General features: G+C 36.4%; 1 protein-coding gene across 1 annotated transcript; it reads left to right on the top strand.

Moving 5' to 3' along the window:
* The first annotated feature begins 36,514 nt into the window (after positions 1-36,514).
* Positions 36,515-49,058, top strand: LOC141724470 (putative methyltransferase PMT23). Its single transcript, XM_074526627.1, has 8 exons — positions 36,515-37,090; positions 37,699-37,848; positions 47,190-47,460; positions 47,541-47,651; positions 47,826-47,997; positions 48,079-48,333; positions 48,436-48,630; positions 48,800-49,058. The coding sequence occupies exons 1-8, from the start codon at positions 36,671-36,673 to the stop codon at positions 48,999-49,001; spliced, it is 1,776 nt and encodes a 591-aa protein (XP_074382728.1). The 5' UTR covers positions 36,515-36,670; the 3' UTR covers positions 49,002-49,058.
* Positions 49,059-72,089: the final 23,031 nt, after the last annotated feature.

Genomic DNA, 72,089 nt, shown 5'->3' with positions numbered 1-72,089 from the left:
GCTGGTACCCAAGCCAAAGAACAAGAGTTCTATTGACACAAAATGGGTATTCAGAAACAAGATGGATGAAAATGGCATTGTCATAAGGAATAAAGCCAGATTGGTTGCTAAAGGCTATTCTCAACAAGAAGGAATAGATTTTGATGAAACATTTGCTCCAGTTGCCAGACTTGAGGCCATCAGAATCTTTCTAGCCTATGCAGCCCATGCCAATTTCAAAGTCTATCAAATGGATGTCAAGAGTGCATTTCTAAATGGGGAATTGGAGGAAGAAGTTTATGTAAGCCAACCTCCAGGATTTGAAGATCCAAACTTTCCAGACTATGTGTATTATCTGTTGAAAGCACTCTATGGACTAAAGCAAGCACCTAGAGCCTGCTGAAGCTGAGTACATTGCTGCTGGTAGTTGCTGTGCACAGATACTATGGATGAGGAATCAACTATTTGACTATGGTTTGACTGTTGACAAAATTCCAATATTCTGTGACAACACAAGTGTCATTGCCATTACTGAAAATCCAGTGCAGCACTCAAGAACCAAGCACATTGACATCAAGTACCACTTCATTAGGGAACATGTGATGAAAGGTACAGTGGAACTTCATTTTGTTCCAAGTGAACAGCAGATTGCAGACATATTTACCAAGCCACTTGATGAATCAACATTCACAAGATTAGTAAGTGAGCTAGGTATGCTTAATTATTCATAAATTTATGTCCTCTATATAATCTGCTTTGAAGCCTGAAATGCATTTGCTGCAAGAACAAAGTTGGCTTTTAGTAAAACTTATTCTATCAATGGATATTCCCTATCCGTTGAAAGCCAAAATTATTCTATCAACGGATAATCATTATCCGTTGAAAGACAAATACATTTCTGGTAATTTTATCCCTCAACGGATATAATAGTGTTGGTCATCAACGGATAACTATTTACCTTATCCGTTGAAGTGTCACATCAGTTACTTTCAGTAAGTCACAGCCATTGATTTCTTTACTTAACCGTTGATACAGATATACACTGTTGTATGTATTTGTTTTAACTACAGTTTTATTTATTCTTGAACGGCTGTAATTTACTTAAAAGTATCATTTTATTTACGTTTTAATTCAAGAAAGTATAAAAGCCCATTGAACTCTTATTTTCACTTTACGCTTTCTTGCAATTTTCATGCTCCTTCTCTCCCAAAATTCTCAAGTTTTTCTCTGCAACCTCTACTCACAACAATGGCACCAGTAGTCAAAATTATGTCTCAAAAAGGATTTGTTTATGAAAATAATAATTTCGTAGCCTTGGTTGAAAAGAATGAAGCCCATTCTGATTATCACAAGATGATGGACTTCATCAAAAACTACAAACTGAGCTATGCAATGCTAGAAGCCCCAACCATCTACTGTGAGGTGATTGAGGAGATTTGGACAACTGCATAGTTCAACTCCACAGATATGACTATTTCCTTCTCTCTCAAAGGTAAGGATTATTACATTAACTGTGATGATATACAGTCTTGCTTTAAGTTGCCTGAGAATAATGCCATAACACCACACACTGATAAAGATGTATCTGCTATGTTAGATTCCATAGGCTATGCTTTTGATTCTGCTAGTTTAGGTAGCATTAGAAGGAAAGGCCTTAGGAAAGAATGGAGTTTTCTTGGAGATGCCTTTATTAAGGTTTTCTCTGGGAAGATTAGCAATTTTGATGCCATAACTTCATCTCTTGTTAATATGTTTTATATGCTAGTTTCTGATAGGTACTTTAATTTTAGCAACTGTGTCATGCTAGAATTAGGTTCCAGATTAGGTAACAAAGCTAATAGACCACATAACATCTACTATGCTAGATTTTTTATGTTATTGGCTAACCATGTTGCTGAAGGATTGGTTATATCAAATGAGAATAATAAACTCAAATGCTGGGCATAAGAGAAAAGGGTCCTTGCAGACCTTTTGAGAATGAACCTCAACAGCCAGGTGCCATTGGTATATTTGCCAATCATGAATGCACCACAGGTAAGTGAGGTAAACACTTCAATAACTCCTACTATTTCCAACCCCATTGTTTCTTTGCCTTCTAGTGTGGCCATGGAATCTGTGTCTTTGTCCAAACAGGTTCCTACCAAAGCCACCAAAACTAAAGTTTCAAAACTCAAGTCAAAGAAAACTACCTCTGTTGTTTCTCAAAAGACAACAGTTGTAACAACTACCATAAACCCTGAAGGGAGTGAACAGGGTGTGAGTGGTGAGGGGAGGGGTGAATATGTGTATTAGTTTGATGATAAGTTAAACAAAACACTTAAGTAGAAATCTAGTGTTTGTAGCCTCAACGGATAAGACCATCTTGGCTATCCGTTGAAGGAGTAGCTTTACTTAGCAATAAGTTTAGTATTGTAGCACATTTCATTCTCTGGATTCAAGTTGTAATTCTTAGATGTTGTAGGAAATTATCAGTCATGTTGACTACTAGTGGATATGCAAATAGGAGGGCTAATTGTAAATATTTCATGCCTTGTAATTTTGTATAAGTGAAGAAGTATCAACGGATATTGAAGACCTTCAACGGATAAGAAACAAAGCTTCAACGGATGTCTATAATGCTTCAATGGATAATATCCATCAACGGATAAGTGCTTCAACGGATAAAGACTTCAACTGATAATGCATCAACGGATAAAGCTTCAACGGATAAAGCCTCAACGGATAAGGCATCAACGGATGAAAGCTTCAACGGATGCTTAGTTCATTAGCATTTGATAGTGACAATTCACAAGCTGACAGAGGCACATGGGTTGACAGAGACAAACTGGAATGTGGAAGCCTCTAGGAGGAATCAAGAAAATGCAGCATTTCCATTCTGATGCAAACAAGGAAGTATTCAAAGATCTACAGCCAAGCCTAAATTGCATTTGATAGAGAAATGAAGAAGAAACATGTGAAGAATCTTTTTAATTGTATTTTACAGTTTTGTCTTCACTTGTAAACTTGGTGATATATAAACCAAGTAGCAGCTAGTAATTAGAAGAGAATTTTCCTGAGCTGTTTAGAAATATCCAGAGAGAAAATCATCTAGTTTGTACTAGGAAGCAGCTGTGATTTAATTCTTTGAATCACAGATTTTCTGAAATAACACATCTCTGGTGGAACAACAAATCCACCAGAAAAGTTTTTAAGTTCTTTGTGTTCTTTAAATTTGTGTTTGAATATATATCTGTCTGTATTAGCTTCAAGCAATTCACACACTTGTTCTCAAAAACACTTAGCCTTAGAAACTGCTCAAAACTTGAAAAGGTTTTGAGATTTACATTCAACCCCCCTTCTGTAAATCTCATTGTTAGTCCACTGGGAATAACAGATATCGATAAGTCAAAATTTACTAGAGAACTCATAGACATTGACAAGTTAAATTTTGACTAGAGAACTCTGAGATATGGACAAGCTAAATTTGACTAGAAAACTCTGAGATATCAACAAGTCAAGAAGCTTCTAGAGAACTAAGAGTTATTGATAAGTCAAAGTGAAGATGTGAAGACTGGAGATCTTGACAAGCCAAAATTCTCTTATAGAGAACTGAAGACCTCTACAAGCCAAACCAAATATAGGGTACTAGAGATCTCGATAAGCCAATATACTTATCGAGATGTCAAGTGTTCTATAGACCTAAACTGGAGATCTCGAGGTACAATCTCAAAGTACAAAGTTGCAGATTAGTTCAATATCCAAGATAAACAATCAACAAACAATCCAACAGCTGGATTGACAAGTCTACAAAAAGCAGCTTGAAGAATGTGCAAGATCAATGGTAAAGATTAACTGGCAAAGGAAGATTAATGTGAACACGGGATGCTAAAGATATGCTAAGCCAGAAATGGAAGATCTAATTTTCTATAAATAGAAATGACAAGTAATAGTTTAGAAAAGCTAATAGCATGTCTTATACACACTGTGTAAACCAGCAGTTAACTGAGTTATAAAGTAACACTGGTCCTTAGTCAGTTGTAACAATTTAGATAGAAATCTTGTAACACTCTCAAGGAGAAGCTAAACTCTTTAACATCAAAGAGCCTAGAAATTTTGTAGCAAAACATTCTTAATTTTAATACAAAATTAAGTGAGTTTTGAAAAGATCTGTGTTCTTTATTCTTGCATGTTTAAATTCCTGCAGTAACACATTTTTACAAGATTAAATTTACTTTGTTCAACCAAGCCAAAAACATTCAAGAAAAGCCTAAATATAGTAAAACACATTCACCCCCAGTATGTTATTCATTTCCTAACCGGATGGGCATAGATCCGTACTATATCCTGACTAATCAGCAAGTTATAGTACATATGTTGGTTCTTGTGTCCAGTCTAGTTTATTGTTGATCGCCGTCAACGGCATTTCTTATGTTTTGTACAAGACATGCATGTACTATAACAAGACTAAGTCAAATTAATAGCCCTAAGTAAGTTGTATGATAATCTAAGTTTGCACTTTGTATTGTATCACTTAAGTCTGTAAAAGTGTAAATAAGTTAGACTGGGGTATTTTTCTGTAAATAGTCTCAAGCCTGAGAATAAACTCTGGAAGAAGATCATGAAGATCATGCCTTGGAGATATTGTGAAGAAGCTTGGAGTTGAATAAATGTTTTAAGAAAAACATTCCAAGTCAAGAAATCTACAAGTCACAGATTAAGTCCTATAGAGAAGTCATTCGAGAACTCTAGAATGTCTTATCGACAAGTCAAAAATAGCTTATAGAGAAGTCTCAGAGATATCGACAAGTCAAATGAAGATATGAAGATTGGAGATATCGACAAGTCATTTCTGCAATAGAGAACTCAGAGATATCGACAAGTCAAATTGAAGATGTGAAGATTGGAGATATCGATAAGTCAAATTCTCATTAGAGATCTCAGAGATATCGATAAATCTTTTCTACATGTAGAAATTCAGAGTTCTCGACAAGCCAAATTCTTTTATACAGAACTCAGAGACTTCGATAAGTCAAAACAACTATAGTGTAACGCCCCCAAATCCGGGGTCAGGGGATTTGGTCGTTACTATGAAACCTCAATCCAAATCAACCTGATTAATCAATAAATAAATGCCAGCGGAAGATATTTAACATAAATGACCCCAAACTAATCCAAGATCTTTTAAGGTTACAGTTCTAGAAACAAGATATCCAAATTCCACAAATAATTTTTCTCTTTCTTTTACTTTTAAAACTCTTTTCAACAAATACAACCTCAAAACTAAACCCACTAGTATAACTTCGAAATGAAGTATACTAGGCCCAAATAAAATAACACAATATAATACAATATAATATAAACAACTTTACACAATAAAAGTTACACTAGCCCGCAACCCTGGATCAACCACCTTCCAAAAGCTTCTTCTTTGCTTCCTTGAATTATGCAGCTAAACAGCGTAAGCTAATCCTCACTGGAGGTTAAATTAAAAAACAGGCAAGTATGAGCGGAAGAAATGCTCAGCAAGATCATTGTAGCATATATAGGGTCATTTTGATATAAAACCGACATCTGCATTAGAGCAGAACATTTAAAATCATAATTGCTGAATCATAAAATTTTAGTTGAGGAATCCTATAATTGATTCCTTAATTGTATTCAAAACCATTTTGATATTTTTGAGCGAAATGCTTCAGCAATACTTTGAATCTTGACGAGAATCAAACTCGTAAAACAGTGTTTACGGAAATATCGTAAACAACAATAACATGAAACAATGATTATAGAGTGGATCATAAACTCATTCAAAACCGAACTCTTCAAATTAATACTTACTTTGGTGTCATATCAAATTAGATATCAATACGAACTTTGATGCTCACAACACCCATACTGAAGTCAACATCAATCATCTATACTAATACCACCTTTGATATTTAACAACAACGTAAGTATAAGCATAAATCAGAATCTGAATCAAAATTGCATTTCACCATTATTCCAAAATAGAAACAGTTGATAAATCATGTATGCTATGATTATCAAAACCATAAAGAATTTTAGATATCTATTTAGATTGGAACAAATTATGCACTATGATGTTCCTGATGATCAGTCACGAAACAACACTGGTATCCCGCAGCCATACCGTAAATATAGGTATTACCCGTATCCCGAAGACATACGGTACCTATAGGGCGCCAGAAAAGGCATAACAAGCCTTGTAAGATATTACACTTCCGTATAATAGCTCACGCTGGACCGGTGCCTCGGCCTCTTACGCAACCAGTAACCATCCAATCTTAAAACATTTTATTGAAAAAGGGGTCATAATATTCGACACCCGAAATAATTTTATTCCCTCATTCACTTGGGCAGGAATACTTGCAACAAAATCATTTTTCTCAAAACCCAAAACATTTGTAAATCTATTCTGAACATAGAATAGCAGAAGAGTGCTTGTATAAACAGAATTATTTAATTCAGCGATATGTAAAACATTTATCTATCTTGAACTGAATAGGGAAAGCAATACTTGCATGATAAGATTCAAAATAAATATCACTTGAACAATAAGTGATGATAGAAATACTTGCCTTTAAGATTTAGTAGTTAGTCACACTCGCAAAGATGCATCTATTCTGACATTCTGTCTCAAAACATCTCCGTCCTTCTTTTCAACACTTGACTGATATGCTGCTCCTGCGATTGCTAGAAGCCAGCTACCCAATACCATTCCATCTCACTCTTTATCCAACATCTTGTCTTGATCAACTCGAATGATCCGCATCAGGAAGAAACAAGGCTGAGATAATCATAACAAGAAAAAGGGAGAAACCCGATTATACAAAATCGAGAGAGAGCAGGTGCAAATCGCACCATCAGAGAGAAAAACAAAGATTGAAGCCCAAAAAGAAGAGATACAGGGTTGTGTTTCTATTTTATTTTTATTCTGGCAACGAATTAGCAACAGCCACGCATCAATTTAATTGCTAAAAACTCGATACGTGCATATAAACATAGACACATATTAATAAAATGCACTACAGCCCTCTTTCTGATTCGCTATTTCGCAATTTGTTGAGCTAAGCCGCACATAAAATAAATTCAGAAAATTATCCAAATAGTCTTAAAATTTTCTAAAAATCCCGAAGTTTATAAAAACATAAATTTCGAACTTTTAAAACAATTTCTGAAACACAATTTATACCCGCTTTTAACAATTAAACGATTTCAACGCGCGGTTGAAATTAATTCCAAAATTTCCAAAATACTTTTAAAATTCTCAGAATATTCCAAACTTGAATAAATACGAGTTTCATAATTTTTTTGAAGAATTTTGGAATTAAATACGGATTTTACTAATAAATGCGATCAGAAAATCATTTAAGGGTAAATAATCAATAAAATATTGATTTCTCAATTTTAAAAACTCCTAAAAATAATTAATAAAATTATGAAGCAATAAAAATGATTTTAGAGGTAATCCACATATTTATGAAATTAAATCTTGAATAGAATCACCTTTAAATACAAAAACAAAACAACACAGCTTCATAACTAATTACACAATTAATCTTCGAATACCAATTATCACATATGATTAGTAACAAAATAATACCCAGCTAACTGAACCCATACACATTTTATTTAATAATTCAGAATCACATTTACACATTGGATCCGAAAATAGATTACTTAGTCGCTAAGTAACTATAAAAACGATACAATTAAATACCAGAATTGGATAATCATCAAAACCGAGCTTTTTATAAAACACCATATATGAAAATAATATAAAAATATCCCGTCTCTCGAGAATACGGGTTTTTGTTGATTACCGAAATGATCGTATCGAAAATTTTGCGCCGGGACGCGCACAGGTCAAACTGTAATCCGGATCGAAAAAGTCAAAACACGGAAAATGTTCGAAATTACCAGATTAGGTTAGAAAGGAGTTTTCCGAAGATTTTCGGGTTGTAAAAACGCAAAAACAGTTGAGGTTGGACGATTCCCGGCTTTATACAATAGTTTTGTAATTATTCAGAAAATAATTAATAAATCCATAAATCATTATAAAATCATCTAACAGTCCAAAAATTACCAGAAAAATATCACAATTATCTATATTTTATTCTGAGCACATAAAAATGAAAATACTAAAATAATATCACATATAAACACCCAAACACCAATTCCAATATCAGATAATTCACCAAAATTCACATAAAAATCACATAAACAAATCCAAATAATTATAAAAATAATATCTGAAAATATGGGATATTACAATCTACCCTCCTTATAAGGATTCCGTCCTCGGAATCAGCAGAAGAAAGCACTAAGGGTTTTCTAACCAACTTTCCGTTTCCAAATAACCTCAATTTTTCATAATCTCAAATAAATCTTTTATTCCTGGTATAATAAAACTTTTACAGAAGCTTCGTCTTGCACCACTGTTCCATCCACATCCTTTGACCAATTCTTCAATATAATTACTTTTTATTGATCGCGAGAAAGAAGAATAGAGAAAAAGATAGAGAAAAGAAAAGAAAGAGAGATAAAGAGAGAAATAAAGAAACGGATTGACTTCGTTGTACGCCACTACTATAACCGCATCGCAGTCCACTGTTGCTCTTGGTAATCTCATCACATAACTCTGCTCTGATTTGACCAGGATAACTCAGCTTAACTTGATTGGCATACCTTCGAATATATAGAATGATAAAATCATGGAATTTCAAAGAGAAAAGAATTTGATACCATAACAGGACCAAAATCTGAATTTGAGAAAAATATTGTTGAAATAAAAGAATAACTGAGAGATCAATATGATCAAACGAACTTGGTATTGCGTGCCCAAATTAAGACACTACTAAAGGTTGTTAACCTTCATGTATTCACAACACACACAAGTGATGGCGTCTCATCCAACTCCTATCACACAGACAGGTATACCTTGTGTCCCCTATAGTTAGGGTTGTTCATCTCAGTCAGAATAAAAGAAAATCAAAAGAATCCAAAATCAAATGAATAAAACTGAAAAGATTTCAAAGCTGATATTTCTGAAGGAAATGAAGTCCAGAGAACAAAATTATGTCACCAAATGAGCAAATGGTGTCACATCATCAAGAAACTATCCACCAAATAAGAAAAGTGGAATTAATTATCATAACTTGACAAAGCTATCAAAACCTGAAAAATAGGCTTCATGACAGCCTCTGGCATATTTAAAACACAGTTATGATTGAAAATGAGTGTTAGGGAATATATCCTCTAACAATTACTTCTTTTGAGAGAGGCCAAAAGAAATTATAGAAAGAAAAGGTATTGCCAAAGTCTTAATATTTATCTCCAATTTGAACTCTCCAGTTGACTCGTCATCTGATTCTAGACGTTTCTTCATGTTCCAAGGATACCGATAATCTTCATCGTCGTCAAATCGTAGTAACCTCGGAAGATTCCACCATAGAAGTTTGCAGCTTCCCGGAGTTCCATACAGCTGAACACAACCATCTCGAACGAATGCGCCTACCTTAACTTACTCGTTGGCACTATATCCAATAGTCCAACAGGAACTCGATATGAGCTCAAACGTCCTCACATAGCTATACACACTCCTACACACTCTCGTTTCTAGTTTACTATAACCTCAGCTCTGATACCAAAACCTGTAACGCCCCCAAATCCGGGGTCAGGGGATTTGGTCGTTACTATGAAACCTCAATCCAAATCAACCTGTTTAATCAATAAATAAATGCCAGCGGAAGATATTTAACATAAATGACCCCAAACTAATCCAAGATCTTTTAAGGTTACAGTTCTAGAAACAAGATATCCAAATTCCACAAATAATTTTTCTCTTTCTTTTACTTTTAAAACTCTTTTCAACAAATACAACCTCAAAACTAAACCCACTAGTATAACTTCGAAATGAAGTATACTAGGCCCAAATAAAATAACACAATATAATACAATATAATATAAACAACTTTACACAATAAAACTTACACTAGCCCGCAACCCTGGATCAACCACCTTCCAAAAGCTTCTTCTTTGCTTCCTTGAATTACGCAGCTAAACAGCGTAAGCTAATCCTCACTGGAGGTTAAATTTAAAAACAGGCAAGTATGAGCGGAAGAAATGCTCAGCAAGATCATTATAGCATATATAGGGTCGTTTTGATATAAAACCGACATCTGCATTAGAGCAGAACATTTAAAATCATAATTGCTGAATCATAAAATTTTAGTTGAGGAATCCTAGAATTGATTCCTTAATTGTATTCAAAACCATTTTGATATTTTTGAGCGAAATGCTTCAGCAATACTTTGAATCTTGACGAGAATCAAACTCGTAAAACAGTGTTTACGGAAATATCGTAAACAACAATAACATGAAATAATGATTATAGAGTGGATCATAAACTCATTCAAAACCGAACTCTTCAAATTAATACTTACTTTGGTGTCATATCAAATTAGATATCAATACGAACTTTGATGCTCACAACACCCATACTGAAGTCAACATCAATCATCTATACTAATACCACCTTTGATATTTAACAACAACGTAAGTATAAGCATAAATCAGAATCTGAATCAAAACTGCATTTCACCATTATTCCAAAATAGAAACAGTTGATAAATCATTTATGCTATGATTATCAAAACCATAAAGAATTTTAGATATCTATTTAGATTGGAACCAATTATGCACTATGATGTTCCTGATGATCAGTCACGAAACAACACCGGTATCCCGCAGCCATACCGTAAATATAGGTACTACCCGTATCCCGAAGACATACGGTACCTATAGGGCGCCAGAAAAGGCATAACAAGCCTTGTAAGATATTACACTTCCGTATAATAGCTCACGCTGGACCGGTGCCTCGGCCTCTTACGCAACCAGTAACCATCCAATCTTAAAACATTTTATTGAAAAAGGGGTCATAATATTCGACACCCGAAATAATTTTATTCCCTCATTCACTTGGGCAGGAATACTTGCAACAAAATCATTTTTCTCAAAACCCAAAACATTTGTAAATCTATTCTGAACATAGAATAGCAGAAGAGTGCTTGTATAAACAGAATTATTTAATTCAGCGATATGTAAAACATTTATCTATCTTGAACTGAATAGGGAAAGCAATACTTGCATGATAAGATTCAAAATAAATATCACTTGAACAATAAGTGATGATAGAAATACTTGCCTTTAAGATTTAGTAGTTAGTCACACTCGCAAAGATGCATCTATTCTGACATTCTGTCTCAAAACATCTCCGTCCTTCTTTTCAACACTTGACTGATATGCTGCTCCTGCGATTGCTAGAAGCCAGCTACCCAATACCATTCCATCTCACTCTTTATCCAACATCTTGTCTTGATCAACTCGAATGATCCGCATCAGAAAGAAACAAGGCTGAGATAATCATAACAAGAAAAAGGGAGAAACCCGATTATACAAAATCGAGAGAGAGCAGGTGCAAATCGCACCATCAGAGAGAAAAACAAAGATTGAAGCCCAAAAAGAAGAGATACAGGGTTGTGTTTCTATTTTATTTTTATTCTGGCAACGAATTAGCAACAGCCACGCATCAATTTAATTGCTAAAAACTCGACACGTGCATATAAACATAGACACGTATTAATAAAATGCACTACAGCCCTCTTTCTGATTCGCTATTTCACAATTTGTCGAGCTAAGCCGCACATAAAATAAATTCAGAAAATTATCCAAATAGTCTTAAAATTTTCTAAAAATTCCGAAGTTTATAAAAACATAAATTTTGAACTTTTAAAACAATTTCTGAAATACAATGTATACCCGCTTTTAACAATTAAACGATTTCAACGCGCGGTTGAAATTAATTCCAAAATTTCCAAAATACTTTTAAAATTCTCAGAATATTCCAAACTTGAATAAATACGAGTTTCATAATTTTTTTGAAGAATTTTGGAATTAAATACGGATTTTACTAATAAATGCGATCAGAAAATCATTTAAGGGTAAATAATCAATAAAATATTGATTTCTCAATTTTAAAAACTCCTAAAAATAATTAATAAAATTATGAAGCAATAAAAATGATTTTAGAGGTAATCCACATATTTATGAAATTAAATCTTGAATAGAATCACCTTTAAATACAAAAACAAAACAACACAGCTTCATAACTAATTACACAATTAATCTTCGAATACCAATTATCACATATGATTAGTAACAAAATAATACCCAGCTAACTGAACCCATACACATTTTATTTAATAATTCAGAATCACATTTACACATTGGATCCGAAAATATATTACTTAGTCGCTAAGTAACTATAAAAATGATACAATTAAATACCAGAATTGGATAATCATCAAAACCGAGCTTTTTATAAAACACCATATATGAAAATAATATAAAAATATCCCGTCTCTCGAGAATACGGGTTTTTGTTGATTACCGAAATGATTAGCGTATCGAAAATTTTGCGCCGGGACGCGCACAGGTCAAACTGTAATCCGGATTGAAAAAGTCAAAACACGGAAAATGTCCGGAATTACCAGATTAGGTTAGGAAGGAGTTTTCCGAAGAGTTTTGGGTTGTAAAAACGCAAAAACAGTTGAGGTTGGACGATTCCCGGCTTTATACAATAGTTTTGTAATTATTCAGAAAATAATTAATAAATCCATAAATCATTATAAAATCATCTAACAGTCCAAAAATTACCAGAAAAATATCACAATTATCTATATTTTATTCTGAGCACATAAAAATTAAAATACTAAAATAATATCACATATAAACACCCAAACACCAATTCCAATATCAGATAATTCACCAAAATTCACATAAAAATCACATAAACAAATCCAAATAATTATAAAAATAATATCTGAAAATATGGGATATTACAATCTACCCTCCTTATAAGGATTCCGTCCTCGGAATCAGCAGAAGAAAGCACTAAGGGTTTTCTAACCAACTTTCCGTTTCCAAATAACCTCAATTTTTCATAATCTCAAATAAATCTTTTATTCCTGGTATAATAAAACTTTTACAGAAGCTTCGTCTTGCACCACTGTTCCATCCACATCCTTTGACCAATTCTTCAATATAATTACTTTTTATTGATCGCGAGAAAGAAGAATAGAGAAAAAGATAGAGAAGAGAAAAGAAAGAGAGATAAAGAGAGAAATAAAGAAACAGATTGACTTCGTTGTACGCCACTACTATAACTGCATCGCAGTCCACTGTTGCTCTTGGTAATCCTATCACGTAACTCTGCTCTGATTTGACCAGGATAACTCAGCTTAACTTGATTGGCATACCTTCGAATATATAGAATGATAAAATCATGGAATTTCAAAGAGAAAAGAATTTGATACCATAACAGGACCAAAATCTGAATTTGAGAAAAATATTATTGAAATAAAAGAATAACTGAGAGATCAATATGATCAAACGAACTTGGTATTGCGTGCCCAAATTAAGACACTACTAAAGGTTGTTAACCTTCATGTATTTACAATACACACAAGTGATGGCGTCTCATCCAACTCCTATCATACAGACAGGTATACCTTGTGTCCCCTATAGTTAGGGTTGTTCATCTCAGTCAGAATAAAAGAAAATCAAAAGAATCCAAAATCAAATGAATAAAACTGAAAAGATTTCAAAGCTGATATTTCTGAAGGAAATGAAGTCCAGAGAACAAAATTATGTCACCAAATGAGCAAATAGTGTCACATCATCAAGAAACTATCCACCAAATAAGAAAAGTGGAATTAATTATCATAACTTGACAAAGCTATCAAAACCTGAAAAATAGGCTTCATGACAGCCTCTGGCATATTTAAAACACAGTTATGATTGAAAATGAGTGTTAGGGAATATATCCTCTAACAATTACTTCTTTTGAGAGAGGCCAAAAGAAATTATAGAAAGAAAAGGTATTGCCAAAGTCTTAATATGTATCTCCAATTTGAACTCTCCGGTTGACTCGTCATCTGATTCTAGACGTTTCTTCATGTTCCAAGGATACCGATAATCTTCATCGTCGTCAAATCGTAGTAACCTCGGAAGATTCCACCATAGAAGTTTGCAGCTTCCCGAAGTTCCATCCAGCTGAACACAACCATCTCGAACGAATGCGCCTATCTCAACTTACTCGTTGGCACTATATCCAATAGTCCAACAGGAACTCGATATGAGCTCAAACGTCCTCACATAGCTATACACACTCCTACACACTCTCGTTTCTAGTTTACTATAACCTCAGCTCTGATACCAAAACCTGTTACGCCCCCAAATCCGGGGTCAGGGGATTTGGTCGTTACTATGAAACCTCAATCCAAATCAACCTGTTTAATCAATAAATAAATGCCAGCGGAAGATATTTAACATAAATGACCCCAAACTAATCCAAGATCTTTTAAGGTTACCGTTCTAGAAATAAGATATCCAAATTCCACAAATAATTTTTCTCTTTCTTTTACTTTTAAAACTCTTTTCAACAAATACAACCTCAAAACTAAACCCACTAGTATAACTTCGAAATGAAGTATACTAGGCCCAAATAAAATAACACAATATAATACAATATAATATAAACAACTTTACACAATAAAACTTACACTAGCCCGCAACCCTGGATCAACCACCTTCCAAAAGCTTCTTCTTTGCTTCCTTGAATTACGCAGCTAAACAGCGTAAGCTAATCCTCACTGGAGGTTAAATTTAAAAACAGGCAAGTATGAGCGGAAGAAATGCTCAGCAAGATCATTATAGCATATATAGGGTCGTTTTGATATAAAATCGACATCTGCATTAGAGCAGAACATTTAAAATCATAATTGCTGAATCATAAAATTTTAGTTGAGGAATCCTAGAATTGATTCCTTAATTGTATTCAAAACCATTTTGATATTTTTGAGCAAAATGCTTCAGCAATACTTTGAATCTTGACGAGAATCAAACTCGTAAAACAGTGTTTACGGAAATATCGTAAACAACAATAACATGAAACAATGATTATAGAGTGGATCATAAACTCATTCAAAACCGAACTCTTCAAATTAATACTTACTTTGGTGTCATATCAAATTAGATATCAATACGAACTTTGATGCTCACAACACCCATACTGAAGTCAACATCAATCATCTATACTAATACCACCTTTGATATTTAACAACAATGTAAGTATAAGCATAAGTCAGAATCTGAATCAAAAATGCATTTCACCATTATTCCAAAATAGAAACAGTTGATAAATCATTTATGTTATGATTATCAAAACCATAAAGAATTTTAGATATCTATTTAGATTGGAACCAATTATGCACTATGATGTTCCTGATGATCAGTCACGAAACAACACCGGTATCCCGTAGCCATAACGTAAATATAGGTACTACCCGTATCCCGAAGACATACGGTACCTATAGGGCGCCAGAAAAGGCATAACAAGCCTTGTAAGATATTACACTTCCGTATAATAGCTCACGCTGGACCGGTGCCTCGGCCTCTTACGCAACCAGTAACCATCCAATCTTAAAACATTTTATTGAAAAAGGGGTCATAATATTTGACACCCGAAATAATTTTATTCCCTCATTCACTTGGGCAGGAATACTTGCAACAAAAATCATTTTTCTCAAAACCCAAAACATTTGTAAATCTATTCTGAACATAGAATAGCAGAAGAGTGCTTGTATAAACAGAATTATTTAATTCAGCGATATGTAAAACATTTATCTATCTTGAACTGAATAGGGAAAGCAATACTTGCATGATAAGATTCAAAATAAATATCACTTGAACAATAAGTGATGATAGAAATACTTGCCTTTAAGATTTAGTAGTTAGTCACACTCGCAAAGATGCATCTATTCTGACATTCTGTCTCAAAACATCTCCGTCCTTCTTTTCAAAACTTGACTGATATGCTGCTCCTGCGATTGTTAGAAGCCAGCTACCCAATACCATTCCATCTCACTCTTTATCCAACATCTTGTCTTGATCAACTCGAATGATCCGCATCAGGAAGAAACAAGGCTGAGATAATCATAACAAGAAAAAGGGAGAAACCCGATTATACAAAATCGAGAGAGAGCAGGTGCAAATCGCACCATCAGAGAGAAAAACAAAGATTGAAGCCCAAAAAGAAGAGATACAGGGTTGTGTTTCTATTTTATTTTTATTCTGGCATCGAATTAGCAACAGCCACGCATCAATTTAATTGCTAAAAACTCGACACGTGCATATAAACATAGACACGTATTAATAAAATGCACTACATCCCTCTTTCTGATTCGCTATTTCGCAATTTGTCGAGCTAAGCCGCACATAAAATAAATTCAGAAAATTATCCAAATAGTCTTAAAATTTTCTAAAAATCCCGAAGTTTATAAAAACATAAATTTCGAACTTTTAAAACAATTTCTGAAATACAATTTATACCCGCTTTTAACAATTAAACGATTTCAACGCGCGGTTGAAATTAATTCCAAAATTTCCAAAATACTTTTAAAATTCTCAGAATATTCCAAACTTGAATAAATACGAGTTTCATAATTTTTTTGAAGAATTTTGGAATTAAATACGGATTTTACTAATAAATGCGATCAGAAAATCATTTAAGGGTAAATAATCAATAAAATATTGATTTCTCAATTTTAAAAACTCCTAAAAATAATTAATAAAATTATGAAGCAATAAAAATGATTTTAGAGGTAATCCACATATTTATGAAATTAAATCTTGAATAGAATCACCTTTAAATACAAAAACAAAACAACACAGTTTCATAACTAATTACACAATTAATCTTCGAATACCAATTATCACATATGATTAGTAACAAAATAATACCCAGCTAACTGAACCCATACACATTTTATTTAATAATTCAGAATCACATTTACACATTGGATTCGAAAATAGATTACTTAGTCGCTAATTAACTATAAAAATGATACAATTAAATACCAGAATTGGATAATCATCAAAACCGAGCTTTTTATAAAACACCATATATGAAAATAATATAAAAATATCCCGTCTCTCGAGAATACGGGTTTTTGTTGATTACCGAAATGATTAGCGTATCGAAAATTTTGCGCCGGGACGCGCACAGGTCAAACCGTAATCCGGATTGAAAAAGTCAAAACACGGAAAATGTCCAGAATTACCAGATTAGGTTAGGAAGGAGTTTTCCGAAGAGTTTCGGGTTGTAAAAATGCAAAAACAGTTGAGGTTGGACGATTCCCGGCTTTATACAATAGTTTTGTAATTATTCAGAAAATAATTAATAAATCCATAAATCATTATAAAATCATCTAACAGTCCAAAAATTACCAGAAAAATATCACAATTATCTATATTTTATTCTGAGCACATAAAATTTAAAATACTCAAATAATATCATATATAAACACCCAAACACCAATTCCAATATCAGATAATTCACCAAAATTCACATAAAAATCACATAAACAAATCCAAATAATTATAAAAATAATATCTGAAAATATGGGATATTACATATAGAGTAATAAGAGATCTCGATAAGCCATTATACTTATCGAGATGTCGAGTTCTCCATATAACAAACTGGAGATCTCGATATGAAACTCAAAGTACAAGATACAGAACAGTTAAATATCCAAGATTATCAATCAATAAATAAATCAATCACTGATTTGAAAAGTCTACAAAAGCAGCTTGAAGAGTACAAGATCAAAGGCCAAGATTAACTAACAAAGTAAAGTCACAGACATGCACGATTTGCAAAGATACACTAAGCCAGAAATAGAAAGTTTTAGTTAACTTAAATTAGGGTTTAGTATATGCTATTGCATGTTGTGTAAAACCTGTGTTTACTGTTCTATAAAGTAAACACTGGATGCTTTGTTTTAGAAGTAACAAATAGATCTAAAAATTCTTGTAACTCTCTCAAGAAAGAAGCTGAGTTCTTTATCAAAAAGAACCCAAAAATTTGTAGCAAGATATACTTGATTTTAATATAAAATTAAGTGAGTTTTGAAGATAGTGTGTTCATGTGCATCTTTATTATTTATGTTAAAACATATTATCTCTGCAAGTTAGATTACTTTGTTCACCACATCCATAATAGTTCAAAAGCTTAAAAACAATCCAAAACACATTCACCGCCCCCTGTGTTGTATTCATTACATAACATTATGAATTACAGAAATAAACATATATTCTTTGAGATTACTTATCTAATCCTTATCGGATTCATTTGATTTACTTTTACCGATAATGATACATATATATGGACTTGCTGAGCAATTATGGCTCACGCTTGTTGTTACTCACTTTTATCTTTCAGTAAAGTCCGAGAATGAAGCCTATTCACACAAGGATAATAAAGAAGCGAGTGAAAAGGCGGGACCCTCTGACACCAAGGGTGCTAATTCCAATCCAGGAAGAGAGCTTTGAGTTACCAGATTAGGTTTAGTTTGAGTAGTTCTTGTGTGTATTTGAAATGGAAATAGTTTTAAAACTTAATTAGACCGTTGGGTTTGTAATAAATTTCCTATCAGAGCTGTTTGTAAGAATCTTAATTTGGAATGTAATAATAGTAGAGTTGTGTTCTTGTCTTCATACCATAACCTCAAATATTCCGAGTAGTAGCAGAAAGGGGTTAGATGTATGTTTATATATTTTATACAAGTTGATTTATATTGGTAATTGGCATGTAACCCCCCAGATCTAGAACCCAGATTTGGAGGGCGTTACAGAAATTCATATTTTTTATCCGATTTCAGCTTTAAAAACACCAAGACCCATCTTTTGACAATCTGACTTACATGTTATATAAATCACATGATTACGTGCTATGTGATATGCATGCTATCTGTTTACAACTTTTAATGACATGTTTAGATAAACGATCGGGTAGGCGTTGAGACGTATAGACATCATTCGAGTTTTGTTTGGTTTATTAAATAAGTGTGTTTGATTTATAGAGTCAAGGCCAGGAAAGCAATCAGGTTATAGACAGGGCTAATCTCAGTTTTTGCTTACCAGAAAAGTACCCCTGTCCTATTTCAATTTCAGAATAGATGAATGTTTATATATTCAGAGTTGATGATACTGTTAGGCAAATTCTTGTGATACAATATATTCGAATACTCGCATAATTATTGAGTACAAATTATTCTAGTAATTGTTCTACTAGAATATTACTTCCTATTTTTGATAGATATTGAATAACTATTCTATCAAGATATACTCTATATAGTGGAACTTGATTTTTATATTTAGAGAATAACTAATCATGCTAGTTATCTCGCCATCAGTTGTTACACTTACTCCGGACCATATAAAATAGGGAGTTGATTATTTGAGAATATCGTTTGATTCGATTTGTTTTATAAAAAATATTTTGATTGGATGATTGCGTAAGTGACCGGGACGGACGGTCCAACGGAGGGTCATGTATTATATGAAACATTTATAATACAACTTTTGCCACATTCCAGAATATTGCCTTTTTATTTGGCTACTCGTGTTGTGGGACATTTTTCTACGAATCATGATCCAATACTATCATATGGGCTGATCAGGATGTGATAGTACGTCCGTTGTTGAAAGATTCCAATCTAAAACTTATTGCTTACTGTTTATAGCTTATTTTAGCCTTGATTATTGTTCAGATATTATTGTTTATCTCCTGTTCTTCATTTATCAATATAATACTGATAATATTGTTGTTATCATTTCAAGTATATTTATTATACTACTTGCTGAATATTTCATAGCTCATACTAGTTTTATTGTGCTAATCTTTCAGTGAGAGCGAGCGATGCCTCGTATGCTTCACACCGTCAGGAAGAGCTGCCATCTAAACATCCTCAGATTTTTTTAGGTTTTAACTTCCGCAACATGTAGAAGTCAGAGGATAGTGTTGTTTGTACATTAGTTTGTAAGGTATTAATAAAAGTAAACTGGTATAACTTCCTGTAGATTAGTATAACTTCCTTTAGAATTTTGAAGATTAGTATAACTTCCTGTAGAGGTTATGCATGCAGGGGTCATATTTATTATTTTATTCCGATGTGTATATTATTTTACTGTTTAGCAGTTAGTGACTCCCAAATCTAGACCCCGGATTTGGAGGGCGTCACATCCTGCCCAAGCAGCTGGAGGTTAAATAATGACTTAGTACATTTTCTACCAAAATGGCCACACTTAATCTCTCCAGTGTTGAAGCCAGCATCAAGCAGCTAAGGGATTCTCATCTGGATTTGCAAACTGTTATGCATAATCAAATTTCTCAAAATAATGACACAAAGGTCAAAATGGATCAAATTCATAAGGCCAGATATGAACCTTCTGCTTTGATGATTGAGGAAGTAAGAAGAGTGGTCCAGGAAAACATTGGTGGCGGAGTATCATCAGTCTCAGCTTCTTAATCCTCAATTCTCCAAATCCAAAATCTTCAAACTCAGATAAATGAGCTTCAATCATCCAACACAACTCTAGTCTCTCTAGTCAATCTTCTTAGTGCTCAAGTTCAAAGTCAACAGAATGACATCAAAACCCTGATAGACTCCCAAAAGTTACTTTCAAATTCGGAATAATGTGTCACTGGGAGCTATCATGGGGGCTTTGAAGATTCCACCTTAGAAAACAATGCACAATGTAAGGACTCAAATCTCTAGACACCCTGCACAGCTTGCTAACAAGCCTAAGGGGAGAGGAGAGAGAGCCCAAGCTACAAGATGCAAATCAAGAAGAGGTTGGTATGGAAGAGAGACTCAAGATGACATCTCAAGGACCTTGCTTAGACAAGGAGTTTGGTGAACTCCTAGAGTGCCCGAAGGTTTTAATGAACCAAAATCACCACACCTACAAGAGAGTTGTAAAAAGAAACATAAATTTCCTTATAGTGTGTCTAGTCAGCAATGAAATGATTAAAAAAAGAGGATTGTGGTCAACTTCAATGACTCTGGGGTGGACAGGTGTATGCAGATCTCTCTATCATTTCTCAAATCTAGGAGAGCTTTACAACTGTACATCCTCATCAACAAAGTCAAGTTGATGATTCCAGAATACACTCATTTGCTAAAGGAACTCAAATCAGAACAAGAGGGAGCTTTTACTGAAGCCTATCAGGAACCAAGCAAAGGACTGGCATATATCTGCTCAACTACCAGAAAGTGCAAACATTTTCAAATTCCTAAACATTGTGTCATAACAAACAAAAATTTGATGATGATGATGATAGAGACCGGGTGAAGTTGAAAAAAAAGCAAGTTGAAGATCTTGAAATGATCACCATCCTAGGAAGATATTTAAACAATGTTGAGAGCATGCTACCTAAGACTGCTATAAATGATAAAGATGATGACAAAGATGATGATGAGCAAAATAAAGGTGGACACAAATCTTTTGCCTCAATTCCAAGTCAATCTAACAGAAGTAGTGGGAGTCATAAGGATGCAAAGAGCAACAAGGATGAAAAGAAAGGGAGGGATAAGGATGGATAGAAGAATGGGAGTGATAAAGATGGGAAGGGTACCAAGAAAACACCTGTGAACCAAAAATCTCAAACTTAGAAAAATCTAAACTTAATCTATAGTCAATCAAAAACTCCAACTGTTAAAACCCTCAAGCCTAAACACTTTCCCAAACTCACGCCAACTTTCGACTCAAAATATTTATCCTAGAAAATCAAACCATATTAAAAATACTAGACAAACCTCCATTATCATGCCACAAGTCAAATATACTCGAAGTCTATTGGAAGAAAACCAAGGAAAAGCAAAGTTGAAATAGGAGCATTGTGGGCCTGCTTTAATCTAGATGATTTTCTACCAATCTCAGAGGAAGTCTCAGAAGATGAGTACAATAATCAACAAGTAGAGCTCATATGTAGAGTCACTGTTGTAATAACCCCAATTTTTGGAATTTTTGAAACCATTTTTGAAACCCTGATGAATAGTAACTTTTGCTGACTATGTTGATTAAGAAAAATTATCAGACCACGCTATATAGGAGTACTGTCATGGAAATTCTAAGATCGTATTAATATTGCATAAAGTAAATGAGTGTATGTAAAAGTCGCCAGAATTCGAAACCGGACACTTTCATTTTTACCGAGATTCCACCAGACACTGAAGGAAATTAGGCTGAAGGAATAAGAATTAAGGATTTAAACTCAAGGTTTATAAAAGGGGATTAAAGAAGGAATAAATGATATTAAGAAGGATTTATAGAGCCCCTGACAATGAAACCACGGATAAGTTCCCTTCGAAACGATCAACGAGAATGAACAATAAACGAGTCGTAAAATAATTAAACGACTAAGTAATGCAAGAGGCAAGGAGGAGGGTCAATTAGTGCAAGATTAATGCACTTAGTTAACATTTTAATATAAGGATTAAGCTTAAAAAGATGCTTCCACCATAAGGATGAGACAAGTGGCAAGGATTATGTAAGCTTGATGACATCACCATGCTTATGTCACTTTCCACTAACTTAAACCAAACAACTAGTTAAGTAAATATCCTAAAATCATTTCATTTCCACCACAAGTTCAAGTCAACACAAGGTCTCATCTTCCTCCCCCATTTCCATTGCTTTCGGCCAAAACAGAACCAGTACATTAAAACTGCTGTATCTCCAAGGAAGGTATAACACCTCCAAACCCTAACTTTACTTTGAGTATTATGATGGTTTTGATGGTTATAGTAAATGAGAAGCATGATGCTTGTGAGTTTGGATTGGATTTGTAGTGATTTGGATATTGAAATCTTGTTTATAGTTAATGAAACTTAAGTATAGCTAGTAGTTCATGTGTGGGGTTGTATAAATTGGAAAATCTTGAGGTTTGGGGAATGATGTAGTAAGGTTTGGATGAGGGTTGGTTGTATTGTTGGTTGTGAGTTGAATGGTGATTGTTTGGAGTGGTTTAAAACTTGGTAATCGCGTAAACATAGTCGTCGTAATGCCCAATTTCATACAACTGCTTGTTCTTAGTGTTAGGGACAGAGAGCTAACTTTTGAATCTGTGACTTTTCCATGTTTAGTTAGATTATGTCGTAAGCTTCGTTTTGATATGTGGTTCGCTTAAATCCGATGTACGGTCCGTTTTAAGTAACGGCGTTTCGCGAACGAACCTTTACCCCTCGCCTTACTTTAAAACCTTGGTTAAGGCCCTTAAATGACTAATTGGAGTATGAAACAATTATGTAAAGTGGATTAGGCAGTTGGTAGGGTACTCGCGAAAGAATCGCCTTAAAATTCTTAATGGTTAATTTATTAAAAATGATGGAGCCGAGGGTACTCGAGCGACTTAAGTGAATCGTTAAGCGCAAAAGCGAACGTTAGAGTCTAATTGGTTAAAGCCTAGTTTCTTAAGCGACTTTAGTTTAATTCCAATTTATATGTTGTTTAAAGGTTATCAGACTCGTCCCAGGCCTTTTACCAACCCCAGTCGCTCAGGCAAGTTTTCTACCCGTTATACTGTTATTGTGATGTAAATATATGTATATGCATTATCTTGTGATAAGTGCATGATTGTTATTAGCAAATTTTGCGATATATTGGAGCATGCTGATATGGTATATATGCATGTCTGTTTCGTAATCTTGATATCTAATTGTTGATTCAAATGCTTATAAGTTGCATAATACCTATGCTAGAGATAAGCAGTAGTTGCGTATACCCTTAGTATAGGGGACCCAAAGGTGAACATTTTCTAAACCGGGAGTCGATGTTCCCGAGTATAATATATATATATATTTATATATATATATTGATATAGTTTTCAAAACTATTAATCGAATAAGGTTTATTCGATAACTTTATTTTTATTAATGAATATTACTTTGAATATTCATTCGAGGACTTATGACTCCGTTTATTTTATTTAATGAATATTATTTTGAATATTCATTCGAGGACTTATGACTCCATTTAATTTATTTAATGAATATTATTTTGAATATTCATTCGAGGACTTACGACTCTGTTTATTCTATTTAATGAATATTATTTTGAATATTCATTCGAGGACTTATGACTCCGCTTATTTACTAAATAATATTCTTTATTTTATTAAAGAATAATGTTTCGATAATCAAACTTATTTTCGATTATTCAAATAAAGATCATACTTTCGTATAAGTATATCTTTGGTTATTAATATTCATTTCAAGTATGAGTTTTAAAACTTCTACTTCAATTATTTTTATAAAGATTATTCTTTATGGGAATATTATTTAAATAATAATATTCAGATATTTTCTAATATATTGGGACTGATTAATTTTATTAAATCAGCATTACTCCAAACATTCTTAAAAATGTTTTCGAGTCTTCAAAATGATTTTTAAAAGTTAGGGCGGATCCCAAAACTCATTTTTATATTTAAGATCCTCCTTTCGAAGGGGATTTAAATACTCGCTCAAAACCTGAGGGATCCAGCTCTGTGGTGTATTTTATATTCACCACGAGGTTGTTGTTTTGACAAATAAATTGATTACTTACCCAACGTTCGGGAAGTAAGCCCATCTAATTGAGTCGGCATAAGCGACAGGCCGGGGTACGGTCTATCAAAGTGTAAGTGGCTGGGTGGCAGTCCATCAACGCGTAAGAGGCCGGGTGGCGGTCCAGCACAAGTACCTAATGAGGCCAGGGTGATGACCGGTGGGGGATTCATCCATCTACTAGTAGAAAAGGTTATTTATTGGTATCTTTTCCTGATCAGCAAGATATCAGGTTTATGCCAAGGTTTTCTTCTTTCCAAATTCATTGGATATTATAGCTCTGTTTATACTTTTCATAACAGAGGTTTCCAAGGAAAGTATGAGATATATATATAAGTGTATATATATGTCGGGACTTAATGAAGTATCTCGTAAATTCATTTCTTTCAAATGATATTTCAAAGATTGAATCTATTCAAATCTTATCTTGTAGTCTCATCTGTGTGATGACCTCTTGAAACTAATTATAACTTGAACGGTGGTAGTTCAAGTAGTATTCGGAAAAGATATAAGTATATTGGAGTATCTTGTAACTTCATCTTTTCAACTTATATCTAGTAAATGATTATCTTATGCATGACAAAGATTTTCAGAAAAACGTTGAGACAAGGGTAGATATATGAAATCACCTTGCAACGATATTTTTATACAGTTATACACTGGAACTCTATGTGTATTATGCATGGAAGAGGACTTCCAAGATTTTAAAAAGTATATATACATATATACTGAATATTTTGCGGCTTGGTCGCGTTAAGATATCAAACTTGGTCCTTGTTTGCTTGACCAAGACTTTCATGAGTACTATGAGAATACTCATATATTGTTAATCATTATACATATTATTTCGGTGGGCTTGTTGCTCACCCTTGCTTTCTTCTTTCATCACACAACAACAGATAGACAAGATGAACGGGACCAAGCTCCCAATTCGTGAGCGGATAGGAAACGTTCCGCAGTTTCCTGTAGGCGTTGATGTCGTTGTAGCTGAGGTAGGAACTACCAATAGGCTAGGCTTTCAACTATTGATGTACCAGACTTATGTATATTATGAATTGTAATAATGGCAAGGAACATGTAAATTTATTCAGAAACCCTTTTGAGGTGTAATGACTTATAATTGTGGAATAAAATGACTTGTGTTATTTTTGGTATTCATCTCTGAGACTATAACTTGTGGGGTGTGTGTGTATATTGTGGGGTCACAGTACGCAGTAGTTGGTTGATTGTTAAGATTAAGTATTATTAAGGGAAATGGAACTCGTGACAACTCGAATCCCCGACCCCGGATTTGGGGGTGTTACAACTGTGGATACTCTGGGAGATGTGAGAATCTATTTCAAGAATGGCTCTTTCAATATATTCAAGAAATAAATACTGGAAAACTTCTCAATGGTGGAGCTTGAAAGGGTGATAAGTTTAATGACTGAGAATGATAAATTTACATGAATGAGGAAGGTTCAACTAGCTGAATTGTTGGTAAACAGAAATGAAAGATGGGCAAGGGAGAAAGAGGAGATGAAAAAGAGAGCTATTAGAAAGGCTGAGGAGTTAGACAGGTTCAAAAGAAGATCAAATGAACTCAAGGCTAGAAGATGAAGCAGGGTTTCTGAAAATGGTGTGTTCCTGAACATTAGAACTCACAGACTATCAAGGTACAAAGTTGAATATCTTGGCAGTTACTCACTAGAAGAATGACTGAAGCTTGTGGAAGCACTAAGAGGAACTGAGATCATTGAAGAACTTGAATGTCTTGTTAGGCTAAAGGACTTGATTAGATCTCAGTCAGGAGATAAAAACTTCAGTTAGTTCTTTAACTCGATTTTCTTTGTAACAGTTAAATGAGATTTATGTATAAAAGAATGTATAACTCAATTTTCTTGTTATCAGACATGAATTTGTGACAAGTGATCTTCCCACAAATTAGGGGAGATTATTGTGCAAGACATACCTTAGTATAACAAGACTAAGTTATTTTGACAATCATAAGATTTGGTTGACTTGTAATTTTTATGTAATCTGTAATGGTATTTCTTGAGCCTGTAAGAATGTTGAAGAAGACTAGACTGAAGTATTTTTCAGTAAACAATCAATAAACTAGGAATAAATCTCTGAAAGAATATCAAGCCTGATCATGCCTCAGAATGAAGATATACAACTTGGTGAAGAATAATGTTGTATATTAAAAACTGTTCTAAATCAAACCTCGAGAAAACACAGATCAAGAAATGTCGAGAAGTATATCGAGAACTACTCAAGCTTATTGAGAAGTCAATTTTATTTTTAGAGAAGTCATTTCTCTTGTAGAGAAGTTATCTCACGTATAGAGAAGTCACTTTGCCTATTGAGATGTCGACAAGTCAAAACGCATGCAGAGATATGGTGATGTCGACAAGTCACTTACACATGTATAGATATGGAGATGTCGACAAGAATTTACACATATAGAGATATGGAGATGTCGACAAGTCACTTATACATATAGAGAAGTGAAGATATCGACAAGTCATTCTACATCACAATACAAACATCTCTACACAACTTGAAGTTCTCGATAACAACTTCAATTATAGAATATAACTATCATGAAGATTCAAAGTTATCAATCAATAAACCGTTTTATCATTAAAATGAGAAGTCCACAAATGCAGCTTGAAGAGTGCAAGATCAAGGGTCAAGATGAACTAGACAAATTAGTGTAGCAGAGCTTGAAGATTGTATGCAGTGATGCAGCACTTGAAATAAAAATAAACAAAATAGCTTTAGAAATTATGTTAGTATATTTTAGTGCAATCTATGTGCATGTCAGTCTATAAAATATGTCACGGGTCCTTTGTTCAGTTGTAACATGAACAGACTAGCTTTCTTGTATTATCTCAAGGAGTTGAAGCTAAGTTATGAGATATCATGAACTTATATTTGTAATACAATGTATTTGATTTTTAATAAAAGATCAAGTAAGTTTTGATAATTGCTTTTCTGTGTCTTTTACAGTTAATATATTATTACTACAAATTACTTAGCATGCTGAGTTCTTGTACACTAAAACATTTAACTTGAGTTCTTATAAACAATTCGCACAATTTTTATGTAAAAATAATGAAACACACATTCACCCCCTGTATGCATTTTATACCTAACACACAATCGTAAAGATTCTTAAGATAAACATCTCTACTACAAATTAAATATTATATTTCACATAAATCTGTGATGGATTTCATATTTTCCAGATTTTACGGTTTTATACTCTATTTTCGCTGTATTTTATGCCCTAAAACCCAACACTTGGGAGCTTCCTCATTTGTGGCGGGAAGATTATCAGGGCATTCAATCACCAATATGTGAGGATTTTCGGCTTTAGAATCTTTAAAAGTTTTAGAGGAAGATGTGTGCGCTTTGCTATCTCCATATAACTTCCTCTTCTTAGGTTGAATTTGAGTGAGACTAAAAGATGTTGAATAACAAAATTGAGCAGCCTCAATCATATATTAACTCTCCCGAGCCGATGCTAATAGGAAATTTTACTTTCATATGAAGAGTAAAAATTATGGATCCCAAAGCAGACAAAGAGGAACCTCCTAAAATTATATTATATAAAGAAGAAATATCCACAATATGATATTTGACTAGAGCAGTTACCTCTTGGGGAGATGTGCCTAAGGTGGTAGGGTGATCAATAAAGCCCTGTGCGGGTATAGCATGATTTCCAAATCCATAAAAATGTCTTTATCCTTTATTCATATATGATTGTTCTTTATGATCTTCCAGTATCATCCTTCTGAGAGCATGTCGAAATATAATATCAATAGAGGGCCCATTATCCACAAGCACTTTTCGGACGTCTCGGTTTGCTATATCCAACTGAACAATAAGAAGATAATTTTTGCAGGAGGCTTCTCGAGGATTATCATCACCAGAAAAATTTATAACAGTATTTGATAACCTGAAGGCTGGAGGAAAAATATCGATCTGCATAATTTTATTGTCGAGAGAGTCTCATCCAATTATAATGTCGGAAACATGGCTGGGTCTAGAATTCTTCAGTGAGGGATCTTGTCTTGGTGGATCATCCTTCTTCTGAGGACCGATATAGCTGTTAAGAAAACCTTTAATTACGGATCTTTCCAGAAAATATTTTAGGGAAGTACACTTTTTAGTAGCATGGCTGATACTGGCATGTGTAGTTTTTTTTCTTACCTGCAGACACTCAAACAACTTTGCACACTCAGGTATATACACACACAGTAGAAAAGCTTGTATTGGAAACTCTTTCTCTCTCCCTTTCTTGATGAAGAAACCAGTACAAATAAATGAAATACATTCCACACGTAGTGGCTGCAAACTAGGAAACTGAATAACCCACTAACTCCTAAACTTTCTCTACTGCTATCCTTTTTGACTAATGCTCCTGAAACTTCTCTGACTAAATCAAATACTGACGAATGCATTACTACAAATATATAAAACATTTATTGAAACGAGTTTAAGATTAATTCTCATAACACTCTCCCCCTTAATCTTGAACTCGATCTGTAGTGTCTGTAACTCCCAATAGCTGCCTCATCTGTTCGAACTTGACCGTTGACAGTGCCTTCGTGAGTATATCTGCCCGCTGAATTTCACTTGACACATGCTTCACCGTAACTTCTCCACGCTCAACACAATCACGGATAAAATGATATCGTATATCAATGTGTTTGCTGCGGCCATGAAACACTGGATTCTTTGCAAGATCTATAGCAGACTTATTGTCAATATATAAAACCACGGGATCAATCCATTCACCTGTAACCTGATGCAATACATTTCGCAACCAAACACTTTGACATGATGCTGCTGTTGCAGCCATAAACTCTGCCTCACAAGATGAAAGAGCAACACACCTCTGTTTTTGCGATGCCCAGGTTATCAAATTCTCGTTCAAGTAAAACGACATTCCTCCTGTACTTCGTCTATCCTCGACATCTCCAGCCAAATCACTATCTGAATAACCCGTTATCACATTGTTTCCTCTTGTCCTTTTGTAGATCAAACCCAGTCCCAATGTTCCTTTCACGTACCTCAATATTCGCTTTACTGCATTCATGTGCATTACAGTTGGAGACTCCATATACCTGCTCACCATACCTACAGAAAATGAAAGATCAGGTCTGGTATGTACCAAATAACGTAAGCCTCCCACCAGACTCATGTACTTTGTGCTGTCTACTTGCTTTCCACCCTTGTCCTTTGTCAACTGCTCTCTGGGGTCCATGGGAAATTTTGTCGAGTTGCAGTCACTTAACCCTGCATGTGCAAGGATCTTCTTTGCATATCCCATCTGTTTTAGTTCGATGCAACCTTCTTCCTGCTTCACTTCTATCCCCAAATAATAAGTTAATTCTCCCAAGTCACTCATCTCAAAGAATTTGTTCATCTGTTCCTTAAACACTTCAATATTCGCTGTGTTTGTGCCTGTCACTAAGATATCATCAACATACACACCAATTACAAGCACTCCTTCACTGTCATGGCGGATGTAAGCAGCGTGTTCTGATGGACATCGTTCAAAGCCAAGCTTCTCCAAGCAATTATTCAGCTTAGCGTACCATGCTCTCGGTGCCTATCGGAGACCATATAGGGCCTTTTTGAGTTTATACACCAGATTTTCTTGTCCCTTCTTAACATACCCCTTTGGCTGTGATACGTATACCTCCTCATTAATATCTCCATTGAGGAAGGCTGTCTTGACATCAAGGTGATGTACTCGCCACCCATTCTTTGCTGCCAATGCGAGCAACAAGCGTACTGTCTCCAATCGTGTGACTGGAGCAAAAACCTCGTCATAATCGATCCCCTGTTCCTGCACATATCCCTTCGCAACCAACCGTGCCTTGTGCTTGACAACTTTTCCCTCGGCATCCTTCTTCAATTTAAATATCCATTTCAAGTCAATTACTTTACGCCCCTCTGGTAATTCTGTTAATTCCCACGTACCATTTTTCTCGATAGACTCGATCTCTCTCACCATGGCAAGCTTCCAGTCATCTTCCTTTTCTGCTTGTTCAAAATTCTGAGGCTCCCCAACTCCTGCAAACATCAGCTCTTCATCCAATTCCATTTCTTCAGTTTCATCATACACTTCTCTGAGCATCCTAAACCTGCGAGGTTCCCCACTGTCATCGTACCTATCAGCACTTACTCCCTCTACTAATGTCTGAGCAGAGACTGGTGTATCAGTTTGGTTCGACCCTCTTGCTGAAAATTGAGATGACTGTGAAGATCGTGGTGGCGTCTAGAGCTCAGTATCCTCAGTTCCTTCCCCATACAAATCTCATTCGTTTCCAAGTCTGTCACCGTCTGTCTCCCACACATCTGGAACTGAGAATACACTCGACTCATTTTCATCACTTACTTCTAGTTTGTGCCAGGGTCACCCTTTCTTTTCTTCAAACACAACATCTCTGCTCACATATACACGCTTGCTTTCCGGATCATATAGTCTGTATGCCTTTGTACCGGTTTCTCTTCCAAGATTGACCACCTGCAAACTCCTGTCATCCAGTTTTTTTAAATTCTCCTTTGGTATTTTCATGTGTGTCAAACACCCAAACACACGAATGTGGTTCAGATTTGGCTTGCTACCAGTCCACGCCTCGTATGGGGTTTGATTTGAGAGTGCACGTATTGGCAATCGATTCCGTACATACACTGAATGACGCACAGCCTCACCCCAGAAATTTGCTGGCATTTTCATTTCCTTTAGGTAGCTTCGAGCCATTTCCACGATTGTCCTATTTCTGCGTTCCACCACCCCATTTTGCTGGGGTGTGTAAGGTGCTGTAAGATGCCGCTCAATTCCATTATCCTCACAGTAGGCTTTGAATTCGTTTGAAGTGAACTCCCCGCCACGATCGGTTCTCAATATCTTTATTTTCTTATCACCACCATCTTCAACTTGTGCTCGAAATTTCTTAAAAACACCAAATGCCTCGCTCTTGTGTTTGAGCATGTACACCCACATTACACGACTATAGTCGTCTACCAACAGAAAGAAAAACTTATTACCCCCAGACGTTTCTGGTTCAATAGGCCCGCACAGATTCCCATGAACTAGCTGCAGTGTTTTGGTGGCTCTGTAGCTTGTTTTCTGAGGAAATGCTTTTCTTGGCTGCTTCGATACAAGGCATCCCTTGCACACTTCTTTTGGTTGAGAAATGTTTGGCAAACCATAAACCATCCTGTTTTTACACATCAATTCCATTGACAAATAGTTTACATGCCCTAACCGCGTGTGCCACAGACACGAAATTTCCTCCGACTTGGATAGCAAACACCTTGGTTTCACAGTTTCAGCAATCAACTTATACAACCTATTTGGTGATCGTTTTACTTTCATAAGCAACTTTCCCGTTTTTTCAAATACCCACAGAAAGTTTCCCTTTAACACTACCTCATGTCCTTCCTCGGAGAGTTGCCCCAAGCTAATAATGTTACTACATAAAGAGGGGATATACAGTACCTCACGAATTGTACGCTCTTCTCCGTTCTTGCACGTGAATATTATTGAGCCCTTTCCTTCAATTCTGACGGTTGACCCATCTCCAAATTTCACCAGTCCCGTAATGCCTTCATTCAACTCAGTGAATTTTTCTTTGCCGCCCGTCATATGGTTGCTTGCTCCATTATCTAGGTACCACACATTGAAACTCACCATTCTTTCCTTTTTATCCGTCATTATAGTGGGTGTCACACATCCTTCATTCAGCAGCAATTCACCACCTTCTTTGTCGTGTTTGGCCAGCAGTAGTGCAGGCTCGTCCTCCTCTGCCTTCGCCATGAAAGCCTCCTGTCTGTTTTCACCATCTCGCTTCGGCTTTCTGCACTCAGCGGCATAATGGCCATAAACATGGCAGTTATAGCATCTGATTCGACTTTTGTCTCTTCCCCCACGACCCCTTAAGTTTGAGGTCCCTCCAGTGTTTCCCTTGTTCGCTCGTTTGAGCCACTCCTCCCTGGTGAGGAGCAATTTCCCCTCACTGCCTTCCTTCTTAATCCACTCGTCTTCTGTGAGGAGTAATTGGCCAACTACACTTTCCGTATTTCCCTTAATCCTTTCTTCATGTGCCTTCAGTGAACCGATCGCCTCCTCCACAGTCATTGTTTCCAGGTCTGCAAATTGCTCCATAGTGGAAGCTATTTGCAAAAATTTCTGAGGAACTGCACGCAGCAGCTTCTTCACCACATAGGCCTCCTTCATTTCTTCTCCAAGGGCCCGGATGTTTGTCACCAGCCCAATTAGTTTCATGCTGAAATCATCCAATAATTCTGAGTCCTTCATGCTCAATGCTTCAAACTCTGATTTCAAGGTTTGAACTTTTGCCGCCTTAACTTTATCCGCTCCTTGACACATAGTCTTTATAGCGTCCCAGGCGTCTTTAGCCTTTGTCTTCTCTGAGAGAGATAGAAGCATTTCTTCTGGGATACTCTGGTAGATCATTGCAAGTGCTACTTTGTCAATTCTGTCTTCCACAGCCCCCTTTGGATCAGATGGATCGATTGCTTCCCAAACTGCATGTGCTTGCATGAAAACTTTTATTTTCATCGACCAAACAGTGTAGTTGGCTTTGGTCAACATGGGATAACTCAAACCCATGGTTCCTCCTTTGCCTTTCCCCACCTCTATCGTCTGTGGGTTCGACATACGCACTGTAAAGGCTGTAAACTCACGTGAAGCTCTGATACCAAATGTAGTTTTTTTTCTTACCTGTAGACACTCAAACAACTTTGCACACTCAGGTATATACACACACAGTAGAAAAGCTTGTATTGGAAACTCTTTCTATCTCCCTTTCTTGATGAAGAAACCAGTACAAATAAATGAAATACATTCCACACGTAGTGGCTGCAAACTAGGAAACTGAATAACCCACTAACTCCTAAACTTTCTCTACTGCTATCCTTTTTGACTAATGCTCCTGAAACTTCTCTGACTAAATCAAATACTGACGAATGCATTACTACAAATATATAAAACATTTATTGAAACGAGTTTAAGATTAATTCTCATAACAGCATGATCATCACAAAATCAAGAATTATCTCTTTTTTCCACAGGCAATACGAAGAACTCTTTATCGCAGATCACTTTTAAAATGTCAGAAATATTGTTGTTTAGAGGGGTGAAATGAGGTTCTTCTCTTTGTGTCGAAAGGGGAATCTTTCAGGGCATTTTCCCCTAAAATCATCTATGCCATCAACTTGCATGTTTTATCTTTGGGATCCCGAACCTTCATCCTTAGAACTAAGATAATATGCCATGATCATTACATCCATAGCAAGGTCCGTGAAGACGATATTATAAGCTTCATACAAATCAACTGGTTCTTTGTTTTAAAGTTCTATGCAGCAGTCTTTGCATCCGTTGTAGTTCATGTTATGAATGAAAGAGTCTATGGCATTATCAGGTCGTAGTTCTCAAACCTTCGAAGCAATTGTATTGAATTTTTGAATATAATCTCTCAAGGATTCCCCATGAGCTTGTTTGATATTTTTCCAATGAAATATTATGCACAACATGGCAGGTATTGACACAGAACTTGGCCAAGGACACTGTTTTAACTCTTTCCAAAATCCCAAACTTCTATGAGGCATGCTAGAGAACCAGGTTTGAGCGTAGGCTTTGAAAGTAGAGATAAATAAACAACATTTGGTGATATCATTATACCGATGGCAAATCATAAGATTCTCATAATAAGTTAGATGGTGATTAGTATCTATCGTACCATCAAAAGATTTTAAACCGGTAATTTTCACACCTTGAGATGCTTCTAACTCTCGGGAAAAGGGGGACCTACCTGTATTAACTTCCAGGATAGCTCTAGTCATCATTTCTTGCAGCATGGCTAGTCGGTCACCTACTCCGTCATGTTTCATTGGTTGAGGAGTTTGGGCACTCTGTTGAATGATTATGGGGGGTTATCCTTTAGTGACTAGGATACCTTGGTCCTCTTCTTCGACCATATACTGGATTTCTTTCTCTATATGGTCTCCTATCACGAGACCTTTCTCGTCCAAAGAGACGAGAAAAAACATATCCTTGTGATCCTGAGAAGATCACATGGGGCGTTCATGAGCGCTCCAGCCGCAATTGTAACCGAGGGTTGACCTTTCTCCATCTAAAGAGCTATTGGTGTGATAAGAATCATTTTTCTGAAGAAAATTGAGTGGAAACTGAATCTCTTCTTTCTTGGGATTCAAATTGAGGAATATACTGAGGTTCATACTGAGGGATGTATTGGTAATGGTAGTTGGCAGCAATCCGCGTTGTCAAATTATCCATTTGTTCTTGCATATATCTTTGTTGTGCTCGAAAATTGAAGAATTGATCAGGCATTGGGGAATATGGTGGGGGTAGCAGTGAAAAAAAGGTAGGAATTGGATCAATTGTTGGATTCTTGACTCATATTGAAGTGTTCAATCTTTTATAATATTTTAGGTGTTTGATGATATAAAGTGGTGCTTTGTGTTGTTGTCGGTGATTTGCTGTCAAATCGTCCCCAGCGGCGACGCCAAATGATAACTTAAGAAAATCTTACTTTTCTAACCGTGGCGGATTCAAACCATTATCAGAAGATTTCTCTCTTTTTTTCTTTTTATATTCTTTTTCGTCTATTTTCCTTTCTTTTCTTAGTTTTTATATATTCCTAGAATTAAGTCATCTTCCAGGTTTCCCGAAAATGAAGACACGTGTCCAAGGGCTATGCATATGATAGGTGGTGATGATGAGCTATATGGCCAGCTGTGTTGATTTTCAGGAATTTGGGGATGATTGGGGTTAAGCAGCTGACAAGTAGGAGACATGGAGGTCATATAATATGATGGGCTTCGAGTTGTATGTCGTAGAAATATTTACTGTAAGGAAGGAAAACTGTAGGCCGTAGCCGAAGCCGTAGGCCTCGTAGCCGAAGCCGTAGGCCTCGTAGCCGCAGTCCGTAGAAAAATATATAGCCATCACTAATATTTGATCTCGATATAACTTGTAAAATTATAAAGTATGTTGTAACGTTGGTCGAGTATAAAATATATGTGAATTATTAATCAATAACTCGACTATATTCGAATTCGGGTCGAGTTCTGCTCAACTCGATTGTCCCTGACAAAAATTGTGTTCGATTTGAGTTTGGCTTAATAAACGAGTTAATCTTGAACATCACTTTATACTCGATTGTTAAGCTTGGCTTAATTCGCTTCAAAAAAAATTAAGATCGATTGAATTCGGGCAGAAATAGAATCATTTGCGGCTCTACTATGAAGTGATAAATACTTGATTTCCCCTGATCACCGACATTTACAATTTGTATTACTGGGGATGGGAACAAGGGTCGGGGAGTGGTATCCCCGCCCCCATCACCGCCCCCGCCCCCGCCCCATCCCCGTCCCCGTCCCCGTCCCCGTCCCCGTCCCCGTCCCCGAATTTGATATAGATCCTCGAACTCCGAATGGGGATTCTTTTTCTCCCCGATCCCCGCGGGGATTCGTTGAATTTGTTTTTTAATTAAAATAATAATAATAATGTTATATTATATGTTATATTTTTTAATAAAAAATAATTTAATAATTCGTAATATATAAATATATTAATATTATCTCGTTATTTAATATCATATAATATTAAAATAAATTTATAATACAAATAAATGCCAAATTTTAAATTATAAAAATATAATACATAATATTATAAAAGTAAAAAATTGATCAATAAATTATGAAATATGTTAAATTCTAATAATATTATGGAAGCTATCTATTTTTAATAACTAATTTAATATAATATATATAAATATTTTATTATTTATATGCACAAAATATGAATTGGGGATTGGGACGGGGAAAGACTAATCACGACCCGAATCCAATCCCGAAATTTTTTAAAACAATTTCCCGATTTCTGCCGCGTCCGCGAAAAATTCCATCTAGGGGGCGGGGCTGGCCATTCCTGTGTATTACGCGTGAATCTGACAGGTTTACTACCAGATCTACTTGAAAACACATTAATTGAACCAAACTTTACAGAAGCCGAGGCACCGATGTCTGGACCCACACGTGTAAATATAAACAACTACTACCGCATTTTACAAACTGTTTCTCTATGATTTCCTCACTGATCATTCTTGAAAAACGTCCACAAAGAAAGGATGAGAATCACAGTAGAAAATCTGATAAGAGACAGAAAATACCCCTTCATTTTCTCCCTCTTCATCATCCTCTCAGTTTTCTCTCTCCTCATCTTCTTCAATGCAAACTCATCTCCTCTCACCGATCTCACTTTTTCACCTCTAGTGGCCCTTTCAGCTTCTCCTCCTTCCAATGCAACTCCGCCGTTGATTGCGAAGGCTTCAAATGAAGTGGTGGATGTGCATTGGAGGAAATGTGATGGTGTGTATGCAGTGGATTATATACCTTGTTTGGACAATTTGAAGGCGATCAAGGCTTTGAAGTCAAGGAAGAGGATGGAGCATAGGGAGAGGCATTGTCCTGTGAGTAATCCCAGGTGTTTGCTTCCGCTTCCGCCGCGGTATAGAGTGTCGGTGCATTGGCCTAAGAGTAGGGATATGGTGAGATAAGATTGATTGTTTGGTAAGATTTGTGTCTTGTTTGATTTTTTTTTATTAGTCACTTGATTTTGTTTTATGTTATATGATGCAAATGGTGGATTATGTTAGTATTTGCTTTGTACAATTCTAAACCAAATGTTATGTATCTTTTGCTATGTTATCTAGTACTACTGTTCTGAACTTGGTGTTCAAATTCAGATCACAGAACTTTGAACATGACCGACATGGCCAATTGGCCATCGTATTAAGTAGATTATAAACAAAATTGCAGTTTACATGTTATTGTAATTGCGAGTACTACTAAAATTTAGTACATTTGCTAGCTGAACTTAATATAGTGTTATACAGCTGGCCTCATTTCAATATGTCTATTGTTTACTAGATTAAACTTTACAGTGCCAACATTGGCGGTCTGTATGCACCCCCTATCACTGCAACCTTATGTTGTCTTCCGTTTGTTTCTTGCATTGTTCACAACAGATGTTTGACTTCAAATTAGTGATATAGATGTTCTCTCTATGGTAAAAGGCCTGTATTCATAATGTCTTAGGCAAGTTATGGTGTTTGCGCTGTTTGCTAATTTTGTTATCTAAATGGTTGTCTGACAGGTATGGTTTGATAATGTTCCGCATTCTAAGCTCGTTGAATACAAAAAGGACCAGAATTGGGTGAAAAAATCTGGTGATTATCTTGTCTTTCCTGGAGGTGGAACTCAGTTTAAAGACGGAGTTATGCACTACGTAGACTTTATTGAGAAGGTATGTTCGTGACTGTGATTTTTTCAACGGGTTAAATTTACGAAAAACCTAGGGCATGACTGGGGATAGCAATATGCTAGAGTTCTACTTAAAGGCAGTACTGAGTTAAAATGTTGATCTATTTTTTTATCAAAGTTAGTACATTAAACATTGAAATATTTTACCACACTATAGGGCTTTATATGCCAGTACTCTAATCTATAAAGCCCTAATCTGCTTCCTCTGTTTCAGTTTTTTAAGCACCTTGCCCAACATGTTTAAAGACAAGTCAGAGGTATATTTAAAATCTGTTTTAGAAAAATATGTAATAGTTTTACGTATTATATAATTCTTCAATATATTTTAAGGTATTTAATGATGTAGGTATAATGTACCTCACACAGTTTAGTATGATTTAATTCCATTCGAAGCACATCCCTTTGTTTTGCTAAAAAATAATTATATAAACCCTAAAAAATAATACAACTACTAGAACATACCCTAGGGCAACTAACTAGAGCGGAACAACCTCCATCTCATAGGCACGACCAAGCAACAGAAACCAAAAAAACCAACTCAGATTACAAAAAACTATATCAAAGGCAAAGTGCTAGTACAAATCTGATATAAGACTTTGGTCCATGAAATTTTTCTTTAAAAAGCTCCATGTTGAGAAGACTTTATCGCGAAAATGTGATTTTATACGTTGAACAAGCTCTTCAGCTGAGAAACGTTTAGTATGCTGTGAAACATGAAGCCCGCTACATTCCAGCGAAATATAATATACACCGGAAGAAGGCAGCAGCGTTCAGAGTTGACTGCTACACGTTTGACAGGAAAAGAAGCCCAGAACTGCTTATTTGTTTTCCAATCCGGTGGAACAGAAAATGATAATGGGATATAACACCTCAAAAAAAACTGCAATCGTATTTCAAATGATCCTGAGTTTCATTTGCATGCTGATATAAACAATAAGTGGGATCAATATTGAAAATAAAACAGAGCGTTCTGTCTTTTGTTAATAGGGCTCGACGAAAAACCAAGCAAAGAAAAATGCCAAATGGTACTTGTAGAGGATACCACACCAGTCTATACCAATCTGTAACTGGAGCAGAGAAATGGATTGAATGCAAACATCTGAGAGATTCACCTTAGTCAAACCAAGATAAACTGTCATTAAGGCCTATATTAATAGATAAAACATATGACGTAACTTAGTTATGCCTTCGTGATTAGATGGGGGAAGATTCCACCCAGATTTTGTCATAATAGTTGACACATGAGCATATAAATTTGATTACATGCAGATATAGCCTGATAACCCAGAGAATGAATAAGAGGATCATAATCAATCCAAGGGTCACGCCAAAGTGAGATAATGGAGCTCCTACCTGGTGAATATGGGACAAATTGCATAGCTAAAGGTCGAGCCTGCAAGATTTTTTGAAGGCTCCAAGGGGCAAGGGCACTTACGAGGAATGTTCATAGTCCAAAATAATTTTCTTCGAATAAACTGAGCTCACACCCAGGAGACCCAAATAGAGCTGTCAAACTTTATAATCTGCCAAAATTGGATTAAAAAGGCAGCCTTATTCCAGTGACCCAGTCATGAATATCTTTGAAGCCCAGCCCACCTTCCTCAATTGGTAAACAACACTGCCACACTGCCGCCAAGCTACCTATGGTCATGGAAACAAGGATCTAAGATATCTGGCCTTTATATTAATGTGTTGTGAACAAATTTAGACTAGTCTTCTTATATTTGAAATTGCAACTAACAATACAGGCTTTAATAGGACAACACCTACTTTCAGAGCTTTAGGTAAAACTAGGAATTGCCTATCTTCACCAGAATCTTGTTGTTTATAACTTCTCGTGTAAATTGGTAAAGCCGTCTGGCTATAAAAAAACTGAATCAAGTTTTATCCCACTTATGTACTTCCCTGGATGATAAGGATTCAGAAATAAAAGAAGAATTTAGAATCTCATCTCTTAGAAAAGTTAGAAAGTCAGGAAAGTCAAAGTCAATACAGATAGTCAAAATAGTGTTTTGGCGCCAAAGTTAGTTTTGACGAATTCTGTTAGTATTTCATTTCATGATTATGTTAGAGATTGTATAAGAGACTTCAAAAGTTGTAAAGGGGATTATCATCAATAATATATCAATCTTCTCAACCCCCCACCCCCTTCTCTCTGTTTCCATACATGTTCTTGATCTGTCTCTCTGTGTTCTTGTTTGTGTTCTTGTCTCGGTATTTAAATCTAGTCAAAGAACAACAATTATCAAGTAAATCAGCTTAACTGTATCAATGGAATCAGAGCAAATCGATCTTAACCGCCATTGACATGATCTTGAAGCGGTAAACTGGCGCCCACTACAAGAAAGACTTATTCATCTAGTTCTACTGCAATCATGGATGAACAAATTAAGGAACAATTTAAGGCAATGGATAAGCGGTTGGAGGATCAGAATAAGAAGAATGATGGAAGGTTTGATGAGCTAGTGAAGATGATCAAAGAGAGAATCGGGTCAAGCGAGCACCAACTGTTCGACAGAAGTTCCGAGAGATTCATCGGGAAATGATACATGGAATAATGGAGGTTATCTTTAACCAAGAACTTTAGGTTTTACTCCTAAACTGGAATTTCCTAGGTTTGATGGAATTGGTGCTAGAAATTGGGTTAAGAAATGTGTTAAGTATTTTACTTTATGTAAAATCCCTAATGATTAAAGGGTGGAATTGGCTTCTTTGTATATGAGTGTTAAGGCTCAAACATGGGTTTCCAATTACTTGTCAATTAGGAGAAATGTAGAATGGTCTGAATTTCTTATTGATATAAGTGCTATATTTAAAGATGACTCATGTTCTGATGTTGTAGAACAGTTTAATAAATTGCAGCAAACTGGTAGTATAGAAACCTACATTGATGAATTTGATAACCTGAGATCCCTGATGGAACAACATAATTTGGTTTTTCCTGATACCTATTTTCTTGATAGTTTTGTTGGAGGATTGAAAGCATCTGTAAAACCCTTTGTTAAAGCTTTTAAACCTACCATTGTCACTGAAGCCATTACCCAGAGGAAAATTTACAGGCCATTAATTCTAAGGCCTCAAAACCCTTTAGCAACTTCAGTTCTAAATCTGCTCCATATACAACATCCACCACTTCTTTTGCATCTAATGCTAATAAACCCCCTCTGTTGCCTACTCCCCAAATTAAACCTATACAGAGTGGTTTCAACAAGAATAATCAAAGACCTTACAAGTTTATACCGGCAGAAATTAGAGCTGAGAAAATGGCTAAAGGACTGTGTTATTACTGTGATCAAAAGTATGATAGAGGACATAAGTGTCAGTTTAAGGAGACTCAACTGTTTGTTGTGGAAATTCCTAGTTGTGATTCATTATGAAAGTGAAGGTAGTTTATCTGAGGATGAGTTAGAAGTCCCCGATCCTTGTATATTTGTATATTTGTGAATGCACTTTCTGGCAGTCAGAATTCTCTACAATGAGAGTAAAAGGTCAAACCCAAAATCAGTTAGTACACATCTTGATTGATTCAGGTAGTACTCATAATTTCTTGGATATTAATCTTGCAACAAAGTTGGGATGTCAGGTTGAACCTAATTTGCCTCAAAGTATCTTGGTAGCTGATGGTAATAATATCAAATGTCAAAGCATAGTAAAGAATTTTTCATGGAGGATGAATGGCTTTGAGTTTGTCACAGATGCTATGCTAATATCATTGGGTAGTTGTGATATGGTATTAGGGGTCCAATGGATGAGTACATTGGGGAATGTTCATTGGGATTTCAAGAATCTGCTGATGGAGTTTAAGGTGGGTTATAAGGTGGTAAAACTAAAAGGAGTAAGAAATCAGAAGGTTAAAGTTTTACAAGGGGAACCTTCAAAGAAATTACTAGAGAATGCTGCACAACTATGTTTTTTACAGGTTAAGGAAAATGAGTATAACCAGCTTACAGATCAACAAACTGAAGTGGCAATTACCCCTGGTAAAAATAAGGAACTGGAAGACTTGAAACAACAGTATGCTGATATCTGTATGGAACCTGATAAGCTACCTCCTCAAAGACAGATGTTTGATCACAGAATTCCACTTCAAGAAGGTACAAATCTTGTCAAATCAAGCCATACAGATACCCTTTGAAGCAAAGAGATGTTATTGAGCAAATTATTGAGGAAATGTTAAGCAGGGGCATTATCCAGAATAGTATTAGGCCTTTTGTTTCCCATGTGGTTCTAGTGGGAAAAAAAGATGGTACATGGAGACTTTGTGTGGATTATAGGGAGCTGAATAAGAAGACCGTAAAGGATAAATTTCCTATTCCGGTTGTGGAAGAGTTAATTGATGAACTGGCAGGATCTAATATGTTCAGTAAAATTGATCTCAGGGCTGGTTATCATCAACTAAGGGCACATGAGGGTGATGTCTTCAAAATTGCATTTAAAACCCAGTGGACACTATGAGTTCCTTGTGATGCCATTTGGCCTCACAAATGCTCCCACTTCTTTTCAAGGATGGATAAATGTTATATTCAAGTCATTATTAAGAAAATTTGTTCTAGTTTTCTTTGATAACATTTTGATTTACAACAAGGATATATCTGATTATTGGAAGCATTTACATGAAGTTTTTGAACTCATGAGGTTACACTCACTTTATGCTAAAGACAGTAAATGCAGTTTTGTAATGGATAAGGTGGAGTACCAAGGCCATTTTATTTTTGGAAAAGGAGTGGAAAGTGATGCCAGGAAAATTGGTCCCATTGCTAGCTGGTCTGTACCTTCTACAGTTAAGAAACTTTGAAGTTTCTTGGGTTTGGATGGGTATTACAGAAAATTTATTAAGAATTATGCTTGGATAAGCAAAAATCTTACTGATCAGTTGAAGAAAGGGGGTTTTCAGTGGACTGATAAAGCTCAAATGACATTTGAGAACTTAAAAGCAGCCCTTTTATCAACTCCTGTGTTAGGGTTACCTAATTTTGATAAACTTTTGTCGTTAAACTTTTGTAGTTGATACTGATGCATCCAAAATAGGTATAAGGGTTGTGCTTATGCAAGATGATCACCCTTTGGCTTTTATCAGTAAATCCTTAGGTCCCGGATGGCGGAAACTGTCAGTATATGAGAAGGAATTATTAGCAATTGTTTATGTTGTACAGAAATGGGAACAATATTAGATTAATAATCATTTTGTAATAAAAACTGATCAGAAAAGTCTTAAATGATTGTTGCAGAAGAAAATTTCTGCCCCTTTTCAACACTTCTGGTTATCCAAGTTGATGGGATTTGATTATGAAATACAATATAAGGGAGGAAAAGAGAATGTTGTTGCGGATGCTCTTTAAAGAGTACAAGGTTCTGATATATCGTGCTTGGCTATTTTTGTGGTACAATCTGATCTGGAGCAACATATCAAGGCTGGTTACAATAAAGATGTTCAACTGCAGGATGCTATGCAACTTACAACATAATCTTCCGCATCATACTTATGCACTCAGGCATGGTTTTCTGACAAGAAAAGGGAAAATTTTAGTTTGCCCTAATGCACAATTGAAAGCACAGCTGATGAATTGGCAACACGGCTCTATGGAAGGGGGGCATTCTGGTAGGGAGCTCACTCTTCAAAGACTTAAGAGTTTATTCTACTGGCCTGATATGACAAGGGATGTGAGACAAATGGTAAGGGGCTGTTCAATCTGTCAAGCTTATAAAAGTGATGTCAGTGCTTACCCGGGATTACTACAACCATTGCCTATACCAGCTGAGGTATGGGTTGATATCTCCATGGATTTTATTACAGGTCTTCCAAAGTCCAATGGTAAAGAGGTTATCTTTGTAGTTGTAGACAGATTCAGCAAATATGCTCATTTTATGGCTTTGAAGCACCCTTTTACTGCACTACGAGTGGCTCAGGTATACGTGGATAATGTTTTTAAATTACTTGGCTGGCCCAGATCTATTGTGAGTGATAGAGATGCTATGGAAAAACTTGTTTACAATCCATGGTACTGACCTACTCTTGTCCTCTTCTTACCATCCTCAGACTGATGGTCAAACAGAAGTTGTTAATAGATGTCTGGAGGCTTATCTTAGATGTATGTGTACTGAGTCTCCTCAGGACTGGTCTGCCTGGTTACAAATAACTGAGTGGTGGTTCAACACTCATTTTCACTCTTCTATTAACAGAACTCCTTATGAAGTTGTTTATAACCAGGTCCCTCCTTTACATCTGCCTCACTTAGCTGGAGAATGTGCAGTTGATGCTGTTGACAGGAGTATACAAAGAAGAGAACATATGATTGCTGATTTAAGATCACATTTACTGAAAGCTCAAGATAGAATGAAATCTCAAGCAGACAAACATAGATCTGACATACAGTTTGTAGTGGGAAGTTGGGTTTGGTTGAAGTTGCAGGCTTATAAGCAGCATTCTGTACAGAAAAGGGTTAATCAGAAGCTTGCCCAAAGGTATTAAAGTCCCTTTCAGGTCTTAGAATGCATTGGTAAGGTCGCTTACAAATTGAAGTTACCCGAGAATGTTAAAATTTACAATGTTTTTCATGTTTCTCAATTGAAATATTTTCATGGCACACCCCCTCTTGCTGTTATGGTGCCTGTTTGGATTACTGGTCAAGTTAATTCCCCCATGGTTCCTGAGCTAATCTTGGATACGAAAATGATCAAAATGAACAATGCAGCGCAGATCCAGTACTTAGTTTAATGGAAGGATCACCCCAGTCATGAAGCCACAAGGGAAATAGCAGCTGATTTTGTTCAGCAATTCCCTGGTTTTCCTATTCCACTAAAGACTTGAGAATAAGTCTTCAAAGATGGGGGAGGGTATGATAATTGGTAAGAAATTCAGAAATAAAAGAATAATTTAGAATCTCATCTCTTAGAATTTACAAGTTAGAAAGTCAAGAAAGTCAAAGTCAATACAAATAGTCAAAATAGTGTTTTGGCGCCAAAGTTAGTTTTGACAAATTCTGTTAGTATTTCATTTCATGATTCTGTTAGAGATTGTATAAGAGACTTCAAAAGTTGTAAAAGGGATTATCATCAGAAATATATCAATCTTCTCAATCTCTCTCTCTGTCTCTCTCTTCTCTCTCTATTTCTGTTTCAATACATGTTCTTGATCTATCTATCTCTCTGTGTTCTTGTTGTGTTTTCGTCTCGGTACTTAAATCTAGTCAAGGAACAACAATTATTAAGTAAATCAGCTTAACTGTATCACTGGAAGGCAGCAAGCTACATATTCTCAGTTAAATTAAAATAAATTGGCAATGGACTTTCGACAAGAATCCGGGCTAGGGTGGATCTCGAAAGGTATTAAAGATCGAAGCAAAACAAAATCTGTCACTGCAGTTATTCTTGGCAAAGATCCCGAAATCGGTCAATTGATTATGGGGCAAAAAATAGTGTGCACCTTCAGGACGATCTATTCATAGGTTTTCACTTCTCAGTGAGTGAAAGATTTGTCCCCGGGTCTACGTTTAAAGCTTCTATAGTAGAACTCATTCGAGAGGGCTTGGTGGTCTGAAGAATGGTTGGGGTGGGGGGTTTCTCTTAAGAATGAAGAAGACGAATACAATCTAATTCATGTTTATGCTAACAGAAGAGCGGATCCAATACCAAGACATGTTTCCATTAACGAGCGAGTGAAGTATACGTAACGAAGCATCAGAGCAACGGCTTTCAGCTCAATCCGTTGCTTGTTGCCCCTTATAGTATGGAGAACTGCTCAAGTTTCGCGCAAGTTGCTTAGTCCGTTGCTTTCGAGCCTACGCTTGCTGGGTAGTGAAGTGGTCCGTGAAGGTTAAATAAGACTCGAGTAGTCAAGCCAGATAGGCAAAAAAACTAGCTTCATTTTTATATATTCTAAATTTACGTGAAAACTAGCTTTTCATTTGTAACAGCAGCAGACATTCGTTAAAAGAATCTATTTGTGAGAATACGTTTATATGCATGAAAGCCTTGAACACCAACAAATTTATGTTTTCAGTTCTTTGCTCTGACCTGCAATTTAGCTGAAGATCAAAGCTTTGAGCATCAATGTTGTGGTTGACTATTTATATTAAGTAATTTCTAGAGAAGAGACTGGTGTCTAATCTTTATGTAATGTTGTATATCACTCATACCATACTGTGCTACCCTTTCATTCAAATAAAGATTGACTATTTGGGATGTCAAAGTGCGGTCATGATTATATATATGGTGATGGACCAAAATTTATTGCAGTGGCATATTCTCCAAGGTGCTAAATGACCAACTCTCTTAAAACCTTGCAAGACTCCTTATAAAAACTACTACTTAATGGGCTCCCAAGTCATTTTACTGGAGATGACTCCAACAACATTCCTCAAAAATTTCTCTATTTCTTTTTATTCTATTTTATATACATAAAAGGTCACCTGCACTTCTCCAAGCTACAGATTCTACAACAGCTCTATATTATATGTATAGTATAAAATTCAATAAGCAGACAACATATGCTCCTCAATAAGCAACTCCAAGAGACCCTTAAATTTTTCTCTACAAATATTATAATTAATAGACTCTTAACTATTTAATAGGGAAAAATTTACTTTTTCTCCAACAATTCTCTTCAATTCACTCTCTATTTATACTTTTATTCTTTCAATTGAATGAAAAATGTTACATGGCAAAATTCAAGTGCATGAATACATTATTTATTAATATAAATTGAATGAGGAAAGGTTAGGAGCTCTTCACTACTGAGGAATGATATAAATATCCTAAATTTTGAGGATAACTTAGGAGATTGTTTGGAGATCATTTTCATGTCAAAATCCTCAAATTTTGACTTAGGAGGCTATAAAGAGGAGTTGTTGGAGTTGCTCTAATGAGGAAAGATTTAGAGTTCTTCAATTTTTAGGGAGGGTTTAAGAGTGTGTTGGAGTTCATTTATGTCTTAATTTTGTTAAAATTTGACTTAAGAGCATACATAGAGTGCCCATTGGAGTTGCTCTACGGTGCTAGTAGAAGCCACTATATGAAGCTCTTACTTCAAACACCCCTGCAACCAACAAATATATATATATATATATATATATATGCCCATAGTTATTTAGCAACGCAGATAAACATATCCAATATTTGGGAAGTATATGGGTAGTAAACCTGAGCTCGGGTACCATGTTAGATGAACAACTCCCAATATCTTAATGTGTTGGTAGAAGCCACAAAATGGACCTTATGCTTTCTAACTCGAAAGATTATAATTTGCCTGTTAGTTCTAGCTACTTCTAGTATTTATGCTGCATGACTGTTGTACTGACTATATTTATTTAATTACTTGATATCTAGGCTTTACCAAAAATCGGATGGGGCAAGCGGACCAGGGTTATTATGGATGTTGGTTGTGGTGTTGCTAGCTTTGGTGGGTATTTGCTGGATAAAGATGTCATTACAATGTCATTTGCCCCAAAAGATGAACACGAGGCTCAGATTCAATTTGCTCTGGAGCGGGGGATTCCTGCAATCCTCTCTGTCGTTGGAACTCAGCAACTTACATTTCCAGACAATGTTTATGATTTGATTCACTGTGCACGATGCAGAGTTCACTGGCATGGCGATGGTACAATTGGTTGTTCATTGTATTTCTCATTATATTGTTTATGTCTGTCTAATATTTATGTTGTTCATTATCAAATGCAGGTGGGAAACCTTTAAGGGAACTCAATAGGGTTCTTAGACCTGGAGGTTACTTTATATGGTCTGCAACCCCAGTCTATCGTAATGATGAAAAACATCAGAACATATGGAACAGTTTGTACTCCTTGTTCCTTTGTCTTTTTAAACCTGTTACATCCTTTAATTCCTTATTACTGAAATTTATCAAGTCGGATCACATTCTGCAATTATATCTACATCCACTGATGTCGTGCATGTCTTGTCCGTTTTCCTGTTAAGTTAATGGCCATACTACCTTCCTTATTGCAGCAATGATAAATCTCACAGAATCAATTTGCTGGAAAGTTGTTGCTAAAACATCTTACTTCACTGGTGTTGGGCTTGTTATATATCAGAAGCCTGTTTCCTCATCCTGCTATGAAAGACGTAAAGAAAATAAACCCCCCATGTGTGATCAGAACAGAGGGAAGAATGCGTCCTGGTATATATATTTAAACTATTGGATATCATAATTTTCAGACAACATTTTCTGCTATCATCTTTAACTCCTACCACATTATAGGTACACACCTTTAGATACTTGTCTTCCACCACTTCCAGTGCCAACCCAGGGAAGCTCATACAAATGGCCAGAGGCATGGCCCAAAAGACTCAGAAGTAAACCAGTAAGCCTATCTAATGAACCAGACACTGAAAAACTATTTTACGAGGACACGAAACATTGGTCAGCACTAGTCTCGGATGTTTATTTACAAGGCTTTAATATGAACTGGTCGAACGTGAGGAATGTCATGGATATGAATGCTGGTTATGGAGGGTAAAATGATAAGATTCTCTTCAACAAATTATATAGATATGCTATGTTTACGTGATTGTGTATAATGTAGACATGTCAAACCATTTGCTTCACTAAACACAGATTCGCTGCGGCCCTTGCTAATCTACCTCTGTGGGTAATGAATGTGATGCCAGTTCATGGGCCAGACACACTTTCTGTTATCTTCGATAGAGGACTGATCGGAATATATCACGATTGGTGTGAGTCACTCAGTACCTACCCTAGAAGTTTTGATATGTTGCACGCCAGTTTCCTCTTTGGAAACTTGACTGAAAGGTAACAAATGACTGCATTGAAGCTGTGTACATACAATATAATGCATTTGGTTTACACAATGCAACGATGTTTACGCCTGGAGTTCTAGACATGCAGATCATGGACCCTTGGTTTCTTTCTTATCATGTGCTTTAAAGTGCTCACGAACCGCCTTTGTCAAAATTTGCAGATGTGACATAATAGATGTAGCAGTAGAAATGGATCGCGTACTGAGGCCAGGTGGATTTATCATAGTTCAGGATAAAATGCAAATGACCAGCAAGCTGAGTCCAATTTTGCGCTCACTTCACTGGTCCATAACTGTGCATCAAGAACAATTCCTTGTTGGTACTAAAGGCTTTTGGCGTCCAGACGACATCGAGTCCTTGTAATTAATATTCTACATCTTTCCAAAACTGTAAAATCTCAATAACAGAAAACTTGTATAATTTTACATATAGTTTTTATATATATATTTTATGCTAAAAGGAAAAGAAAAAAAAAGGAACTTTAGCCCTGCAAAGCACAAGAAGTTTGTAATTGTGGCCATCTAACTTGTCACCTTCTTTTACTTTATGAATTCATTTTGTTATTATGAAATCTGGGATTGTGACACTTTCTTGTTAAATTAAAAAAGACAAATATGTTTAGCAAAAAAACAGATATGGAGAAAAGTATCTCCAAGGGTAATAGGTTAATTTGTCGGTGCTTGACGGAGGAATTTGGTAACAACAAAGTTTGAGGTTTCTCGTCGGAATTAAGATCTATAATGGTGGTTTTTCGCCGGAAAATTAAGCGGTGTGTGGTGGTCGTGTGTTAATTGGTGACTAGATTGATTAGGGCAAGTGGTGGCTCCTTTTTAGCTCTCTCAACTTCTTATCCCTTTCAATCTGTCTACGTATCCTTTATATAGGGATCAAGTCTGACGTAGTTCTTGGAGAATAAGAAATTTAATGGACTTAGACTTCTTATTCCTAGGTCCGGTAGAAACTCATCCGGAATCCATCTTCCGCTAGCTTTAGGAATGTCCAACTATGAGGCCCAACCGCGAAGGTCCAAGGCTCGTCCGTAATCGTAGGACTTTACGGATAATGCATCTCCCTGCGCAAGGATAACATTCCGCTACAACTATCTCCCTTGATTTACGGACACAGGTATAACCACGGTTCACCACAAATGATGGACGCGTCCCTGTCCCCTGAATGAGGATACCCACCAGATAACAGGACAGGTGATCCCAAGCTCTTGGGTGCAAAGTTCCGGATGACTCCAAAGTTCTCCAACGAGGACACCCGTTGAATACAAGAACAGAGTTCCCGGAGCACACATCAGAGTTAACCCCGCATCCCCAACGAGGACACTCGTTGAAGACAGGAGGAGGCCTTCAATCATCAGGCATACCCCTAGAGGCCTTCAAACTTTTCACGGACATCCCCCTCCTTGACCGTCTTAAGGAGGGAATTCTTCAAAAAGTACCTGCAACAAATACGTTAGTGCAAATAATCATCCATTGCTCATTCCATCATTGCCTTGTCCTGAGGTTGCTCTTGTTTTCCTTGTCCCAGGTGAGGATAAGCTCATTGCGTCGTCCTGAGTGAGGACAAGCCCGGAGCGAGGACAAGCCCATTGCCTTGTACTGAGCGAGGACATGCCCGGAACGAGGACAAGTCCGGAGCGAGGACAATCCCGAAGCGAGGACAAGCCCGAAGCGAGGACAATCCCTTTGCCTTGTCCTGAGTGAGGACAAATCCGTTCATCCAAACAAGCCACGTAAAGCATTCCTGTTGACTAGGGCGCGCCCTACCCCTAGAACACATCCACTTATGTTGTGTTGTAGATTAAACCCAAATATAGTCCATATCTTGCATTTCATTAAATGCGGGTGCGTCTTAAGTCTCGGGCGCGTCTTCCCCTCATGCCTTGTGGTCTAAAACCTAATCCTTCATCCTTTTGCCCCAATTTGATTTTAATTGACCCGTTATTGACCCGAAATGATCCATATCCAAATTTTGGCTATAACATCAGTTAAAAATTCATTATCTAAAATTTTGTTGAAACTGTAAGGCAATATTCATTAGATATATTCAAAATATCATTTTATTATTTATTTTAAATATATAATTAAAGTAAATTTAAGTTAGTTTTATTGAATACAATTAAAAATTAAACATGTGTTTTAATAAATAGTTATTTTCATGATAGTGATTTTATATTTTTATATCTATGTAAATATTTTAAATTTTAAATTATAAATTAAAGAAAAGTTATTACAATTATAAGGATAAAACATATTTAAAAATGGTAAAAACAAAATTAACAAATATTACTTACATACATTATAAAATAAAAATAAATAACTCAAGCATTGCTTATTATATTAGATTATTAAAAAAATTTAATTCGAGCTAATAATTAAATAATATTTTAAAATGCTTTGAGGTAGTATGTTATATATTATAAAAAGTAAAAAAATTAAAAGAGGAAATAAAAAAAGTCAGTTAGATAATAATTTAAGCGGTACATGACATGAATTAATTTAGAAGATGGCAGGAGATTAGCGTGCCCTTTTTACGTCATCTAAAATTATACCAGGAGCATAGTGATCAATATTTTAGATATTAGCTACTTATTTTTAAGTTTGACTTTCTTCCCATATAATTAAAAATATTTTTTTCAAGAAAATCTTTTTGTAAATGTAAATTTTGATCTCATATTTTTATTCATAAAAAAATCCTAAAAATAATAATGCTAACTATGTGGTCAAATTGCAAAAAAGTTAAACGTCATATATTAAAAAACAGAGGGAGTATAATACACCACCTAGATGTTAAGAGTATGTTCAATAATATTGGCGTGGTTGACTAAAATGACATAAAATACTGATTATGTAAAATTTGTCGAACATGTTAATTGATTTATTTCGGTGAATTTGTTTATAATTATTGGCTATATTTTAAAAATAGTATATTTTTATCATTTTAAATTATTATAAATAAAGTTTAAAATTTCGATATAATGAGTAGATTATGTGTAATTTAAGTAGAGGTATGAGCTTGGCTAAAATTTAGGTTGACTAAAATTTTAGATAAGAGAAATCCACCATTGAAATGGTTTAATTTTTAAATAATTTCTATAATATTTATTTATGCTATTTTTAATATATTTTTAGATAAGGATTTTTACACATCCAAAATGTTTTAACAAAATTTTTGAATTTAAGTTAGGGGGGAATATAGTTACCCCGAATTTCATTCTGTCACGTCATTTCTGCCCCGGTAATTTAGAAAAGATTTTTGGAAACAAATTGAAAACATAAAATTATAGAATCATAATAAAAATAATAAAATAATTAGAAAGAAGCTATTTGTAGTTTAGCTAGGAGGATAAGGATAAGTTGTGGTATTTTAGGAGTACGAGACTCTCTCTGATAATAGTTGAGCAATTTAGTAGTTTGATAAATACTATTTATTTTTATTTTTAAAACCAAAATAAGGGGATAAATATTAAACCAAATTTACCACATTCCAATTATTATAGTTTAGTATAAAAAACATTAATTTTATAGAGGGAAAACAGAAAGGAAAAAAAGAATTAGAACCGGAGGAAAATATATATAAACGTATATGAAATGAGGAATGAAATGGAGTTCATTTAAAATAAGAAAGATGAAGAGCATGTTAAATTTTTAATGGATAACTAAGAATTTCTTGGAGTGATACTTTATGTCTAATTCCTTTTATTTTGGATTTAAGAGATCATTTAGGTAATCTCTCGGAGACACTTGCCTGAGAGTCGTTAAATATGGAGGCAAATATTGGGAACTAATTTACCAAGCCGCGCTGCACAGCGGCCTTCTAAAATTATATTTTGTTTTTTTTTTATTTTTTTTTATTTTTTGTATTTCTTAATTGATATTGGTTATTCAGAAATTATGAATAATACATAAATATAATAAATCAATAAATTAAAAAGCCGTTCTCACGTTCAACATGTTACTTCAATGAGCCTGTTAGTCCCCAAATTATCGTAGAAAGGGGGTTGAATATGATACCTACAATTATTTTCGATTCATTTCAAGTTCTTCATTAAAATTATTGAATAAAAAATAGGCACAAAACAATTCGAGGAACATATTATAAAAATTAATATAAACATTGAGGTTTCTACACTCTAATCCATAATGATTAGTTACAACAAATTCAACAACATAACAGTATGTTTACAAGCTTAATAAATATGGTGTTTAATGGAGTTGCGTAAAATTACAGTTGGTTGCTGAGAAGATGAATGCTAATTCAGTTCACTTCTGCTTCTTTTAGTGTAAATTTTCCAAATTTTGGACATGTGGCACTCTGTGAGACAAGTGTTCTGATTTTGCTGCATACTTCTACAAATCGACATAACAAACCAACAAATCGACAATACATAGTTGCATCCTTGTTCCACTAATCGACATCTTCTCATTTCCTAAAAATCGGCACTTCATTGATTTATACAAATCGACGGTACATTTATTTGCACTAATCGACAGTATATATTTTTGTATAAGTTGACAATACATAATTTGTACAAGTCGACATTATAACATCTTGTAGAAATCGATTGTGTACATAGTCGATTTGCAGATTTTAAAATAATTTTACTTTGTCAATTAGTAGATCTGGATATTAGGGTTTTGGGGTTTGGGCTTGAACTGACTTGAGCTTTAGCATTTTTCTTAAAATAATTTCATTTGATCTTCAGTCCACTCAACCAACTCTTGCCTTCAACTGAATTCTTCTAATTTAAACTTAAAGAACCATTTCTTGATTTGTGGACGTTTAGTACAATGATCTGGTTGACAAATGACTAACATTGAGCTGATTCTTTTTTTTCCTTGTTTAATACTCGGTTGATGTTTGTCTTGTGGCTTCTTGAGATTAATCCGCTGAAATCCTGAGATATTTAATATTGTGAATCAGTGCATTTTCTTGTTACTCAGTCCTTCGATCTTTTATTCTTCACAGAGACTTGAACATATTAATGAACTTTTTTTTCATGACCTGGTTACGGACATAGTGCATTAATTCCATGTTTTGATTTTTTTGTATTTATCCAATCTCCGTCTTCTGGATTCCTGTGTTTCACAGTTAATATTATTTACCTGTTTCTTTTTCATGTTTAGTTATATTTCCTCGATTACATATTACATTATATTATAATTTATGTTATGCCCAAAAATTGGTATAAACTTTATTCAGGATGAAATCACATAGAATAGTCAAAATTAAGAGATGAATGCCTGGAATCAAGAAAAAGATAAAGGAAGTTTCCTTCGTAAAAGAGGAAAAGGCGCGCCCTTTTGATAAGGGAGGCGCGCCCTATGAATATGAAAGATTAAGTAAAGTATATGTAATAATGGAAGGCGCGCCCTCATTATAAGAGGATGGCGCGCCCTGTTATTAAGAAAAAGGTTGATGGATTCTCTGTTGGTTTTTTACTTGTGGTAACCGCTCCCTGGGTGAGGAAGATATCCTGAAATAGATTTTGGCATGGATGCTTGGATGGGTTCTTTAGAAGGTTCAAGAAAGATGAAGATTATTATTACTAACGTATTTGCTGCATGTACTCTATCGAAGAACTCCTTCCTGTAATGCAACTACAGGAAGACAGTGTCCGTGGCCAGAGACATACCTGTAATGCAACTACAGGAAGGCAGTGTCCGTGGCCAGAGACCTCCAAAGGTATGCCTGGACGGAAGGCCTCCTCATGTAGTCAATTAATGTCCTTATTGGGGATGCGGGGTAAATTTTGGTATGTGCTTTGGGAGCTCTGTCTCTGTAGTCAACGGGTGTCCTCGTTGGGAGACTTCGAAGTATCCTGCACTTTGCACCCAAAAGCTTGGGATCACTTGTCCTGTAATCTGGTAGGGGCTCCTTATCCGGGGGACAAGGATGCGTCCCACATTTGGGGTGAACCACGGCTATACTTGCGTCCACGGATTAGAGAAATAGCTGGTAGCGAAAGATTATCCTTGGCCAGGGAGATGCCTTATCCATGAAGTCTCGAAGTCGTGGATGAGCCTTGGGCCTTTGTGGTTGGGCTTCATCGGCGGACATTCCTAAAGCTAGTAGAAGACGGTTTCCAGTAGGTTTCCTACTGGGCCTTGGGACAAGAGATCTAAGCCCATTAGGTTTTTTATTCCCCGAGAACTATGTTGGCTTGATTCTCTATAAATAGGGATACGTAGGCAAATTGTAAGGGGTTAGAAGCGAGATCGCAAAGGAGCCACCACTAACCCTAAGCAATCTCAGCCACCAATAATCACCTCCACCAAACACTGTTCATCGGATCCAATGATTGCTATACATGTTTTCCGACGACGAACCGCCATCACAGATCTTGTTTTCAGCTACGAACCTCGAACTTTGTTGCTCCCAAATTCCTCCGTCAACAACTTGGCGCTAGAAGAAGGGGCTAATCAAGATCTGCATCTAGGAGGAAAGATGTCTCAATGTCGTGATGGAATTTTTTATGATGGAAGTTCTGAAGTGGGGTCTGATAATGGCTATGATTGCCATGAGCCTTATGTTCCGCCAATAACTGACCGCCCCACTCCAGATGTTGGGGGTCGATTGCCTGTACTGATCAGTAACGCTGATTTGCTAGAAAAACTATATCGCATGGGAGATGGTCTGAACGGGTTCGACTCAAGGCTAAGCACCGTGGAGTGGCGCAAGACCAGGAGGGGCCTTCGTCATAATCGCTCTGTCCATACACCAGGTTAGGCCCCCATGGCTCAGGGCGATGCGTTGGCCGGTCGCGGTCGAACTGAAGGCGGGCATATACCAATAACCCCGTGACGTCTGAACTATTCCAACGACGTAACTCCGATTGTCGAGCTTGTGGACGAAGATGTCGATGGTCGAGAAGTGACGCGGACAGATAATCGGGTAGTCTCTTACCCGCACCGGTCCGGGCGTAGTCTTGAGGAACGTCGACAAGCGGAGTTTATGCCAGAGAATGAGCAACGAGGCTTTGCAGCTTTAAAAAATCATTTGGGGATCCTCTTGGGTGATGATGATCTAAGGATGTTGCTGCTGGAATGGCAAAAAGAAGCCGATCGCGGAGACGTGACACCCCATGGTACAACGCGTATGCCCCTGAATTCCCTTAAAAATCAGGAGCGGCATCACGGTAGTAGTACTCTATGTGGAGATCAGGTAGTAGTACTCCACCTCAGCCCCAAGGTCCACATCCTCACATGCAAACTATCCCGTGTGGGAACTTTCAATGTGGATGATCTGAAGAGGCTGCTCAACCACTTGGAAGGCAGAGTGACAGTCACGGCCGAAATTCCTTTTCCATTCTCTGTGGCAGTAAGAGAAGCTCAGTTACCGGCAGAATATCGTAACACTACTAGCGATCTCCGTTTTCATGGAAGTTCAGATCCTGTGGAATTCTGGGGTCGATTCAATATAGAGATGGACGTGTATCAAGTCCCAGACTTGGCTCGATGTTGGCTCTTGGCGGCGACTTTTAGGGAGAGCGCCCGGCAATGGTTTCAAAAGCTCGGACCGGGGGTGATCACTTCCTGGGACCAAATGAAGACTCTGTTCTTGACCAAGTTCCAAGCCGTTGTGAGATATGCTCCGTCTGTCACAACTCTTGCCAACGTCAAACAAAGGGAAAACGGAAGCTTGACGTCCTACTTTAAGAGGTTCAACGCTGAGTCCACCAGCGTAAGAGGTGCTTCGGACGAGGCTTTTAAAAGTTTTTTGATAGCAGGGCTAAGGGTTGGCTTGGATTTCTGGAAGCATTCACAGGGAAAAGACCCAGCTACTATGGCAAATATCTTTACTTTGGCAGAATCATTTCAGGCCATAGAACAATCTCTAGCAGAGGTACAACCGACTTCGCAAACAAGTCAGAGAGGCAGAGCAAGAAAGAGAGACAGATCTTTAAGCCCAAGATATCGAAGGAGTAGTCGAAGCCCGAATTGGATAAATGCTACGACCATAAGGAGGGAATGGAGCCCCCCTCAAGCTATAACAACAGAGCGAGCAGATACACGCCTTTGGCCGCGTCTATTGAACACATATTTGAGGTAAACAAGAACAGAGGGTTGTTTAGAAAATATGAGGCTCTGTCATCTTGGAAAAGCAAAGATAAGAAGAAGTATTGTGAATACCAAGAGTCATCCGGACACAACACATATGAGTGTCGACAACTAAAGGATGAGATCGAAGCTCTTATCAAGGAAGGATATCTTGGCGAATGGATGGTAAAGGAATTAAGGAGGTATAAAGCTGGTGCCGACAGGGTAAAGAAAGAAGGACGTCGTCCCCCTCGGGGGTCTAACAATGAAACTCTGGAAGAAAATAAGTTCATCAGGGATGGCAGCATCCGAGCAATCTACGGAGGAGATTCTGGGATGAAATGCAGTAACAGAGCCTTGGCAAGGTATGCAAGGGAACCCCGGTTCATACCTCTAACTAACATTCATAGGGTGGAAACTCGGCCACCCAAAGTATTTAAGGGCGAGTTCATGGACATCACCTTCAGGGAAGCAGATGCCCGGTGGGTGCACCACCCCCATAATGATGCACTGGTTATTTCCATCCAGATGGGGACCAAGAACATCCATAGAGCCTTCGTAGATAATGGAAGCTCGGCAAACATCCTCTACTACAGCACCTTTAAGAAGATGGGGTTACCTGATCAGGATATGTCAGGAGAAGATTCTTGGGTCTATGGTTTCTCTGGTGAAGGAGTTAGAGTTATGGGATCAATTCGATTGTCGTGTACCTTGGGGGAGATTCCGTTGTCCGTGACAAAGATGCTCGATTTTAAGGTTTTAATTAGGAGTCGTCCCACAATGTGCTGCTAGGACAACCATTTTTTAGGAAAATGAGGGTCATTACTTCGATCCACCATCTCACCATCAAGTTTCCAACCCCAAATAGAGTTGGCAGCATAAAGGACTCTCAATATGACTTTCGATAATATTACAGGCAAGCTATGAGGGGCTTTAGGAGAAAGGATGTCCAAAACGAAGATGCATCAGATGATGAATGAGAGAGAAGTATCGAACAACCGATCGAGGAAATTTGGGTCCATTACTATGTTGAGCAAGAAAATGAATGCCCCTCTAAATTGCCTCCGGCGACGTTGTTCTTAGAAGACGCTATCAGGATTGAAATGTTGGAAGAAGAAGAGCCCCCAAATGACATAATCCAAGCAAATTTCAACGGGGAATGGCTCGAAGAAAGATTTGATGTCTTACAGAGTCTTGGACAAGATATGTATAATGTAGATGCCCCTCTCCCTGAGGGCGCGCCCTTATACTCAGGAAATCCAAAAGAAGTTGATGCCCCTATGACACAGGGCGCGCCTTCAGGGGCAGAAGAAGTTGATGCTCCTCTCCAAGAGGATGCGCCTTCTCTGCAAAATGATGAGGATCATAATCAGCTCGACTTAGATCCACGGATACCAATGCCAACAGAAAATACGGGGCCAGCGGAAGACACAATTGAAATCCATGTCGATGAAAAGGATCCAAGCAAAGTTCTGTGAATTGGATCTCAGTTGGCTCCGAGATTGAAAGAAGGGCTTTCAATATTTCTCTTGGCAAACCTTGATGTATTTGCATAGAGCCATTCAGATATGGTGGGAATTGAACCAAAGGTCATGTGCCAGCGATTGAACATTGATCCCAGGTATAAGGGGATCCGGCAAAAGCGCAGGGTCGTAAGTGGAAAAAGGGTTGTAGCCTTGGCGAAGGAAGTAAATAGACTCTTGGATATCAGACTAATCAGAGAATCTTTTTATCCAGATTGGTTGGAGAATTCGGTGTTAGTGAAAAAGCCTAACGGCAAGTGGAGAACATGTGTGAATTTCACCGATCTGAACAAAGCGTGCCCAAAGGATAGCTTCCCTTTACCAAGAATTGACCAGTTGGTCGAAGCTACGATGGGGGATGCCCTGTTGAGTTTCATGGACGCATACTCTAGCTATAACCAAATCCCCATGTACGAGCCTGACCTAGAGCACACTTCTTTCATTACTGATAGGGGGTCTATTGCTACATTGGAATGCTGTTTGGTTTAATCAATACTGGGCAACTTATCAGAGACTATTGAACAAAATGTTTAAGAGACCGATCGGGAAGACGATGGAGGTGTACGTGGATGATATGCTTGTGAAATCTAAAAGAGCAGAAGATCACATAGCAGACTTGTCTGAGATGTTCCACATTTTAAGAAAATATAGAATGAAGCTGGATCCTCATAAATGTGTGTTTAGTGTGGAATCAGGGAAGTTCTTGGGGTTCATGGTTAACCACCGGGGAATTGAGGCAAACCGTGTGAAAATAAAAGCTCTGTTGGACATGAAATCCCCCACCAGTGTTAGCAGGTGCAAAGTCTGACGGGAAGGGTTGCAGTTTTGAATCGATTTATTTCAAAGTCTTCAGATAAAAACAAAGAATTCTTTAAGGCAACTAAAGGGATGGGAAAGGATTTTGTGTGGACCCCGCAATGTGAAGAGGCTTTTCTGAAAATCAATGAGCAGTTGGGAAATCCTCCTATGTTAGCCAAGCCAGAAGATGGGGAAATGTTGATTCTTTACTTTGTAGTCTCAGAGTACTCCGTCAGCGCGATGTTGGTGAAAGAAGAAGGGGGTCACCAGTCGCCGGTGTACTATGTGAGCAAAAAGTTGCTAGATGCAGAGACCAGATACACCAGCATGGAAAAATTGGTGTACACCCTTTTCCTAGCCGCACGGAAACTAAGGCCGTACTTCCAGGCTCATTAGATAGAGATCCGCACCGCTTACCCCCTCAGGCACATTCTACATAAGCCGGAGTCATCTGGAAGGATGCTAAAGTGGGCAGTAGAATTGGGACAGTTCGACCTAGAATACTGTTCCCGCATAACAATTAAGGGGCAGGTATTGGCTGATTTCATACAGTTCAATTCTAAGGTAGATAATAAGGCTATAGTGTTGGAAGAACCTTCCTCACAAGGGAATCCCCCTGTTGACGTGAGAGAAGAGTTCCCACACCCTTGGTGGATCTTGCATGTCGATGGGGCCGTGAATAATAACAGAGCAGGAGCCGGGATTATTTTGGTCACCCTAGAAGGGCATCATCTGATGAGTGCCATTCACTTCAAGTTTTACATCACTAACAACGATGCTGAGTATGAAGCATTGGTTTGAAGATAGCTCTAGAGGTGGGGGTTGTGAACTTGATCACTCGGAGTGACTCAGAGTTAGTAGTAAACCAAGTCAACGGAGGTTTCCAGGCCCGAGGACCTCAGACAGAGTTATATATGAGATGTGTGCAGCGTCTACTGGAAAGGTTTAGAAATGCCAGGCTGGAAGGTGTACCAAGGGAAGAAAATAGCCATGCAGATGCCTTGGCAAAGATGGGATCACAAATGGACAGCGTTCTACTTGGGCAAATTCCTTTGGGGATCCAAGAAATTCCAAGTATTCCAGAGGTAAGGGTGTTCCAGACACAGGAGATCCCTTAGGAAAATTGGATGACCCCCATTCATAATTATATTCGAATGGAAGCTTTTCCAGAAGACAAGCTACAGGCTCGACGCCTTCGCTACCAGGATGCGAAGTACGTTAAATATGATGGAGTGTTGTATAAAAGAGGGTTTAATCAACCGCTGTTACGATGTGTAGATATGAAAAAAGGGAATTGTATTCTTAGGGAGGTGCATGAAGGTATTTATGGAAATCACTCGGGGGATGGTTCGTTGGCATTGAAAGTCCTCAGACAAGGATATTACTGGCCAACCATGAAAGAAGATTCCTTCAAGTTTGTTAGGGCATATGATCATTGTCAATGATTCGCTAATTATTCCAATGCCCCAGCAACATCCATTACTTTGCTGACCAGTCCTTGGCCTTTCGCATTGTGGGGGATCGATCTCATTGGAGAATTGCCCAAGGCCAAAGGGGGTGTGAAGTACGCTGTGGTGGCTGTTGATTATTTTATGAAATGGGCAGAAGCTATGCCATTGGCCATGATCATAATAAAGAAAATCAAGGACTTTGTCTTCAACTCCATAGTCTGCAGGTTCGGTATTCCATATAAACTCATCTCAGACAATGGAAAGCAGTTTGACAATAAAGTGTTAAGGAAGCTTTGCGAGGATTTAAACATCAAGAAAGATTTCGCTGCAGTTTAGTACCCGCAAAGCAATGGCTAGACAGAATCCATAAACAAGATTATCAAACATACTTTGAAGGCTAAGATGGAAGAAAAGAAAGGAGATTGGCCGGAAGAAAAGAAAGGGAATTTATCGCTTGGAAGATTTGGATGGTAAGCTTATTCCCCAGGCTTGGAATGCAGAGCACTTGCGGAAGTATTATTAGTAGGGTGTGGCTTTGGCCCCTCATTTCTATGGTTGATTTCTATATAATAGACTAGTAGCAAATAAATTCCTCCTAGCCTATGGGTAGTATACGTGACTACGAACCTTAGAACTAGCTGAAGGATAAAATTTTCAAATAATTTCCCCACAGAGCATAGTAGCCATGGGACTGGTGTAATTTTTACACTAGAGCGCATTATCAATAAAAGAAAAAAGTTGTTTCAAATTGTTTTATTTTCTTGGCATACATATTGTAAGAGAAAGTTAGGGCGCGCCCTAATTAAAACGAAGCCCCTTAATGATAAAGGAAAAGTTATTTGTGATACACAAGCAAAAGATATCCATGATATCTAAGGGATATGTACTAAGAAATATGTCCTCTAAATCAGAAATTGTAAAACCTCATATCTAAGGAGATTTTCTAAAGACCAGAGGCGCGCCATATGTTAAGGCGAGCCATGCTTAATTTAACTTTGGAAAAATATTGTGTTCTAAGTTAACCCATAGTCAAGGTGTCAAGGCGCGCCTTTATAGAAGAACAAGTTAGTGTTTGTGCCCTATAGACAACATTATTATGTTTATATTATGAAACATTTGGATTATTAATTATGATTATATGGATTATTCTTTAGTAATTTATTATATCTTTATTATCCGCGATAAGATGTTAGATTAATAAATGTCCTTGGAATATGATATGTAAATGTATATCTCTAAGTATGTGACGTAGAAATGAGATTATGAGAATAGTATTGATATTCCTAAAGGTCCCTAGTCAAGTATTATTATTAAGGGATGATAATAAATACATTGAGACTAGTGTGTTTGTTGGCTGATGATCACATCTTATTGATCATAGGTATGGTGATACTAAAGTCAAAACACATGCACATGTATTAAATACATGGTGCTGGATTGACCCGTTATGAGATACTACATGCTTATAGTGTCATAAGTTAATCTCACATTGATAATGATATATTGGTCCTTTGACCTGAAATAATTATATTTCTATAAGAGAATTAATATACTTTGATACTATTAAAAGTTATCCTTGACGGGGTAATAATAAAAGTAGACATTGGGTATATTATGAATCATATGAGAAATATGAATGATCTAGATGGGATTTAGCCCTCCTTTATTAAAGGAGTGATATTGTAACACCCCCAAATCCGGGGTCAGGGATCCGGGTTGTCACGAGTTCCATTTCCCTTAATAATACTTAATCTTAATAATCAACCAACTACTGCGTACTGTGACCCCACAATGTACACACGCACCACAAGTTATAGTCTCAGAGATGAATATCCAAAAATAACACAAGTCATTTTATTCCACAATTATAAACCATTACACCTTAAAAGGGTTTCTGAATAATTTACATATTCCTTGCCATTATTATAATTCATAAAGATACATAAGTCTGGTGCATCAAAAGTTGGAAGCCTAGCCTATTTGTAATTCCTACCTCAGCTACAGCGGCATCAACGCTTCCAGAAAACTGCGGAATATTTCCTAACCGCTTGCGAATGGGAAGCTTGGTCTTGTTCATCTTTTCTATCTGTTGTTGTGTGATAAAAGAAGAAAGCAAGGGTGAGTAACAAGCCCACCAAAATATTATGTATTATAATTAACAATATATGAGCATCCTCATAGTACTCATGAAAGTCTTGGTCAAGAAGAAATGAACGAAGTTTGATCTCTTAATGCGACCAAGTCGTAAAATATTTAGTATATATGTATATATACTTTTCAAAATCTTAGAATCCTTTTCCATGCATAATATACATAGAGTTCCAGTTTATAACTGTATAAAAAATATCGTTGCAAGGTGATCTCATATATCTAATCTTGTCTCAACATTTGTCTGAAAATCTTTGTCATGCATAAGATAATCATTAACCAGATATAAGTTGAAAAGGTGAAGTTACGAGATACTCCAATATACTTATATCGTTTCCGAATACTACTTAAACTACCACTGTTCAAGGTATAATCAGTTTCAAAAGTTCATCACATAGATGAGACTACAAGATAAGATTTGAATAGATTCAATCTTTGAAATATCATTCAGAAGAAATGAAGTTACGAGATACTTCATTAAGTCCCGATATATATATACACCTATATATATCTCATACTTTCCTTGGAAACCTCTGTTATGAAAAGTATAAACCAAGTTATAATATCCAATGAATTTGGAAAGAAGAAAACCTTGGCATAAACCTGATATCTTGCTGATCAGGCACATATACCAATAAGTAACCTTTTCTACTAGTAGATGGACGAATTCCCCACTGGTTATCACCCTAGCCGCATTAGGACCTATGATGGACTGCCACTCATCCACTTACGCATTGATGGACTCCCACTGAGCCACTTACACTTTCATGGACGCCCACTGAGGCCATGTTGGTTATGCCGACTCAAATAGATGGACTTACTTCCCGAACGTTGGGCAAGTAATCAAAATGTTTTCTCAAAACAGCAACCTCATTGCGAATATAAAATACGCCACAGAGTCGGATCCCTCAGGTTTTGAGCAAGTATTTAAATCCCCTTCGAAAGGAAGATCTTAAATCTAAAAATGAGTTTTGGGATCCGCTCTAACTTTTAAAAATCATTTTGAAGACTCGAAAACATTTTAAAGGATGTTTAGAGTAACGCGGATTTAATAAAATAAATCAGTCCCGATATGTTGGAGAAAATATCTAAATATTATTACTTAAATAATATTCCCATAAAGGATAATTTTTATAAAAATAATTGAAGTAGAAGTTTTACAACTCATACTTGAAATGAATAATAAATAACCAAAGATATACTTATACGAAAGTATGAACTTTATTTGAATAATCGAAAATAAGTTTGATTATCGAAACATTATTCTTTAATAAAATAAAGAATATTATTTAATGAAAGAAGCGGAGTCATAAGCGCTCGAATGAATATTCAAAATAATATTTATTAAATAAAATAAGCGGAGTCATAAGTCCTCGAATGAATATTCAAAATAATATTCATTAAATAAAATAAAGTTATCGAATAAACCTTATTCGATTAATAGTTTTGAAAACTATATCTGTATATATATATAAATATATATATATATATATATATATATATTATACTCGGGAACATCGACTCCCGGTTTAGAAAATATTCACCTTTAGGTCCCCTATACTAAGGGTATACACAACTACTGCTTATCTCTAGCATATGTATTATACAACTTATAAGCATTTGAATCAACAATTAGATATCAAGATTACGAAACAGGCATGCATATATACCATATCGGCATGCTCCAATATATCGCAAGATTTGCTAATAACAATCATGCACTTATCACAAGACAATGCATATACATATATACATCACAACAACAGTATTACGGGTAGAAAACTTGCCTGAGTGTTTCCGGATAGACTTAAGCTTAGAGTGGGTCCGATAACCTATGAACAACAACATAAGTCGGAATTAAACCCCGGTCGCTTAAGAAACTAGACTTTAACCAATTGAACCCTAACGTTCGCTTATGGTCACTCCTTCGCTTAACGAATTACATAAGTCGTTCGAGTACCCTCGGCTCCACCATTTTTAATAAATTAACCATTAAGAATTTTAAGGTAATTCTTTCGCGAGTACTCTACCAACTGCCTAATCCACTTTACATAATTGTTTCATACTCCAATTAGTCATTTAAGGGCCTTAACCAAGGTTTCAAAGTAAGGCAAGGGGTAATGGTTCATTCACGAAACGCCGTTACTTAAAACCGTCGTTTCTCCTAAACCGTACATCAGATTCAAGCGAACCACATATCAAAACGAAGCTCATAACATGAACTATCTAAACATGGAAATGGAATCTTACAGTGAGTTCACGGGCCTGAAGTTAAGAACAAAAACAGTCTAAGGTACATCGGGCATTATGCCGGCTATGTTTACGCGATTACCAAAGTTTATACTACTCCAAATCAATCACAAAACAACTTAAAACCAACATTACAACCAAAATCCATCCAAACCTCACTACATCAGTCCATTACTTCATGTTTTATCCAACTCATTCAATCACAAACAAAAGCTACTAACCATACTAAGGTTCATTAACTATAAATAAGATTCAATCATCCAAATCACTACAAACCCAACCAAACTTAAAACACACAAGCACCATGCTTCTCATATACTAAAACAATCAAAACCACTCCTAAATATTCAAAGTAAAGCTTAGGGTATGAGGTTTTACCTTCCTTGTTGAGTGATAAGTTGCTAGGAAGCCTTAGGGAGCCTTGATCTATCCTCCTACTAGCTTGATCTTTCCAAAGAAATCAAGAACACAAATTAATTTCAAGAAAGTACTATTCACCATCTTCTTGAATGATTTATATAAAATTATAGGAAAGGATTTTGAAGCTAAGATTCCTAGGAAGTATGTAACTTAACTAGGAGAAACTAGGATAATTAACTTGTAAATTAGCAAGTGGAGGAGCTTGGACTTCCCATTTGTTAAGAAAGAAGACGAGAGGTTTCTTCAAGAAATGGGGATGAAAAATGATTTGTTTGCTTGCTTGGTGAATTTGTGTGGTGTTTTGATAGTTTGGTTAACAATTAACCTTGGTTTGACAATGGTTTAAAATGCTTGGCTAGGATTCATTCTTGAAAAATATCTCTTTAACCTTGCTTACCTCATCATCCCTATGTCACTTCCATGCCACATGTCTTTATCTTGTGGTTTGATGATGTCATAATCCCTAGCTTCTTGTACAAGCTTGTCTCTTGGTCGCTTATTTATTTTACGGTTCGCTTATCTCTCATTTTCGTTAATCGTTTGAGGGATCATATCCGGGATCTTATTACTTGGGTTCCCCTAAACCTTTCTCAATATTTTATATTCCTTTTATGATCCTCTCTTGTAATCCTCGAATTTAAATCCTTTTAATCATGTTACCTTATACTCAATTGTTTCGGTATCTGGTGGATTTTCGGGGAAAAATCAAAGTGTCCGGATTCGAGTTCTAACGACCTTTACATACACTCATTTATTTTATAGAATACTAATACGATCTTAGAATTTCCATAAAAGTACTCCTATATAGCGTGGTATGATAATTTTCCTTAATCAGCATCATCAGCAAAAGTTACTATTCATCCGTGTTTCAAAATTCCAAAAATTGGGGTTATTACAGTCTCCCCTCCTTAAAAGGATTCCGTCCCGGAATCAGATAGAAAATGAATAGGGATACTTTCTTAGCATGCACTTTCTAACTCTCAAGTCAATTCTCCACATTGTGGTTCTACCACTAAACTCTGACTAGTTTGATAACCCTTCTCCTAAGCACTTGTTCCTTATCGATCTATAACCCTTCCTGGTTACTCCCTATATATCTAGCATCCGGATTACACTTCCATAACATTGATACGTGGAACACGTTATGAACTTGCTACAGGTTCGGGGGTAAGGATAGCTCATATGCTAACTTCCCGATACGTCTTAATACCTCAAAGGGTCCAACAATTCGTGGGCTTAGCTTTCCTTTCTTTCCGAACCTCATCCATCCTTTCCAAGGGAATACCTATAACTGCACTAGGTCCCCTACTTCCTACTCTTTGTCCTTTCGTGTCAAATTAACATATTTCTTATGTCCATCTTGGGCTACTACCAGCCGTTCTCTGATTAGATATATTATATCCTTGGTCCTTTGGACCACTGCTGGTCCGAGCATCTTGCGCCCTGCAACTTCATCCTAACATAAGGGAGATCGACATTGTGTTCCCTCAAGGATCTCATAAGGCGAGATCTCGATACTGACATACGATCTATTGTCGTAAGAGAATTCAATTCGCGATAATTGATCATTCCAAATTCTTTCAAGTCTATTGCACAGACTCTCATCATAGCTTCTAGCACTATAGCTTTTGCTTCTCAATACTCCTGTTAGGTCCCAATTTGTTTGTAGAAGGGGGGGTTGAATGCAAACAATACCGTTTCGTCGAATAAAATGCGGAATAAAATTGTGAAACAAAATTCAAGTTAAATAAAACTTTTATTAAACTTGAAAGGTGTTACAACTACGGTATCGATTACAAGGGATTAATCTCAAATCAATTATTACAAATTTAGAATAAATTCGACATGAACTTTTTCTATTTTTGTAATTAAAAGATCAAATGCTAAAAGCGATTTGAGATTAAGTTCTAGGGATTTTAATCCGCTAGATTGATATACAAGAACAAGATAAGTATTTCTAGTTGATTGGATTTAACTTTACAATCTAGAAAATTGATCTTGAAGTTGCAGAATAGATGAAATATTTTTCTGCTGCTTTTTCTTTTTTGTTCTTGTGGTGTGTTCTGTTTGATTGCTACTTAAACAAAAAGTCTTCTGCTTCTTTTATCAAACAGCCGAGATGAATGAACTGCAATGACAATTCTTTGAACCAGCATGACTTTCGGTATGACAATTGATTGTCATACCGATTGTTACATAAGTACAATCCAGATTGTCTTGCAAAGATTAATAACAGATTTTTAATCTAATAAAAATTCTAACAAGACAATTAAATGAATTAGCATGACTTTCGGTATGACTATTGATTGTCATACCGATTGTCATATTAATACAATCCAGATTGTCTTGCAAAGATTAATAACAGATTTTTAATCTAATAAAAATTCTAACAAGACAATTAAATGAATTAGCATGACTTTCGGTATGACTATTGATTGTCATACCGATTGTCATATTAATACAATCAGTTTGCCTTGTTTCAATTTAAATAGATTTAAACCAACTAAAATTCTGTAATTCCTTAATATTAATTCTAAATTAATTAATCAATTTAATTCAATTAATTAATAAATTAATCCTTGCAGATATAATTTATTTTCTTAATTAAATTATATGACTTAATTAATTAATGGAGAATTAATACTAACGCTGAGCAGCAACCATTCTTCTGACAATCTTCTGAAAGTCACTGAGACTTATGAATCAATTCCGTCACTTCAATGCTGACACTCGATGTACTGTCTGGTTCATGAGTGACTAACTTTCGTGACGTTTCTTCATGTCTTGACTCTGTTGTTCTGATTGAATCCTTGTAATAAATGATACCTTGACGAGATCTCTGTCACTTGATTGAATCCACGATCTTGATTTATATCACTGAGGCATGATCAAATTCTTGAACTTCTTCCAGTGAATCTTCAAGTCTGCAGATGAACAATGTTTGTTTATTCTTTGACAGATGTTACTTTGTGAGATCTCTCTGATGCTTGATCCACTATTTACTTATTACATTCTTATTTGAGTTGAGTTAAATACTCGAATAAACGAGTAGGCTATGACATATGCCTTTCAATCTCCCCCTATTTGCTTGTTAGACAATAACAACAAATACCTAGAGGATAACTCAACTAACAAATAAGAAAAAGATATAAACAGTAATGTAAAGTAAATAGCAGAAAAGTTCTGGATTATATTTAACATTTTCCAGATTCCAAATGAAATTTACAAGTGAATACAAGATAGATGTTCCTCTAGCCTGAACATATAACTACATTAGACTATCTTGATTCATAACGCTCTAATCATATTACATTGAGTTTTGAGCTAATTGACTTTAGTTGTCTTCTCTTCTGACTTCACCTTCTTCTAACTCTTGAAGCAATTCCTTGTCAAAAACACGATCCTTTTCTGAAGTGAAGCTTGCAGGTCTGACTGGTTGAACTCCAACTGTCTTCAACTTATTCTTGAGTTGATTGTACCTTTTAACATTCTTCTCACAATAAGCTTGAATCAAGTCAGCAGCTTGAGTCTTCAACATGGATGAATATCCAGCAGTTCTCAAATGATGTTCCATCCAGACCAGATGCTTAGCTGAGTAGTCTTTAAGAGATTGTACATCTAGCTGACAGATTTGAAGACAATCAGACTTAAAGAATCTCACCTGATGAGGATTGTTGACCACTTGAGGACTAGCCCTGCTGGCAAACTCTTTAAGCCTTTCCCGAAGAACTTCATTCAACTCTGAGCTTCTTTTCACTTTGTTTAAAAGAACCCAAATCTCTGACAACGAACGATTCTCAAATAGATGAAGTGACACTTTGAATGATCCTTCACTCTGACAATATACAAAAATGCTCATCTCATTTAGGGATCTATCAAAAGCAGCTGTGATCCTTGAGACTTCAGTCTTGATAGCATTCATGTACATGTCATTGTTAGGATTTGAGATTTCCAGCTTGTCAAGAAGATGTAAGAACTGCCTATCATTGTTAGTGCATAGCTGAGGCATATCGAGTACTCTCCTAGCTTCATCCCACTTTCCACCAATCTTCAGTCTGACATCTCTTCTCCTTTCTTGAGCTTTAATGTCATGAAGACGTTGCTTTTGAAGAGTTTCTGTTCTTTGTATGTCTTTTCTCCTATCAATGATCTGTGAGACCTTCTTGAGTTCAGCTTCTTTTCTTTGCATCTCTGACTGCTCTTTCTGAAATTCTTTCTCAAACCTAGGATCCACTGTATCTTCTTCTTCCCAATCTTCAAAATCACTTTCTTCTTCAGCTTCAAATAACCCATCTTTATCTTCCTGAACTGGTTCAGTGGGAATGTCAAAAATATCGAAGTCATCCTGTTCTCCACTGTAGTAGGCATCATCAGCCTTTCCTTTATCTCCAGCAGAAGTATCTTTTTCTTTCCCTTTGGAACCACTCCCTTTCTTCTCCCCCTTAGTTGAGGGATCCTCTACTGACTTTCCTTTGAAACCTCCACCACTTCCAGAGCCTGATCCTCCACCAGACGGTCCTTCAAAATAAGCTCTTTGTTCTTCATTAGGGCAATGAGAATTCTTGATCATGTAATATAAGTGCTTCATGCCTTCATTTAGATGTTCCATGCCCGTCTCTATCTTTAGAAATCTTGAGTTGTCCAGTGAATGATTCATCTCAACGAGGTCTTCAAGAGAAGTCATTCTTGTATGTAGGGAGCAGAAGTTGGATATGTCATCAGCTGATAAATTTGGAGTGTCCTGAATAGAATTGAGCTTTGGTATTACAGTAGTCTTTAAATCTGAGATGTCATTCCTTATGATTGCAAGCTGATTGTCGACAGAGGTGGAAGAAGAAGACCGTTCAACCACTTGTGCTTTGAATGCTTGAGCTTCAGCTTGACTTTTAGCAAGTTCTTCTTTCAGGGCAGCAATCTGAGCTAACAGGTTGACAGTATCAGTGTCTGTGTGTGCTCTCACCTGAAGTTCACTCGTATTTGGTTCACTCATCTCACGTGCATGTGTTTCTCTCAATATGATTGCTCGTGAGGAGTCTTCCAATTGCTGTTCTTGTGTACCTGCATTAAAAATCACCCTAGCCTCTTCAAGAGAGGTCAGTGGTGGTGCAATGGGAATTCGCGAGTCCCGATCCTCAGTCAATACTATCAAATCTTTTGGAATAGATGTCTGAATTGCTTCAGGGATAGATTGACCGAGTTGCCCTCCACTTTCTCCAGATAAATCTGCGAGTGGAGAATCCCATAAGGGAGCCAGAGTTGTTGGATCTGGGAGGGGAGAAAATGACTCTATTAAAGATGGCGGAGAGTCAGATTTTCCCTCTGAAGCATGTGACTGCTCTTCTGCCGTAACTATGGCAGGCACTGTAACCGACTCTACGTGCACTCCTTGCTGTGTGTCCTGAGTATGATCTGGGGAAGTGTATGGTTCCATTGTGAGTAATGGAATTGTGCTGGACTCAGTACAAGATGCCATGGCCCTATGGCGAATTTCAATAGATGCATCCTGTTGAGAGAATGCCTCTAGTAACTGTTCATTGGCCATTTCAAAGTCCATGTCCTGTTGGGAGGACAAGGATGGGCTTTCAGATGCCTCAGAATAGGTTTTTCTTTTCTTAGGAGGAGGCAGAGCTGAGGGTTCACTTATATTTGACATTGTACTACTTCCTAATAATCTTCTGGGTAACATTTTAGACAGTGGGGGAGAGGGTGAGATAGAATGAGACTCTGTGTTTGGCTCTATGACCTGGGATTGAAGCTGTGGTTCTACAACTTCATGGTCAGCCCTATCAACCACTGAGGGTCTGTTAACAGAAGTAGGAAGAGAGTGAGAGAGAGAGTGAGGAGTTACTACCTGTAATGGAAGAGCCTGGGTGGCTTGAACCACTGGAGGTTGAGGTTGCTGTTCATGGCCGGGAAGATTAAAAATAGGCAAGGGAATATAATTGGCCATGAAAGCAGATACAAGTACTGGTACTTGCATAAATTTGAAGGTTGTGTCTTGGCGAGTGTAAATCTTTTTGCTAACTGGTGGGGGTTCGGTTACAGCAGAGTTAGCAAAAAGTGCTTTGTGTTCAGGGGTGAGTAGATGATCTGCTATGAGCATAAGAAAACGAGCATAGTAACATGATACCCTACGATTTGTAGAATGATCACGTAAAGCAGAAGTTAGACGTCTCAAGAGAATGGGAAAAAGTAGTTTGCCAAAATTGATCCTTTGATTGAAAACAACCGCAAGACCAATATACTGCAGGGTGGAAGTAATGTTATGAAAATTAGATTTTGTGCAGTTGGCAAACACTTTGGAAAGTGTATCGAAGAATATATCCCATTCAGACACCAAATTTGATTTAGAAAGTTTGGTTAAATTGATCACCCCCTGATAGTGAATAGCATTGAAAAAATTTGTGATATCATTTTCAGAGGGTAAATTACAGAAATTGTCTAGTGGAAAATTTAACGCACGATTGACTACTGTTTCATCAACTACATACTGTGTGTTTGCGATGGTGAATGAAAAAGATTTTGAATCATCGGCCACAGTAGAAGTTGTGCAAATCAGTCTAAGTAGATCGACGTTTAAAATCACATTTGATTTAATAGCAGAGCTAACAATCGAATGATCATTTAAAAATCTAATCCAAGGCTTAAATTTTTCAACATCATATTTTTCCGGATTGAAATAACCAACTAGATTATGCGCGACAATTTGGAAATTGAGAGCCATTTTTTATAAAATAATAATAAGACACAAGCTTTTCAGAATTTTAAGAATAATATTAAGAAAATTCGAATTAATTAAATTAATTTAATAAT

This window comes from Apium graveolens, chromosome 5, assembly GCF_009905375.1.
Source record: "Apium graveolens cultivar Ventura chromosome 5, ASM990537v1, whole genome shotgun sequence".
NCBI lineage: Eukaryota > Viridiplantae > Streptophyta > Magnoliopsida > Apiales > Apiaceae > Apium > Apium graveolens.
This window is presented reverse-complemented; position numbering and strand designations above follow the sequence as displayed.

What these genes read in the sequence shown, in the direction of transcription:
- LOC141724470 (XM_074526627.1), top strand. Translation starts at nt 36,671, where the DNA reads ATGAGAATCACAGTAGAAAATCTGATAAGAGACAGAAAATACCCCTTC. An exon ending in AGTTCACTGGCATGGCGATG is followed by an intron (nt 47,461 to 47,540) that starts GTACAATTGGTT and finishes TATCAAATGCAG; the next exon opens with GTGGGAAACCTTTAAGGGAA. An exon ending in ACATCAGAACATATGGAACA is followed by an intron (nt 47,652 to 47,825) that starts GTTTGTACTCCT and finishes TCCTTATTGCAG; the next exon opens with CAATGATAAATCTCACAGAA.